The following is a 72,089-nucleotide window of genomic DNA, read 5'->3' as shown; positions in this document are numbered from 1 at the left end:
CGCTGTCACCGAAACTGAGCTCAGGCTCAAGATCTGCTGCCACAGAATGAAAAGAGTGGTAATATCTGTTTCTGAAGTTAGGAAGATTATTTAGGAGTGTATATGTTTCTGTTTGTGTGTTTTTGGACTATATATTATGACAGTTACTTATGTCATAGTGTGACAGAATGACTAGTTTTGTCACTGGCCAACAACAGAGTATTTGATTCTTCAAAATGTGCCCAAAAATGAAAACGTTTTCACTTTAAGGCAATTTAAGTTGTAGATCAGCTTGTTTCTACCCTCTGTAGGGCAATATACAGTATGTATATATATATATATATATGTATGTATGTGTGTGTGTGTGTGTGTGTGTGTGTGTGCGTGTGTGTGTGTGTGTGTGTGTGTGTGTGTGTGTGTGTGTGTGTGTGTGTGTGTGTGTGTGTTTAGTAGTAGCTTATAAGTGATGATCAGTTTATGAGCAAATGACAGGAATTTTCAGAAAAATGTATACAAGACGTAGTCAGCCAGACGATGGACACTATTAACAGCTATTTTAATGTGATTGCATAGAAAGTAGCAATATTTGTTAGTTCTCTATGTTGTTTCAGGGTTAGTATCATCTGAGGTCCTCTGAGGGGTTGGCATCATCTCCTCTCAGGTGTTCTGGATCCAGACTTGAGCTTGTGTAAATCTTACATCCCATGGCAAAACAGAAACAAATAGAGACATCATTAGCATAGCTGCTGTTCCAAAATAAAATTAATTAGTTTAACCCAATCAATAGAATAAGAATGTGCAGATACAACTGCAGTCACAAATTATGAGATGCATTATTCGAATGCTTGGCAAAAGAGATGTGTTTTTAATCTAGATTTAATTAGAGAGAGTGTGTCTGAACCCCCGAACATTATCAGGAAGGCTATTCCAGAGTTTGGGAGCCAAATGCATAAAAAGCTCTACCTCCTTTATTGGACTTTGCTATCCTAGGAACTACCAAAAGTCCAGTGTTTTATGACCTTAGGGAGTGTGATGGTTTGTAGCCTGGTATAAGGCTAGTTAGGTACGCAGGAGCTAAACCATTAATGGCCTTATAGATAAGTAAAAAAATAATTTGTAACTGATACAGAACTTATTAGGCAGCCAGTCCAGAGACTGTTAAATTGGGGTAATGTGATCATATTTTCTTGACCTGGTAAGGACTGCATTTTGGACTACCTGTAGCTTGTTTATTGAAGATGCAGGACAACCACCTAGAAGTGCATTACAATAATCCAGTCTAGAGGTCATGAACGCATGTCTCAAAATGATCTCATATGATTCAGTTGTTACACAATGTAAGAGTGTAAAAAAATAGTATATTAGTCACATTCAATTAGTGGGCGTAGGACAGGAAATTACATACAGTGATTAAATGTGGGCAAAAGCTTACAGTTATTCTGAGGGGAAAAAGTATGCTAAAAATGGTTGCATTTCTTTCTTTTCCTCTATGCTGAACAAAATATGCTTTATCAGTTGAATGGGCAGTAAGTATTGAACCAATCTAGATAAAATTACTTTCATGTGATGATACAATACATGGAAAAGCATAATAAAAATCAATTAAAGCAAGTTAAGAATTATGAGATATTAGTTTAAAATAAAGAAATAAACACATAAAATAAAAATGGACACCATATGCACCCACTGGAATGATGTGTATGCCTGTTAAATCCAGTAAATGCAGTTTAAATGTCATCCCCCTGCAGGTCATGGCAATCATAAAGAAGACAGTCCTTTCCTCAGCAGTTCAGACTCAGCAGCTAAGAGGAATGACTACTACGACAAAAACTTGGCCCTCTTTGAGGTTCATTTTACATCTTTATTTCCTTCTCTTTGTAATTCTCTTTGCTATTTTACTGGCTTTGGTTGCTTCTGTTGTCTCGATAACATTCTTAAATTCAACATAAAAAATAAGAATAGTTTTCATGTTATGTCATGTGTAGAATTATGTTTTAGTATGATTGGTGCTGAGGTGTCTCTTTCCATAGGAAGAGTTGGATATCCGACCGAAGGTCTCATCTCTTCTCAGTCGGCTGGTCAGTTACACAAATGTAACTCAGGGAGCCAAAGAACATGAAGAGGCAGAAAGTGCTGATGCATCCAGACAAATGCCCAAGGTTATAAAATGTTATTTCCATAACATGATATTTTCATTGTAACCAAAACATCTGCAACAATGTTGTTCTGAAAGACTTTTCTCTCTTCTACTGATATGTTCTCTGTAGTCTCCGAATATGGGCACACTGATGGGAGTGTATCTGCCATGTCTGCAGAACATCTTCGGTGTGATTCTCTTTCTGCGTCTCACCTGGATAGTAGGAACAGCAGGTGTCGTCCAATCCTTCCTGATCGTTCTCATGTGCTGCTCCTGTGTGAGTTACTGCAGACACACCCTCACAAACACAGACATGTTCACACACGTTTGTTTTTGTGAAAAGTGGGGACATCCCATAGGCATAATGGTTTTTATACTGCACAAACTGTATATTTTATGGCCCTACACCAACCCTATACCTAACCCTAACCCACACAGGAAACTGTGCATTTTTGCTTTCTCAAAAAAAACTCATTCTGTATGATTTATAAGCATTTTGAAAAATGGGGACATGGGTTACAGTATGTCCTCATAAGTCACCCTCTCCTTGTAATACCTGTATCATACCCATGTCTTTATACAGAGTTGTGTCCTGATATGCCACAAAAACATGCACACTCTTGCTTTTGCTTTTCGTCGTCTGTCCTGTAAACAAGCAGCCTAACATTTTTTTTTAAGCAGTTTGGCATGTCCAAAACAAGATACAGACAATATGTCAAATAATATGAAGCACTAGAAATAGTAAACCAGTAAATAAAAGTTAACACTGACAATTTAAACAGTAGCTGTGTGTGAACTCTGTAACTTTGCCATTAGTGCACAAAGTGAGTTTGATATGTGGAAAGCAGGATAATATGTAACATAAAATATAGTTAAAATGTTTAAATGTATGATTTTTTTTTTGTTTGTTGTTTTAACAGACAATGTTAACAGCAATCTCAATGAGTGCCATAGCCACTAATGGTGTAGTTCCAGGTAATTTTAAATGTTTATCCTTTGTATTATAACATTGTACAAGAAATATCAGTACTGAAGATTTTAGTTTAATTATTTTTCTCTCTCTTTTCTTTTTTTTTTCTTTCTTTTTTTTTTTTTAATTGGCAGCTGGTGGGGCGTATTTCATGATATCTCGGTCTCTGGGCCCTGAATTTGGTGGTGCAGTTGGGCTCTGTTTTTATTTGGGCACAACCTTCGCTGCTGCGATGTACATACTGGGAGCAATTGAAATATTTCTGGTCAGTCTCATTTTAATGTGACAACACACACAAACAATGATCCAAACCCCAAAATGATGCAGCAATGAAAATAATCATTGATCAACTCTTATTGTCCACAGAAATACCTGATTCCTCAGGCTGCCATATTCCATCCCGCAGATATTCATGCAGGGAGTGGTGCAATGCTGAATAATATGCGGGTCTATGGCACAATATGTTTGAGCCTTATGGCTGTTGTTGTTTTTGTGGGAGTCAAATATGTCAACAAACTCGCCTCCCTTTTCCTGGCCTGTGTGATAATCTCCATTGTTTCCATTTATGCCGGTGCTATTAAATCTGTCTTCCACCCTCCTGAGTTTCCGTAAGTCTTTATATATTTGATTTATATACGTATTTATGTATGTATTTGATATATATACTATTTATATATTTATATAATGATATTATATATTTTCCGTAGTTTACACAGTTTTCTTATGATGCAGAATTAAAATATCATTGAATACAAATAAGTGTAAAATTTTTCTTTTCTTTTTTTAATTGTGCAGGATCTGCATGTTAGGAAACCGCACACTAGTTCGTGATTTGTTTGATGTCTGTGGGAAGACAGTAGTTGTCGGTAATGACACGGTTCCCAGCCAGCTCTGGAAGAACTTCTGCAGCTCTGAGAATTCCAGCAGTGCTCACTGTGATGAGTACTTCCTCCAGAACAATGTCACAGAGATCCAGGGCATTCCTGGGCTGGCCAGTGGCATCATTAAAGGTAAGGACACATATTGTCTACAGCTTATTGTCTAGGTCCTAAAAGAAAGAAAAACATGCATTTAAAGATGGTGAAAAGGCCCTCCTTCTGTAGGCACTTACCATTTATCATGAATAATATGTAGCTTTGTGCATATGTATGTGTGTAGAAAACATGTGGGGGGATTACATGGAGAAAGGGCAGATTCTCGAAAAGGCAAGTCTGTCTTCTGTTGATGTCCATGGCTCAATGGAGACCTTTGGCTTCTATGTGTCTGCTGACATCGCCACGTCCTTCACCCTCTTAGTGGGAATCTTCTTTCCTTCTGCCACAGGTAAAACTCATCTGTCCTCTAAGAAATGTATTTATTTATAACACAGTGTTAAAGCGCAGCTCATATAGAACAGAGAATGAGTCTGTGATGGATAGAAGTGCAGTGCTTTTAATATATTGGACTGTTGCTTTAAAAAAATACTTTCAGTGGACAACCACTCCATAAAAAAAAATGAATTAAAAACTCTGAAAAGTTGTGAAAAAGTTAGTTATTACTGTGCATCTTTTACACATCTTCTAAAATGAAAATGTCTTTAAATTCTGTATTTTTGTCTTTCTGTGTCTCTGAGACAGGCATTATGGCAGGGTCAAACAGATCTGGTGATCTAAGAGATGCACAGAAGTCTATACCAATAGGGACAATCCTGGCTATTACAACGACTTCTCTCGTCTGTATCCTTTTTGCTGTTGGTTCTGATATTATGTTTAAAACAATAATTAATCTATTACTCTTATTGACAGAATGTTATTTTAGGACTACGTTTTGTTTTTGTGTTATAAATTATTTTTTTATGTTTTTTTTTTTAGAAGTTTTATTTAGCATTAAAAAAGTTCCATAACATTCCCTGACTCCTTTCACAGACTTCAGCTCTGTGGTTCTATTTGGGGCCTGTATTGAGGGTGTGGTGCTGAGAGATAAGTAAGTCATTTAGAGATTACAAATACAGAATTTTTAGATGGGAAAATGATCCTGTTGCTCAGTGGCCGAGCACTGCATTAGCAGCGCAAAAGGTTGTGGGTTCAGTTCCCAGGGATCACACATACTGGTTAAAAAAAAAAATAATTATAGCGTGAATGAACTATAAGTAGCTTTGGATAAAAGTGTTTGCTTAATGCATAAATGAAATTAAGCATGTTGTGTCTCATGTGTTGTTCCACATCCCTTTTAGATTTGGAGATGCTGTCAATAAAAACTTGGTGGTTGGCACACTGTCCTGGCCCTCTCCCTGGGTCATTGTGATTGGCTCCTTTTTCTCCACAGTGGGTGCAGGACTTCAGTCCCTCACAGGAGCTCCTCGCCTCCTCCAAGCCATTGCTAAAGATAACATCATTCCTTTCCTTAGAGTAAGAGAGCTCCAGATATATGCTTTCAAATATATATATATATATATATATATATATATATATATATATATATATATATATATAATAACTCCAAATCTTTTTTCACCATGATGATTTTCTTAATTGCTATCTCAGTTGGAGTACACAGTATATAATAGCAGCAAGTTTAACTTTTATCTGTGGTTCGTAATGTTTTGTAGAACTACTGTGTTTTGAAACTTAAAACGTGACAGATAAAGTTGGATTATTTACACCTGGATTATATTTACTTCCTTTTCTGGAATGCCAAACCACAAAAGCCAGAAAGAAAGCATTTGCATGTCATATGTAAAATGTTTTCCATAAAATGTAAATATGTTATGCTAACAGCTGACTGCTGCTTTCTGTGTGTGTGTTTCCATGTGTTTGCATACACCTAGGTTTTTGGACACAGTAAAGCTAATGGAGAGCCCACATGGGCCCTGCTGCTGACGGGACTCATAGCAGAGCTAGGCATCCTCATTGCATCACTGGATATGGTCGCTCCTATTCTCTCCATGTGAGGACAAATATACACACAGATACTGTATATCACTGTCACACAAAATAAATGATCAAAATTACATAAGATGACATTTTTATATTGAATGTTGCATGTTAATGCAATTATTTTCATTTAATCATTTTCTGATGCGTTTGAAGTAAACATATTATATTGCAAACAGATAAAATGTAGGATAAACAACAATTTACAGTAGCTTCTTATGAAACGACTCGGAACAAACAGCACACGTGTTTCCATGTTCTTGTCACTGCCAGCAGTCCTGATATTCAGCCAGAAATAAAGATGATGTTTATTCACGTTTTATTTTATGTCAAAATGTTTTTCACCTTAATTGTCATTGCATGTATTACATGACATTTATTCGGAAATGTATATATGTTTGTTCACTTTACAGGTTTTTCCTGATGTGTTATCTTTTTGTAAACTTGGCGTGTGCAGTACAAACACTTTTAAGAACGCCAAACTGGAGACCTCGGTTCAGATACTACCACTGGTAAGTGTGCGGTTAAATTGTTTGCATACATTCATATATATGTCTATACATTCATATATATATGTCTGTATTAAAAATGACCTCTAATTAAACAATTCCAGCTATTGTAACAATAATGTGTCTTTTTTCTGAAATGTTCTCTGTTCTCTCCATCTCAGGGCTCTGTCATTTCTGGGCATGAGTATGTGTGTAGCCCTTATGTTCATCTCCTCTTGGTACTATGCCATTGTAGCAATGGGCATTGCTGGTATGATCTACAAGTACATTGAGTATCAGGGGTAAGTGACTTCCAATTACATCCATTGAACTTACATACAGTATATTACTGGGAAGCACTTGAAGAGTCACTTGAATTCTCCATCTTTAGTTTACAAAGCTGTGACTTTTATTTGTTTGCTCTCTTGTAGAGCAGAGAAGGAATGGGGGGACGGGATCCGTGGGTTGTCCCTTAGTGCAGCCCGTTACGCTCTTCTCCGCCTGGAGGTTGGACCACCCCACACCAAAAACTGGAGGTTTGTTTGTCACAGACAATGTGTTTTCCACAATAATTGACTGCAGTATGTAGAAAACATTATATAACCAAAACTATTAAAGAAAATATATATAAAGACATTAGATAAAAAGTGTAAATAAATGTTAACTTAAAATATAATCAGCTGATGTTTTTCCAGAACACATATTTAGTAATGACTGGGAAATGCTTTCACTTAGCTTAGTTAAATAATGTTCATAAAAGCCAGAAGATATTGTTTGAATAATGCACTCCTGAAGGCATACTTCAAACAGTGTTTGTCCTTACAGTAGCATATTGGTAAAGCTGGCTTGGTACTCAAGAAGCATTTTTTTCTTTATTCATTTGAATGTTGAAAATATTTGTGCTTCTTAATATTTTAGTGAAAAACAATTAATATTTTCAGGCTTCTTTCAAAAGGTCAGCCTCTTTTGACCTTTAATCCATTTCTTTAAAAAAAAATCTTCCTGATCCCAAACTAGTGTATATAGGCATACAATTGTGAAACGCTATTACATTAGATACTATACACTCATAATTTATTTGTAATATTTTTTATATATATAATAAAATAAATAAAAATCAATTTGTTAATAGGCCACAGCTGCTGGTTCTGCTGAAGTTGGATGAAGACCTGCATGTGAAATATCCCAGAATGCTTACATTTGCCTCACAGCTAAAGGCAGGAAAAGGTCTAACCATTGTAGGATCAGTGATACAGGGCAACTTCCTGGAATGCTATGGGGAAACACAAGCGTCAGAACAGGTGAGGAAGTTTCCTGATTTACACGCACTTTTAGCATTACCATGAATGTAACTGTGATCCTAAATACAGATGCAAATACATTGTGTATGAAATTAGGTCACTGTTTTTGCAGCTCTATCAGCCTCTCTGGAGTGTGCAAGGGAGAGATAGCAAAAGGCAACATTTCATTAAATTAGGTTTCTATACCCTCCACCAGGCTATAAAGAACATGATGGAGATTGAGCGGGTGAAGGGCTTCTGTCAGGTGGTGGTCGCCTCCAAAGTGAGAGAGGGGGTCGCGCACCTCATCCAGTCCTGTGGTCTGGGAGGCATGAAACATAACACAGTTGTTATGGGTTGGCCGTATGGCTGGAGACAGAGTGAAGATCCAAGGGCTTGGAAAACCTTCATTAGTAAGAACAAGTGTTTGGGCAAGGTTTATTTGAGTTATGTGCATTGTTATTGTCTGCACTGAGACACAGTCCTAATAAAGGCTAATGTTAATTCACTCATTTTTCATATTCTCTCCCTTGTAGATACAGTCCGCTGTACTACAGCTGCCCACCTGGCTCTGATGGTTCCAAAAAATGTCTCATTCTATCCCAGCAATCATGAGCGCTTTTCTGATGGATATATTGATGTGTGGTGGATTGTCCATGATGGTGGAATGCTCATGCTCCTGCCTTTCCTTCTCAAACAACATAAGGTGAACGATTAATCACTGCTAATTATAAAATACAAATTTAAATGTTAGAAAAAGACTCAATGAGAATGAATTAGAATGATCTAAAATATAAATATATTGGCAATATTTGTTCTGACAATTAACAAATCAGCTCAATATGATTTGGATTCTTGTACTCCAGGTCTGGCGGAAATGCAAGATGCGAATCTTCACTGTGGCTCAAATGGACGATAACAGCATTCAGATGAAGAAAGACCTGGCAACCTTCCTGTACCAGCTCAGATTAGAAGCAGAGGTGGAAGTGGTTGAGATGGTATCTAGAACACTTTCACTCTACTATTAACACTTCACATCCCACCATATGAAATTAAGTTTGTATGCCATCATAATTTCATGATGTAAAATGGTGTTATTTGCAGCACGACAGTGATATCTCAGCATATACATATGAGCGGACACTGATGATGGAGCAGAGGTCACAGATGCTAAAACAAATGAGGCTCTCTAGTGCAGAGAGAGACAGAGAGGTACAGCAATATTCACTTGTGAAATGTCTCTTCTGTTCTTACACTGTAATATTAGCATCACATTTAATGTCTTGTTGACTATAAAAGTTATATCCTTGCATTAGCAGTTCTCTTAAGTGTGGTCTCATTACTCTTCACTGTAGGCCCAGCTAGTGAAGGACAGACACTCGCTGATAAGAATGGGCAGTCTATACTCGGATGAAGAAGAGGAAACCATTGAAGTATTACCAGAGAAAAACCAGATGACCTGGACTAATGAAAAAATAGAAGCGGAAAGACGAAACCGAAGCAATGCACCTGAAAATTTCAGAGAACTAATCAGCATTAAACCGTGAGTAGGCAAGCAGGAACAAGAACTGGAATGCCACCACTGCACACTATCAACACAGTATTTGGTATAAAGGTTTTCCTTTTTATCTTTGTATAATAGACCTATTAGTTTTTTATGTTTAGCATAAAGAGTAGAGGATCATTGACATCTGTTCCTTTTTGTATTTGTCTTTTTTACAGAAGTAAATACATTATGTGGGTGTGCATGTTTGTTTAATTTCAGTGTGGAATTACCTTTAGTCCTCAAAGTTCCTATAGTCTATTTTATTTGTTTATTTATTAAATTCCGCACATTTGCTAAATGTATTATTCCACCTTAGTTTAAATCAAAACTCTCTTTGTGTGTGTGTTAAAGTGACCAATCTAATGTTCGGCGGATGCACACAGCTGTAAAGCTGAATGAGGTTATTGTCAATAAATCCCATGATGCCAGACTCGTGCTGCTGAACATGCCAGGACCTCCACGCAACCCAGAGGGAGATGAAAACTGTATCCTTCCCAAAGAATGATATACTTTAAGTACTGTATTAAAGCATTCTTTTACTGGTGTGCTTAGTTTCGAGTGAGATACAGTATAGATAAATCCAACATGAAAAAAAATGCTCTGTTTGGTATGGAGCGTGTTTGCTATTGCTATTTCTCATGCTGTTTCTTTAACTCGGATTTCAGATATGGAGTTTCTTGAGGTGTTAACTGAAGGGCTAGAGAGAGTGCTGCTTGTGAGAGGTGGAGGTCGTGAGGTTATCACCATCTATTCCTGAATGGTCAAAGATCAATACATAAACCACTGTTACTGTTTGTTATTATAGCTAATGCAAGTCAAAAAAAAAAAAGTGGCATATAAAGAATATGCATTTTCAACATCATATACCAGCCTAAACATTTTACAGTTTATGAAAAAGAGTTTTACACTAAAGTGTAATTCATTCGTTTAACAATTCATTTCACTTTAAATATTTTAGAGGCATGTTTGTGCTAAGTTGTGCACCTTTTCAACTGAGCCCATTCCACATCCACACCATAACATTCAGATTCACTTTGGAATTTAGGGCATGCTAACAGTTGATTAGAAAATATAGTGGCTTGGGTCAGAACCAAGAAAATATTTCACAACAGTTAACAGTAGCTCATTTAGAAGATAAATATTACATTTCCTTTTAATATAAAAAATGACATGCAAAACATTGTGTACAGGAAGACTCTATAAAAAAACGAGCACATTTGATTATTATGACTTTCACTGCACAAGTAACAGATCTACTGCTTCCTGATACAAGACTGATCCATTCAAAATGCCAGTACTAAATTTAAATTGCCATTTGAGTGCTCATATTATTTTTATTTATTTTGTCTTCATTATTTATTTGTAAAACTCCCCACTGCATTATATGGGATGGGTAGATTTTGTAATTTATAACGGCATTGTAGAGCTTTTTTGAGACTGATTCTATATAAATTAACCATTCATTGTCAACATACTGCATTTTAGTACACAACTCACATTGAGAATGAGACATTTTGGATACCGATAGACTTTATTCTTTTTAGGACATGATTACTGTAAAGAAATGTGTTACATACATTTGTTATACAAATAGCAGAAAATATGGAAAACTCTATTGACTAACAACATTTATATCTGGTATATAAAGGTGATGATCTGTAACTGGTTGTATAGTGTTACGTCTGTTCAGTGTTTCATGTCAAAGAGAGAGAGATTTAACTAAAATGAAATATGCGATGTACTTTTATGTACAGTATTAATACAAAATTATTTTAAAACTAAGAATATGAAAAAAGTTACAATAAAGTGCACTATGAACTGCAGAACATGCTACATGTATTATATGATCTTAGTTTTGCCTCAGAGAAGACAGCCTCTTACTGCACACCTCGTTGATTGACAAAAAAGTAGACAGAAAAAACAGGTGGTATTGCATTAAGTTGATGAGTATTTTTTCCTTCTATAATAAATGAATACAATATTATCGAAAGACTGTGTCATCCGCAGATAAATCTAAGTATAAACTGTGACTCTCTGGTGCTTCCAAAATATTCATCTTTACATTTGAGCACTTTGAGGTATGATTACTTGTGTGTGTGTGTGTGTGTGTGTGTGTGTGTGTGTGTGTGTATATACTGTGTGTGTGTGTGTGTGTGTATATATACTCCTGGTCTTGTTGAGATTTAAAATCAAGTGTTGGCTAAGCAGTCTGTGGGAAATGTTTAATTTGTATACTGTCTCTGGATGATTCATTATTAGATTACTGTGAGTGCATCAGAAGTAATATGAAGCAGATTAATGCTTTCACAGGCATTAATGGAGCGTTTCCATTTCGATGGCTACTTTCAGGCCTGCCTGGATGGACCAGCTTCACACGACAGTTCTGGTTTACTTCTGAAAGTGAGATCTCAGCTTCACTGGGTAAAATGTGCAGCATATCATCACGTACCTTAACATATGGAGAGAGAGAAATATTTAACATATATCCAAATGTGCTCTGACCACACTGAGGGAAAGACTTCTAATATATACAAATTATAAGAATAAAACTTTTATTTTTTGTCAGTACTTAACATGTCCTTAAAGGGGGGGTGAAATGCTATTTCATGCATACTGAGTTTTTTACACTGTTAAAGAGTTGGATTCCCATGCTAAACATGTACAAAGTTAATGTGTACGTTGTCACAAGTTTCGGAAAGTTTTTTCCGAGTATGGCTCTGTGTGACGTTAGATGGAGCGGAATTTCCTTATATGGGTCCTGAGGGCACGTCTGCCAGAAGAGCGCGCGCTCCCGTATAGCAGAGCACTGAGAGAACAACAGACTTCACTGATCAGAGCGAGAGCGTCACGAAATGTAACAAAAGGAGTGTGTTTTTGTTTGCCAGGGCAAGACAACCCTGCACAGATTACCAAAGAATAAACAGCATTAAGGGACCAGTGGATGGAGTTTATTTTTACAGAGCATCAACGGAGTTGTGCAAGTGTTTTTGTTTGTTCCCTGCATTTCGAAGATGCTTGTTTTACAAACAATTGCCAAACAAGGCCCAGGTTTGCATATCGTTTATTTCTTAAGGATAATGCAGTCCCAACGAAAAAGGGTCACGATCGTGTGTTGGAACCGCAGGCGGTGAGTAAAACTGCTTAAAATGTCTCTGTGTTGTTAACTTACCTATCGGCGTGTAATAAGCACATCAAGTAAACAACATGCGATGTTGTCATCAAACTGCACTTTCCACATGTACAGCTTAAAAAAAAAACGATAAAAAGACGATATAAAGTGGAACTTAGTCATTTTCCAAAACCGCTAAGCAAATATATACAGTTTTAGTACATACCACATAGAGACGTCGTTTGCTGATGCTGCTGTTGTTAAATTTCAGCCTCTGGATCTGTGTCACAGCTTCCAGACGCTCTCAACGCAAAAGCTTACTGGCGCTCGTGATTCTTTAGCTCTGCCCACACGTCACGCCTCCAGCCTGTCGTGTTTTTCCGGGAAAAATCGGTACAGACTATCTTTCTCTTATAAATATAATAAAAATAAAGACTTTTTGGAGTTATGAAGGATGCAGTACTACTCTATAGGTACTCAAGATTAACAGGACATTGAGTGAAAACGTGCATTTCACCCCCCCTTTAAAGTGAATTAAATGAATGTTGATTTAAAAACATTGTTTTGAAATAACATATATAAATATATAAATTTAGACCTAAAAGCAAAATAGGCAACCAGAAGACAGGGTTTTCTGTAGTTTGTGGAAGTGATACATAAGGCTGAGAAAACAGCGTTTAAAAATATTTCTTGCATTGGTTGTGGTCCAAACTGAGCTCGGCTAAAGTTTGATAAAATCTCATCAGATTAAATGTGCTGAACCAGTGTGATGGCATTTAGAGGAGTAGAAAGCTTATCGTACATTGACATGAACATTATGGTTAGGTGTGAGATATTCTATATGTATATATGGGTCGCCAACTCATTTCAGGTTGGAGTAAGAAATCCTGTGGGGGGAAGGGGGGTTGGGTTCTTTAAAAAAAAACACAAAACCTGTCAGTTTTGTCTGACAGTGGTGCTAGTCTTTTTTTTATTTACTTTCCTAATGCTAACTTAATTCTATAAAGGATACACAATATATTAGTTACTAACCTAAACTCAGTTAAGACACAAGACGTTACCTGCCTGTGTTCACACGGTACAAGATGAGGGGGAGGCTCAGTATTTTTGCAAGTGGTAGATCTTTTGGACTTTGGATGTGATTTTAGGCTTAAAAAGGTTGGTGACCACTGGAGTACCATGGTGGTAAGCTAAGCCAATAATGTACTGTTTCACTTTCCCTTTTAAAACATATTTCAAACACTTCAAAATGCAAATACTCAGGTTAGTCCAACTAGCATATAAAATATTATGACAACAGTCATCCTTCAATTCTTCAAAAATATTTTCACACAAATTAAAGACAATAATCAATCAATCAAAGGCCTAAAACACTGATTCTCTTTTTCAACAACATAAAACACAAACACTTTTAACAATATATCCGAAGATGCACGACTTTAAGCCGAATCTGCCCGAGCAGATGGATATTAGTGCATCTCATCACACCGGCAGCCAGTATGCGCGTCTAAATCAGTTGCATGGTCTGGTTTTCAGTCTAAAACAGTTATGTGTCAAGTATAAATGCCTCGTCTGTTTTGGGAGGTGCGCGTCCACTCAGTGGAGGCTCACGCTGTGGTGCCAGGCAAAGTATAAAGAAAGCGGTTGTTTTACAGACATTATATGTAAACTATAGGCTACTTGACTGGACAGATATACCCTTCTCCTTCCCCTAGACGCCATTTACTACACACAATAAGCTCACACAGCTGCATTTTAAATTAATAAATAATAATTATTAGAAATATTGTTTTTTTTTTTATCTGATTTTGAAAACTCTTTGCGATTGACTTAAAATGCTTCCAAGATCGACTTGTCGACCGCGATCGACGGGTTGATGACTCCGGGCCTACTCTGTCTCGACAGTCAGCACACTGTCAGTGCTCTCTTTGCTCCCAGTGTTTTTTAATGAGTGGCGTGAGAACAGTGTCAAATGTGTAAGAGTTGGCAGCCCTGCTGTAACAGATACACTTTCTATAGTCTCTCTGGAGATTTGAGACATAAGGTAGAGGTGCTTTTTAAATTGGATGCTGCAATAAAAACTGTTATATAAAAGAAGAGGGTTAGCTGAGAGTGGAATAAAGTGGCTGTAATGTGATCAGATAAATTAATGGGGATCACTGAGAGCAAGGAGTAAAAGTCTTTTTCAAGGAAAATGAAAGGAACTGGAAGAAATTCTTCCAGGAATTCCATCTGGCTGTAAAGCTCACCACTGTAGTACAACAAAGAAAGTAGCTGAGGAACAAGATACTATAAGAATATGTGTGAGAAAGTTTAGACCATATTTCAGCTGGGATGTCTTATAGAATTAATGCCAAAAACAGAGAACAGTCAAAGAAATTACCTTTACAGAGTTAAATCTTTGGGATATTTACAGAAAACCAAAATTCAGTTAACAGGTTCTGATTGTGACCAAAGTGGCCAGTGGTCAGTGATTGAGAAAACATGTCCTATCACAAAAACGTATGTACGTTAAGTATATGTTTGCTATGTTATGTTTACTAATGTCTATTGCAAGTGTGAGTGAATATTTATACTGCCCCTAAAGGAAGTCGTGGCCTAATGGTTAGAGAGTCAGACTGACCTTCTCAACCTTTCGGAACACTCTGAGGAAGTTCAGTCTTAGCACTCCTGCCAGCTCTTCCTCAGTCCAGTTCCTTTTTATCAGCTCCTCAATTAATGCTGGATATTTGGAAACATCCTCCAGGCCTTTAGGGAATCTGTAATAATACAGGCACACATAAACACTTGCACACAGATAAGGGCACTGGCATAATCTGCATGCTTTTTTTTGTGGTTCTCAGGGTTATGACTTCTGGATGGATTTAAATATTGTAAAATGTGTTAAGAGGTGCTGAGAGCACTACAATGTTACTGCTACTAACAAATTGATATGTAAAATATAAATTCAGCAGAAATCTACAGTTTTCTGCAGAATTCTGCTAGCATGGATTCCGTGGAGGTATGTTAAAATAAACAGAGCCTAAAGTGTGTAAACAAAAATTGTGCAAAGTCAATACAGATGTTAACTTACCCTTGTGCCCCATCAAAGTCTGCTCCAATCCCGATGCTTTCAGCTCCAATCACCTGCTTTAGATGATCGAAATGATCTAAAAAACACACATTTCAAATTAAAACCAAAATAAATGAAAATAAATAAACAGAAATCTAACATCTTACCAGCCACAACAGACACGCTTGTGTTATTTGAACATGCTACAAATGTGCTGTAGAAGTTCACCATGATAAGCCCGCCGTTTTCTTTCTAGAAAGAAAGCAAAGTTTGTTCTTTCCTAAATATTTGCCATTTTTTATTGTAAAAAAAAAACAGGTGAAATGTGTCTTTCTTTTAGTAAAACATGGTCGGGGGGGGGGGGGGGTGCTCACCAGCAGCAGCAGCTGATCGTCCGGTACATTGCGAATATTGTTACAGATAGCATAGGCTGAAGAGTGGGTGAAAACAACCGGGGCAGTGGAATGTTTCAGCACAGCTCTGGCTGTCTCCCATGAGCTATGGGACAGATCAACCAGCATTCCCAACCTGTTCATCTCATTCACCACTGCCTGGGGAGAGACGATTTGAGAATGAATAAATTCATTAATTACCAGTATAAAGCATTTTTTTTCTGATCCACTTAGTGGGTACAAATTTACGGGTACAAATTTGTCAGCAATTCTGACACACATATGCTCCAGAATCTTTTTTAAGATGATCTACTGTGCAAACAGGATACACAAATCACCATTTTGAATATTTTAGTAAGTCTTTGAACTTTCAGTATTTTTTTGTCTCTAGACTTTGGGTTCAAAAAGGGGACACAAGACAGGGATTTCCAAATATAGAAGAGAACGAAAGAGGCCTTTAATAACGGGTCAAATCCCCCACTAAATACAAGTGTAACTTTGGTTCAACTTTCTTGAATTGAACTTTATCTTAATCCACATCTGTTTTACATTTTTTATTGACCACTGATTCATCAAGAAAAACTTACCTTGCCAAAATCTGTCAGCCTGTTATTATTCTGCTGGTAATATTTGTAATAACTAGATGAGCTCCCAGCCCTACACATGAAATTATTGGAAAAAGTTGAATAAATTAACTATATGAAATGGACCAATAAAAATTGAGGGACAGTACAGTATGTCTTGAAGTATGCAGTATACTTTGCATTTGTGCTCCTCTCTCAATTCAGTTTTAAAACTTGTTAGTTTAAATGCACAGATTATTAATATTAGCATATGCAGTACATGTATGATGAGTATTTACCATGGGGTGTTGCAGTTGTGTGTGAGGGCCATGGATCTTACTCCAAGCTGGTAGAACATGCGTAGTGCTGCTAAACTGCTGTCGATGGAGTGGCCTCCCTCTATACTGATTAGACATGCGATTTTTGTACTATTCCTCATTCCTTAAACACACACAATTTCTTTTATTAATAGTTTAAAGACACAAATATATAAAACAATGTGGAATCCCTTTTTCCTTCTTCTCCTCACAACAGTAGTAATCTGAGCGCAATGGACATTTAATTAGTGCTTTTGCATCTCCCTGTAAAATTATATGAGTACAACTGTAGCCGTTTCTAAGCCAGGCACTTGTCATTTGGCTGAAACTACATGACAGGTCAATCTAATAAATTTTTTTTTTAAATACCTTACATATCATGTTTTTAATAAACATCTATTAATTTAAAACAATTTCCAAAATACACTGTTCTTTTGAACTTTCTATACATCAAACAATCCTGAAAACAACCTATCATGGTTTTCACAAAAATATTAAGCAGCACAACTGTTCCTATTATGAGGAACGCGTCTAGCATGAGCGACTCTGAATATCGTGTGTAATCAGTCTAATGGAAGAGCGTGACGTCACGGGTGGGGTGACTAGGAAGCTATAAAAGCACATGCCGCACAGCTCGCGTCAGCTTTGCATCTTCAGCAAGCGCTCTGAGTGTGAATGTACACTGTTTGTCTTGTGAGTCTTATTTACTGTTGTCTGTCCAGTAGAGCTCCAAGTCATGTTTAAGTCGGGTCGCTCTGTGTGCATTCCCCGCGGTGCTGGCCCTGCTTCTGCTGAGGCAGCTGCACTCGTGGGGTTTCGCAAGTGGATTTGCCGGAGGGAATGGAGAAGGGCGAGTCCCTATCTACTTCCACTTCTGCCAGATCTGGCGCCCAATCTCTGGAGTCGAAAGCACGCTGTGCTGTTCCTTCCACCCAGGGAGAGGGATCGACACTCCGCCTCTCTTCCTCCGAGGAGGTTGATGTGGAATCTGTTGACACGGATTCACCACCCCATTCGCCACAAAACAAGGAGCTCTTAGAGGTGGTTACTCGCGCTGTGGCCAAACTAAGCATCGAATGGCCCGCCGAGAAAACAACTGAACTGCAGCGAAGCATGCTCAATGAACGCTGCCTACGGGCGAGTCAACCACCTCCAAGCCGAGGCCTTCCATTATTTCCTGATCTGCACTAAGAGATAGCCAGATCGTGGAAATACCCGTTTTCAGCCTGCCTCTACATCCCATCATCAGATTACTATGGCAATGTGGTGGGGATGGGCGAGCACGGCTACACAGTTATAATAATAATAATAATAATAATATTAATAATAATAATAATAATTCATTACATTTATACAGCGCTTTTCTAGGCACTCAAAGCGCTTACATAGTCAGGGGGTATCTCCTCATCCACCGACAGTGTGCAGCATCCACCTGGATGATGCTACGGCAGCCATAGTGTGCCAGAATGCTCACCACACACCAGCTTACTGGTGGAGAGGAGACAGAGTGTTGCAGCCAATCAGCAGATATGGGGATTGTTAGGAGGCCATGACGGTCGGAGGCCAATGGGCGAATTTAGCCAGGATGCCGAGATCACACCTCTACTCTTTTCGAGAGGGATTTTTAATGACCACAGAGAGTCAGGACCTCAGTTTATCGTCTCATCCGAAGGATGGTGCTTGTTGACAGTATAGTGTCCCCATCACTACACTGGGGCGCTAGGATCCACACAGACTACAGGGTGAGCACCCCCTGCTGGCCTCACTAGCACCTCTTCCAGCAGCAACCTAGTTTTCCCAGGGGGTCTCCCATCCAGGAACTGACCAGGCTCAGCCATACTTAGCTTCAGTGAGTAACCAGTCTTGGGCTCCAGGGTTATATGGTAATGCCTCGGGTGGAACAGACGCTTGGGAGCTATCTGTTCCCCGGAGCCGCATCGTCTCTGAAGGCCCCGGCATTGCCCTCCAAGCCGCTCGGAACAACCTCGGCTTTGTTGGGCAAATGGTATGCGGCAGCAGGGCAGGCTGGTGGAAATCTACTTCAAACTATCAAGGTCATGCGGCGCTGCCTCCGTGAATCAGGGCCCGGTGCTTGGAGCTCCTTGTCGCCGTGTAATACTAGCGAGGAATGCATCCCTCACTGGTTGGGGTGCGGTCATGATTGGCCACCCTGCCCATGGTCTGTGGAGTGGTCGCCATCTGACAAGGCATATCAATTGTCTAGAGATGCTAGCAGTTTATCATGCACTGAAGCACTTCCTCCCAGACCTAAGGGGTCACCATGTGTTGGTGCGCACCAACAACACATTGGTGGTCTCTTATATCAACCACCAGGGAGGTCTGCGTTCGCGCCCCTTGTACAAGCTGGCACACCAGATCCTTGTGTGGTCCCAGGACAAACTCCTCTCATTAAGAGAAGTATATATTCTTGGGAAACTAAATATGGGAGCAGACATACTGTCGAGGCAGGGGCCGAGGCCCGGCGAATGGAAACTTCACCCCGAGGTGGTGAAGCAGATATGGAGAAATTTTGGCAGAGCTCAAGTAGATTTCTTTGCGACTCAAAAGGCATCACAATGTCCTATTTGGTTCGCTCTGGTTCATCCAGCTCCTCTGGGACTGGACGCTATGGTACTATTGCTCTGCTCCCGGGAGTTCTGGTGAGAGTACACCAGGATGGGGTCCATCTGTTGTTAGTAGCCCCGTTCTGGCCGGGCTGAGTATGGTTCACAGATCTGGTCCCACTCCTCGACGGCTCTCCATGGGAGATACCGATCAGGACAGACCTACTCTCACAGGCGCTGGGCACCATAATTCACCCTCGCCCGGAGTTATGGAAACTGTGGGTGTGGCCCCTGAGGGGGCACAACTCATAGCATCCAATCTCTCAACCGAGGTTGTTGAGACCATCCTCCAAGCCAAAGCTCCCTCAACGCCCTGAGGTGGAAACTCTTCACCTCATGGTGCAAAGACCGCCAGCTTGACCCAGCAAACCGCCCAGTTGGTACAGTTCTAGAGTTTCTACAGGCCAGGCTCTCTGCAGGGTTGACCCACTTCACGCTGAAGGTTTACGTGGCGGCCATTGCGGCCTACCATGCCCTTCTCGATGGTCAGTCTTTGGGAAGACACCCCTTAGTTACACGTTCCCTCCAGTAAGGTTCCGTATTCCCCGTGGGACTTGGTTGTGGTGTTAGAGGCTCTTTGTAAATCTCTGTTTGAGCCTATTCAAGATATCTCAGACATACATCTGACTCTTAAAACCGGCTTTCTGTTGGCCATTACCTCTCTGAGGAGAGTAGGATATTACAGGCCCTCTCAGTGCCCACTCCCTCCCCCCCCCATCTTGATTTTGCACCTGGCATGACCAAAGTGTTCATATACCCTTGAGCGGGATATGTTCCTAAGGTTCCCTCTGTCACACCACAACCTGTAGTGCTGCAGGCCTTCTGTCCTCCTCCCTTTCGGGAGCCCGAACAAAAGAAACTTAATTGTACGTGTTCATTTCGAGCGTTGGACGCATACGTCCACACAGCTGCCCTGTGGAGAAAAACAGACCAATTGCTTGTATGCTACGGTCCCCCCAAGAGGAATTTTCCTGCTTCTAAGCAGACTATTAGTTGTTGTATAAACGAGACTATCAAGCCACCTATGAGTCCTCTGGTCGTCCCCTGGTGTAGTGAGCCCAGGCTCACTCCACACGGGGTAAAGCGGCCTCCAAGGCCTTCCTAGCAGGTGTGTCCATGCTGGACATCTGCAATGCTGCGGGGTGGTCCACGCCTTCTACTTTTGCAAGATTATATGGCTAAGACATGCCAGTCACTCCAGGCACTTCAGTCCTCTCTTCCTAAGCTGTGCTCTTCGGATAAACACTAGTCAGGGGTTTGGTAGTCTGGCAGCGTTGGTACTTGTTTCCCATAGCGCTTCGACACAGCTCGAGTTCCTAAAGAGAAACGTCTCTAGGTTAAGTATGTAACCCTAGTTCTTCGAGGGTGCAAGACGCTGAGTCTCAAGGCCATACCCCCGGCGCTTCCTGGTCCTCGAAGCTTACGCCATCTGCGCTGCACGTGCTTTTATAGCTTCCTGGTCGCTTACGTCACCCCGCCCGTGACGTCACTCTCTTCCATTGGACTGATTACACGCGTTATTCAGAGTCGCTCATGCTAGATGCATTCCCCATAGCGCTTCGACGCAGCGTCTTTTTCCCTCGAGGAACTAGGGTTACATACGTAACCTAGAGACGTTTTCAACATTGATAATAACAAGAAATGCTATATTTTGTTACATTTTATGCAACACAACACGTTCCATTTGAAAATGTATTAAAATAGTTGTTTAAATTACAATAATATTTAACAATAATCGAGCATCGCGTTAGTTCAGTCAGGTCATGTTAGTCATGCTTGCATCAGCTGAGAGTCAGCTATTCCTGACGTGTACCAATCCAGTCTTGAAACCTATCACCTGCGGTCTATTTAAATTCCCATTATTCAGTGTCTCTCCATCGCATTGCTGCTTGCAATTAACTCCCTCCCCCAACCCCAACTCCACCAACTGAACCTGTAATCTGATCTAACTTGTTCTTTCTTTACAGTGTCTTCATTGGAAGCAGTCTCCATGGCATTTTTACAACTCATGTAATTGAGAATTGTAATTATGTATGCTTATAATGGTTCTGTTCTATACCCCGGGGGGGTTTGTATTGCTGCTTTCCCCGATCTGTCCAAGCATGGCTGCATGGACAGGCGTGTGGAGTGTTGCCCAGAACATAACCATACCGCCAACACTAACTGTATGCAATTATAATTGTCATTAAATATACTTGACGGAAGTGGTCCTGATTGAACTACTTATTTTGATCAAATATATGCACCCTTGGTTAGCATAAAGAGACTTTCTTTCCAAAACATTAAAATATCCACCCCATCTTTTGGATGGTAGTGTATGTGATATGTGAAATGCAGTCTAGATGTTTGACAGTGTTATGTATGGAAAGCACTGGTCCAATCATGTTGTGTAGGGATATCCGCAGGCAAGTAATTGTGAGACTGCAAAATCTCTTCTACTTTTACTTACACAACAAGTGTAGGCAAGAATCTTGTTCATTTGGAATTTACTGGAGATTATTTACAACATCCTCTCCAGATATGGACTTCCGAGGGAACTTTCATGCCACTAAGATTTTTGTTTTCAAACTTTCCCTGAAGAGACTAAAAGTTTTATCATCAATTACTCACCCTCATGAGTTTCTAAACCTGTAGGACTCTCGGTGGAAGAATGTTGTTTGGTGACCATTGACTAGCAATGTTTAGTAATGTAGGATATGCTTGTTTTGAAAAATAATTTGAGATGACAAACCTATAAACATTAATTAAATTCCTAAAAAAAGAATGAAATTAAATTCCTTAAACTGTTCAGTATAAAGTTGAAAACTTTAAAACAGGCCCGGATCTAAAATCTAATTCCTGAGGGTGCTTCTTAAATTAGTGACGGAGCTTTAACATTAATTTATAGCCTAGGCTATGTAAAGGTTTTAGTGTCGTCCATTGATATTGCGCAAAGAACGTTCCGTCACTAAAAACCTGTCATGCAACTTAGTTGATCATGTTCTCACAAAGTTATGTTATAATTAATGAAGGTCTCTATGTTGCACAACGAATCTCTTAATTACACTTCGCCTACACTTTGTTATAATGAGAAGATTCATACTGAACACAACACCTGCAATAACTCTGGCGATTTATTGAGCAGTGAGTGGATTCTTAAATGCCTCTGATTGACAAAAAAATAAACAGATATGTCTGTGACATGCTATTACTCAACACTGCAAAACCGATCTCGCGCAAACCATAACACACTGGATAGTTTGCCAAATCTGCAATGAAATGCCATTATTACAGCTTTCACTGAGGGTGCTATTGTTTTTGTTTGAGGGTGCTTATTACCCTCTAGCACCCCCGTAGAACCAGGCTTGCTTCAAAAATGTTCAGTCACAGCAAAGTGAAATGACTTGGTCAATTGGAGGTTGGGGTGCAATAGTACCTTCTGCTGTGGTGACCAGTTCCATCTCTGGGTTTTCAGTACACATACGACGTATTACATCAATCTGTTCCAGGGTCAGTCTGACAGCGTCTTTATCCTGAGCCGTGCACATCACGTATGCCGCAAAAACCTAACAAATATCAAATAATTATTTATCTCTAATCATGCACAAAATAACCAAAACAGCAAACTGGCCACTCACTTATGGGTCCAAAATGTCTAAGATTTTTTTTTAATTTTGGAAAGAAACTAGCAGTTTCAGTGCAATTGAGTGACTTTACAAGAAGTCAGTTATAAGAAATAGGAAAGTGGACTTTAAGATAATTCAGTTCAATTCAAGTTTATCTGTATAGCGCTTTTTATGATAGAAATCACTGCAAAGTAACTTTATAGAAAATTACGTTTCTACAATATTTAGTTGAAGCTTATCAGTGGTGACTGTCAGTTTATGTGCATATGGCGATATTTTTGGAAAAATCAATTAAAGATGTAGTCAAACATGATGAACGCTATTAACAGCAATTATTATATGATGCAATCACAGTGCACTTATAACAAAATGTGGTAGTTCTGTATGTTGTTTCAGGGTAAGCATCATCTGAGGTCCTCTAAGGGGGTGACATCATCTTTTCTCAGGTATTCTAGATCCAGATAATGGTTAAAGATAATCATATATTGCTCATCGAATCACACAAAATCAACTGTATGTGAATTCTGGGTAGAACAAGCTTGTCAATCAGGCCCAGCACTTGATTTACACAATATACAATATACACAAATATAGATTTGTGAATTTATAAATGGTTAAAGATTCAGATTATACTCAAAAATCAGCCAAGATAAATTACCTGTCCTCCAACATGGCCAGCAGTGAGGCGATTAATATCTGTAGCCACCTTAGAATTGTTGTGCATATTGAAAGTGCTCAGTTTGTTATTATGGTACATTCTCAGACGTAATGCCAGGTCATTGTGTCTGAGTAAAGAGAAAGAAAAGCGGTGTGAAATCAAAAATCACAACACCATTTGTATCGCAGCAGCTGTTGCAATTACAACCTTTTCTGAAGACATATACTGTCAGTATCCTCAGCTATATAATATTATAAACCAGTTATGTTTAAAGCACAGATTAAAAGTAAAAATTAATAATGTGTAAGTGAAGGTAAGTGAAAAGTAAGACATACCCATCAATCAGTGGATATTTTTTCATTATATCCAGTGCTCTACCGGTTTCGGATATTACTCCATGAAGAAGTGAAAGAAGGGTGCATATGAACCACTGTATCCAGGCACCTCTGATGCCTGCTATTTTATATATTAACATCCTATGATGCTGATAAAAAAAAAAAGTCAAAGGATTTGCTGGCATGTACAGTAATGAGTAGCCAAACTGTACTATATATATATTAGTGCTGGGTAATGATTAATCTTGCTTAATCACATCCAAAATTAAAAGTTTTTGAGCACATAATATATGCATGTCTGTGTATATGTTACGTTCATGAACTTTCTGTTTCCTTATTTGGTCTTCTTCCTGTTCTTGTTTTGTTAATTGATTGATCCTCCTGTGTTCTCAAATACCCTGCCTGTTCAGTTCTTCCTCGTCCGTGATTGATGTTGGTTAAGTTGATGTTGTATCCTGATGGTAGTTAATGTGATAATATAGTAGTGTTGTATATTGTCTATGTTATCTCCATCGATGTTCAGTAAACTCCTCATTTGATTAAGACGCTACTCGAGCGCTTGATTTATACGTTAGCAAACACACACAACTATAACAGTATATAAATTATGTAAATATAAAGACACACACATACAGTATTTAGAAAATATTTACATGTAAATATATATAACATATTTGTCTTAAAAATATACAAGCATGTGTGTATTTATATATACATACTAAATATACACAGTACACACACATATATTGTACTCAAAAACTTTTAATTTTGATGTGATTATTTTTTGCTCAGCACTAATATATATATATATATATATATCAAGATATATTTCATAGAAATCTTTGTGGCAAGACTCGTTCTAACTTGTTTAATTACTAAGAAGCTGATTTTAAATTTAAGTAAGAAATGAAATGAAATGAAGGGGAGACCCAGGCTATTCGCCACATAGAGAGGTTGTCATGTTCCTGTGGCTCAGAGCATGCTAAAAAGAAATGTATTGCCCGAATTGAATGCAAGCTATAAGTCGCTTTGGATAAAAGCGTCTGCTAAATGCATAAATATATGGTCGTTTCAAAAGTACCCTTTATTTGTTTCCATTATTTTAAATACAGCTTATATCATCCTGGCAACAAGATATAATCAGCAAAACCCACAGGCCACGTTTTATTATTATTAATTTTATACACTTCACTGATGTAAGTGTATCTGTTTCCAAAAAATGTCGACCTGTGGTATCTTTTTAATGTTGTACTAAGATGAAAATGTTATTGAGCATTCAGCTTAAACACATTCTATTTTATCTGTCGAGCAAATGAAGTGTGAACACGCCTCGCTATGAGAGCATTCAATTAACTATATTTTATATTTTGGAGTAAAGATGTTCAGCATTTATGTAATATATAGCCTAAGTGTACGTATCCTTACAGTAAACCTAACTGTCTTACCTAACTGTCTATACACCGGGATAAAAAAAAGTATTGAATTACAAAAAGTGTTAGAAATCGGGATCTCCTCAACTCTGTCAAATAGTATCTGTCAAACAGTATCAAGCACGCCTGAAATGTCCGTCTGTAAAATACTCATAGCCTATTATAAATACAATTAGCCATTACTCACCGCTTCAGGAGGCTTGCTTTAAAGTTGGCTACTCGTGAACTTGAAGAGATGTTTATGCTATGTGGAGTAATCTGTTATTCTGTGCGGAATTTGTCCATGTGTTGTTCTACAGATTATGTCTCGGTTAAAAAAAAAATGCTCTGGTGCTGCTTTGCCCTTCGGATAACTGTCGCCCTCTGTAGCCCAATTGGAAGCACGTGAAAAACACAGGCCTTCGGAAAAACACATTTTTTGACTTTGTCACACGCTTTAAAATGTTAGATAAGTGAATTAGTGTCATATACATATACTGTACGAAAAATGACAAAGATTAAAAAGTTGCCATGTTCTCAGAAAACACAATGTATGATGAGTCAAAAAAATAAATTAAAAAATTAACTTAAAAATAAGTAAAAAAAAAAAAAAAAAAAACATTAAAACATAAAAATATATAACACATAATGTGTAACCACAAAGTAACATGCCAACTGTCTTTTTAAAAGGGGTCTACAACAGAACTTAAATTTGTGACAAATGTCAACTTACAAATCCATCACGCTAAAGCCATCCAGCTCAATATAGCCTACACACAAATTAGGCTATGTGAATTTTCCACAAAAAGAAATAAATAAAATAAATACATAACTAAATTACACTTTGGCTTGGCTGTAACAGGCAGATATTTTTATGAGGAAAATCATTTCTTCAGTTATTCTGCTATAGAGTTTAGTTATATAAATAAATATAAACATTGTATTTTTCTTTTAAGATCTTATTAGCACTTTAAGGCCTGGTTTCACAGACAGGGTTTAGGTTAAACCAGGATTAGGCCATTGTACAATTAGGACATTTAAGTATCTTTTATAAACATGCCTTAGAAAATAACATTACTTGTGTGCATCTCGGACAAGTCAAGTCACCTTTATTTATATAGCGCTTTAAACAAAATACATTGCGTCAAAGCAACTGAACAACGTTCATTAGGAAAACAGTGTGTCAATAATGCAAAATGACAGTTAAAGGCAGTTCATCATTGAATTCAGTGATGTCCTCTCTGTTCAGTTCATCTCTGCCCTGTACAAAACAAGGGCACCGACATAGTTTAAGATCAGTGCAAGTGTCTTTCAGTGAAAACAGCCCAGACATGCATTTTAGTCCGAGACTAGGCTTAAGTCTTGTCTGTGAAACCGTGGGTATAACTGCTAACCTTGCACTTGCACACTGCCATTAAGAATTTCAAAGGGAAAGGCAGACTAGAGTTAATAAACACTTTTCCCACAGTCTTCCTTCAAATTTTGATCAAATAACTGACATTTTCATTCAGTTTTTTTATTTATGAGCTGTCAGCAGAGGCACTAAGAAATGCAGTCAGTGGCACATTCTTCTTATTTTGTTTAGAAACCTTTACAATTGACTACTCTTGTAGGTCTACCTGACGAAACATATCTTCCTCCTGGTTTACCTGAAAACCAGTAAATTGATAATGGCAATCATATAAAAATGTGAATTTTAAGCTACCTATTTTTAACCATGGCGACTATTTTTATGGTTAATAAGTTATGACATAATATTGTAACTATTAACAAACTATTAACTAATCAATAGAAAACAATTTATATCGACAATGTAGATTCTCACTTTAGTACCTGTGAGTTGTCTGCCTGCAGTAGAATAATTATACTGGAAGAGTGCACAAACTCAACTAGTAGCCAGTTATAGCAATAAAATAAAAAGGTTTTACTCTATATGGTGAGGTGAATGCAAATAGACACCCAAAACAAAATAACTCTAAAGTATGAATAAAAACTAACCTCAGAGTTAATGTCTAACATTCACATTTAAAGCAGGAATCAAAATACAGATGTGCCCATTCTGATATTTCGAAGGATTTACGTTTGAGTCTTCAGATGTGACCACAGCGCCATTAGGGCAATATGAAGAATTACTATAAAAATTGGATAACATTCAGTGTACAATGAAAATGGAAGAGGTGACTGTAATAATTGACTGTTTTTTGGCACAGCAGCTGGGCCCGAACTGAGTGACGGTGATGCCCCCTCCTGCTCATTTTTGGTATGACTGCCACTTATATTTACAGACATCCAACATGTGAGACATGACATATCCTGCTCTAGCCAGGAATCCAAACATGATCTGAAAACAAACACAGGTACAGTACCAGCATCTTGGAGACCATTTAAAGAGATTTCCTAGAAAAATGTCTGATATATTTCCACAGCAAAGTATAATACTTTATTATAGTCACCCATTCAGCTCAGTGCTGCATGACAGAATATATTCACATATTGTAGAGAACTTAGCAATCATCTAGGGTGGATAAGTAATTTCTTGTAGCTAATAAATCCTTCTCTATCTGTAATGTGACCCTTTTCATATTTGTGGAAAATGTGCCCACAGGGCAGTTTGTATGCAGTGTACATCTTTTCCCAGCAGATAGCACATCTGTCATCATGAGACATCAGCTCTTCCATTGTAGCCATAGAAAACCTGCCAAGAGACATTATGATTTAGTAGGCCCATCTTTTTTCTCTTCATTAATGCAAATTGGCAAAACAGAGGGCACATATAACAGCTGTTACCTTATTCATGTACAAAAATAAACCAGCATGCAGAATAATAATACACTACGGGAGAAAACAGAGTTTGATAAACTTAAATGGATATTTCAGGAAATTAAACATCATAAATATGTAGGTAGTTTTTGTGTAGTCGTAATCTGCATTGCATTTCCTGAGAAAAGAAACCTAACTGTCTCAGTATAATCAAACCAGCCACAGAGAACCAGTTATTTCCATAGAGCTGAAAAGAGACATGGGCAAAAGACAAAAACATTTATAAGAAATGTAATTGATTTAAAAGGAATAAAACAGCTAAATGTTCTATGTGTGATTGATTGTAAATAGGAATGTGGTAGTTAAAAATTGCATTTGGAAGCAATGTGTGAGGTCACCATAACACCGGTATGACCGAGCATGAGCTCTTGAAGCTCCGCACTCTTCTGAGAAGGGAGTTCCCACGGACATGAAAAGCAAGCAACCCGTGAGACAAGATGTATGCAACAAATACACACAATATCATAGATTACACTGAATGCATAATTTAACACTAAAAAGGAAATTAACTTGTAGAATAGAAAGTTCCACATTTTGTCCTTAAGGTTCTTTTAGCAGGAATGTAAAGAAAATAAATGAACATATAGAAGGCTCCATTAGTCATACATTGCTACTGTATGTCTGGATATGGAGAAACACACTGAAACATAATTAATTCCTTATATTAAAGCTGACCTGTTTTTAATTTATTCTAAAATCACCAAACACAACAAGCTGGACAGATTTTGCCACCAGCAGGAGAAAACAGCACAGTGGGTTCACAATGACCGGAGGAGATGAACAATCTACAATGTATTTGTTTGAATTAGTGCTGTCAAATGATTAATCGCCATTAATCATATCCAAAATAAAAAATATATTTTTATTTGCATTACATATCTGTGAGTACTACTGTGCATATTTATTATGCATATATAAATACACACAAATGCAGCATATATTTAGAAAATATTTATTACATGTATTTATATATATATATTTATGTATTTATTATATATAAATATATTTAATATATAAAGGTAACGTATTTTTCTTAAATACATACATGCATGGGTGTGTGTTTATATATACATAATAAATATACACAGTACATACATATAATATGTAAACTAATATTTAATTTTGGATGCGATTAATCGTTTGACAGCACTAGTTTGAAAAAAAGTTTTCATACAATGACATGCATCAATGATGAATATGAAACAATTTAATAATTGAGTTTAATGTAAACGTGACAAATTCTTAGAAATAACTTCATATTCATGTTGGTTTCATACATTTAAAACAAATGTTAAAATTATCATGTTAAAATTCAGTGCAGTCAGAAGTTTTTGTATTTATTTATTTATTTTTTGTTACATCACATTTTTATTTTTTTATTAATAATAAATATTATGCCAGACGACTCCAAGAGTGTTACACTTTAACATTTTACTTTAAGCCTCAGGAGGAAAAAATTTCCCAGGAAGTAAAAATGTTTAAATGTTTATATACGTATCAGAAAAACTAACACTGACACTGACCCATATAATTCTGGGTTATGTAAGGATATCTGTATATACTTACCCATATACAGAAACTTTCCGTATCGTGATGCCACAAAACAGTTGCATATAATTCTTCATTGTATTGTCATCGCCTGTCCTGCAAGTGGGTGAGTCCTGAGAGAGTTAGTTCGTGAGAATGGTCTGTTTGAACGGATCTTTCGTCTCATACACAACACATTGTAGATGCATCCTGACAGTAAATATACACTGAATGCTGCATATTTGAACCCAGGACAGCACATCTACAACCCTCAGCACCATATAAGCACCAATACACAAAAATTACAACAGTTTCTCTCTGTCTTTAACTGACAATCGATAATTGGATACTTTAAGACATAAATATTCCATTTTGGCCGTCTAAAGCAGAGTAATGTTAAACCTGTCCTTAATGCGAGTCTTCAGCGTTATCTTTCACTTTACTTCAGGAGGCACAGGAGAGTGCACAAACAAGGGAACAAGAGCCAAAATAGAATCAGATTATCAAACTGCTCCTTTAAAATCAATTTCATCGTTTTTAAATTATTGTGAAATTAGATACCAATATGGAAGATTTATGCTTTATTATTTCTCAGGTTAAGTAATTTTTTTGTTTATTCTTAGCCTCATAACTTGCATGGATGCAAACATTTTGAATACATGTATATGAGACATTCAATGAAGGTTGTCACAATGGATGTAAATAAATAAATAAACAATAGACTAGACAGTTGAAAGGAAATAATTAACATAGGGCCAACTTATTTTCTTAAAGAATTAATTCACAAAATGTCTGTATATATTGTGTTTTTTTCTGCTCTTTATATGTTATTTCTCCTACCAATGTACTTTTTACCAGGGCCGTGCACAGACATTTTGAGGGGCAGTGGCCCAAACCAAAAATGGGGCACTGGGGGGTGGGTGCTTGTTAATACAGTTTTATAATGTTGTTACAAATATACAAATTAAAAGAGAAGACGGCACACACTGTAATAATTTCAGACTTTATTGTAGATGTTTAAATAGATTGTAATGAAGGCCACTATGGTGAAATTTTCCCAATTTATGTATTTATTAACAAACTGTTCATCTTTAAACACCATCTGACACCCTCTTCAGCAAACTGGAAGCAATCAGGTTAAGTGGGACACTTTTTTAGGCATCCAGGCCAGGTGTGGCAGATGGACCCAGGCTGATGGACAAATCTCTAGCAGGTGAAAATCTAACTGAAAATGGCCCGAGTGTACGGAGATGCTTTGTGTATGAGGCAGATGTAAATAGCAAACGTCAAATTTGTAAGTTTTAACTAGACTTTAATGGAGTCAGCAGTTTGCTTGACAGAAAATAAGTTTGTATTGTTTTTCGTTGTTGGTGGAGTGTTATTTTGGTTTTCAATCACTGAATAGAGGCTTCACAAGGTCCTAAAGATGGTGGCCGAAAAAAAGGCATGGGACTGAAACCCATGAATAGCAACAGTAGATCTCTTTTGTTAACGACTAGGTTGTATGACCTTTGACTAGGTTTGCAGGAGAGCATTTAGTCTGCTTGATCTGTGGAGTCCATGTAGGCTAACTGAATTGATGAGGACACATACTATAAACATGCTGATATGATGAGATCATGCTTTCACAGCAAATGCTAAAGAACTAACAGTTCATTGCAGAGCTCTCACCTCTCTTTTTTCTCTGGAGACCTGTTTCTACTCTTCTACTTCTTTCTTTCTTTCAGAACCAATTTTTATTTACTTATTTTGTGTTTCCTTCACATTTCAGATTTTTTTGTAGACACCACAACAACCCAATCACAGAGTGTGCAGCCTTCTGGAGGTATATTAACGTGTGTATTAAATACAGCAATAACAGCTTGTGGATTCTTCTTGGAGTATGCACTCGAGTCACAAATCACAACGTTAGTAACAGCACGGAGAACTCATTAAAGGTACAAACTACTGTATGACGCTTAATTGAATAGTCAGTTTAGAACATCTGCATAGATTATCAATAATATAATACTTTGTTGTCAGGTAAAATTGGTTGGTATTCATGTACACATATTACAGCCTTTTCTGCTTTTTTCATGCATATGCAGTGTCTGTGAATTATATATGCTACCATTCAAAGGTTTGTGTTCAGTAGAAGTTTTTTTGTGCGTGTAAGAATATTTTAGACATATATGCCCCCTAACTTTTGAACACCAGATAAATTGGTCTCTTCAGAAAAAAAATGGAGCCAACCATGTGGGGTTAACTGAATGAATGAATAAATAATTCAGAGAAACGTTCTACAAAGCGCCACAAGGTGGTACCAACGAGTCAACAATTAGTCTCATCAAGGGACTTCTCATGCATGAAGGATTCCTGTGGATTCATTGAAAGTTGTCTTATTAAATAACCTCTACTTGGATCCTGTATGTCTTTATTTTTCATTTTTGAGCATTTTTCTACAGTAGCAAGCCTAATGACATGTCCTAATCATTTCAACATATTGTTAGCCTACTTGCTAACTGTTATATAACCTCTAAATACAGTAATATGTGAAACGACACAAAAGCATCAGTAGGCTTTTAGATTATACGATTATCATTTCAGCAACTTGGTAATTACTAACTGTCGCATAGTCCTATTATTCAGAGCTCGTGTAACAAACGTGAGGTCAGACATGACGCTGACTCATATTTGCCTCCATGCGTTTACAAGAATTAGCACGTTAAATTAGAAGGGCTATTCGCATACATAAACAAATATAAATATATAGGCTAATCTGAAAAATATGGCATATATGAGCGTGCGAAATATTGAACTGATGGGTTGGTTCCAAAATTAAAGGGAAGTTAACTTAAAAAAATAGCCTAGCCTACTTCACACAGTGCACTCAGTAACGTTACGTCTTTCGTCGTTCCAATGGGTTACTTTGTTGACGTCCGGAGGAAATCTAATTAGTTCTCAAGCGTTTTAGAGGAAGAACCAAATCAGACATAGCAGACGAAATAACAAAGCTGTAACGTTATTTAAACTGCACACACACCTTACATTAGAAATAAAATATGTAAACCAGCCACAACAATGACTTCTTATATAGCCATGTGTATATATAGTCATTTACCATTACATAATCGTGTCTCGTACCTCCCTCAAGACAAGAGGCACTCGGCAATCAAGTCATCCGCCTGCATGTGCGGCACACTGCATCAACAGCGCTCATGTTAACAGCCAATTAATCAGCCGCTTGATTACAGCGCGCTGCGAGCTCTGAGCTCGGCTTTGAAGGCGATTGCGACGCTGCTGTGCGATGCCATTCATCAACATGTGACAGGAGCAACAAAGGCTCGAGCTGGAATGGAGCGAGATGTTTTTGATTAAACGCTTCCAAGGAGATGAACCAAACAAACGTTGCCATGAACGAGTGTGTTTGGTTACAAACAGTGAGAGGGCAGGGGGAGGCTGCCGGAGCCAGGTGCCGCTGTTGTGTTTGTGTCTGGCGCGGCTGCCATGGCAACAGAGGGACCGGCGTCTGTCCCTCAGGCTAGACTCCGGACGAATGGACCGGTGTGTAATGCTGGATATGCGTTTTGACTTTGTTATTAGGTCTGGTGTTATTTAACCACAGCTTTACTACTGTATTTTTGGTGGTTACTGTGGCTACAGTGGCACATTTTTGTTAGGTTTATGAGAGGAAGCACAGGCAGGTGTAAAGAACTTCATTTTATGCGTGCTGCATAAAGCAAAAAAAAAAAAAGGTTTCAACCTTTACAAAGCCAGAGATCTCAAGTATAATTTTTTTAACAATGTAAAATTATTTTGCTTGGCATATCATTTCAAAACAGCCTTCATGATTCCTCAATTCATGGACCCCTAGTTGAAAGACCCTAGTTTACAGAATATTAGCATGATGGATGTTTTTAATCACGCTGTAGAATGTGAAGCAATAATCTATTCCATCTTTATTTTGAAACTAGTAGTTATAGTAATGCATAGTAGCTAGTAATTACAGACACAATAAACCATAAAAAAAAACTTACACATCAAAAGTTATTTAGTAATAGTTTATACAAAGGCAGTTTCCAGTTTCAGTAACACAGTAAGCTAACTTAAAGATATAACAATGTATTTTTGGTAATAATAACAGAAGAGTATAGCTAACACACACATAAAGCTGGTTTAACATTATCCTTTGGAGAATGACATTTAAGTCTTAGTAATGAAAGTTGTTACATTTTATTGACAGCGAATCCATTAGTGAATCTATCTACACATGTTGGAGGAAATAATTCTCTTAAAGGGTTCCCTGTGTTCCACTTGTCCCTCTCTGAAGCACTGTGATGTTTAGATGCTCCTAGCTATTAAACAGCAACATAAAAACTGAAACAAATACACTACTTATCTGTTTTCCCAACCAAAGAGCTGTCTTTATGCGTCCTCTTTTGAGATTTTCACCTGAAATCCTACATATAGCAGGGACTGGTATCTGCATGAAAGGATTGAGACCAGTCTTCTCTTACCCTTCTGTCAACTTTCTCATGAAAACCGACTGTAGTACTGTTTTTTAATCCTTAAAGACAGACATTTACAACACATCCTGTGTTACACTGCATAGTGGCTGTGTGATTTTACAGGTTAAAGTTCAAGTTTGGCTTTGGTCCAGACCTAAGTGCTGATGAAGATGAAGCTCAGAGCTTGCTGACGTGGAGACAGTGGGGCCTTACTTCTCCTTTGTCTTCTCGTCATAAGTCCCAGCATTCTTGTAGGCACCTACATAACCTGTGTGCTCCACAATCTCCTCCCGCCCACCTTTTCCTTTGCCTTTCCCGCTGTCATCAAAGCGCTCCTTGTGGGAGCCTGTATATTTAGTTGTGTCAGTTAACCGATCCACAGCCCCAGTTTTTGCCACTTTCTAGAATGGTTAAACAAATATAACATACAAATGAGTGAAATATATAATATAATATTATATAACATATATGTTGATCTGCACAAGGCTGTTTCAGCCTGCCTAAGCAGAGCCTTTCTGGCATTGAATGAATTCCACATAGACATCACATATTCTTGCAACTCCTTTTGAGCTTAACTAGTTGCCAGGTTTGATTTATTGTTGTTTGATTTGTTACTGCCCTCTAGTGCTGAACCGACTGAGGAATGATGTAGTAGCTTGTTAGCGGTTCTCAATCTTTCTTCTGGAGGTCTACCAACACTATTCATTTTAGGTGCCGCTTTTATTTGACACATCCAAATGAGTTCATAAAAAAGTGCATGCATCTACAGATGAACTGAATTATGTGGTAGATACAGGAGACAGCCAAACTTTGCAGTGTTGAAGGAGCTTTATGAGCAACATTTTAAATATTCAAGCAATACCCTCCCATAATTCTGTCACATCTAAGATATTATTTGGCTAGATATTATATGCAAGAAGTTGATGCATGATGTCATTCAAATGTCAAACAAATAACCTTTCTGTCTTCTTGCTTTTTTTTTCTTTAGGATTATTCAAGTCCTAGTGCTCTTATTTGATTTAAAAATCACTATTATTGTAAAATAATTAAAACTGTTTATTTAAGCTGAATTTTATTTAAGCATCCAGTCATCAGTGTCACATGACCTCCAGAAATCATTCTAATATGCTGATTCGGTGCTCAAGAGAGATTAATTATTATTGTCAGTGCTGATTAGTATCTTTGTGAAACCACGGTACAGTGAAACCATGATTATTTTCAGGGATTCTCGGATGAATTGAAAGTTTGAAAGAACAGCATATATTATTTGAAATAGAAATGTGAAACATTGAAAATGTATTTACTGATCAATAATTTATATATATATATATATATATATATATATATATATATATATATATATATATATATATATATATATATATATATATATATATATATATATAAATTCCAATATTGATTTGCTATCTTGCACAGTATAGTCACATTTGTTTATATCAACATACATTCATGCAGAAATGCCTCAAATGATTGTTTTCAAATGGTTGACTTACCGTAACACCAACGTTGGTGGGTTCTTTTCCCTCGATTAGCTTATATATAGACTGCAGTGCCTCTTCTTTGCTTTGATTTTTGAATCTCTTTGGGGCCAGTTCTTCTAGAGCTTTCTGGAACTCCTCATATGTTATGACCCGAGATGTCTTCGCTCTAAATAATATGATAAACATATCCTTTTTAATATCATTGACATTGCCAGTACTGTACAGTTATGTTTTATACTTAATCTATGAAAATGTTGTTAATATTTTAATATTTACATGTTTTTATGTTTTATGTGGTTTATTTTGCATGCACAAAAAAGTAATATATATATAATAACTATATAACAACAACAACAACAACAACAAAAAATGCTGAAAAACTCACTTGACTTTTGTGAAGACAATATCTACATCAGTGCCGGTGACATTCTTGCTGTCAATAACTTTGCAATCTTTGCACAGTTTAGCCCAGTTTTTCCCATTCATCTCTTTTCCAGTGGCTTTGGTGTCACCATGAACAGCAAACTTCTTAAAGGCTCTCAGAAGCTCATCCATTTCTGTACTTTCTGCCATGTTGGTTATTCTGCCAAACAAATAGTAAAACGATGACCTAATGGAACTATTTCTCAAGAAAAAGAGGTGTATTAACTGACCAAATAAGACATCTGCAATAGTGGCATGATCTACTGGCATTACTGAAGCCTTAATGATGAAAGAGAAGACAGAATACTGTGTTTCACTCAGAAAAGAAAGATTACACTGCATTTTTATCTAAAAGGAATCTCAGATGTGTATTATACAGTATACACAAATAACGTCTACAGCCTCAGGCTGTACAGATAAAGTTGAGCCCAGACAACAAAGCACCTTACGCTCTGAATTAGCTGTTCTGACTGAACTGAATTATCCAAATTGTCCTGTGATTTTGACTTAGAAATATTTCACTAAATGGTCTTCTTATTGTAGCATTTTGAAAAACTTCTTCAGCAGGTCACCCTGTTTTCCATTACGTTTTGAATGGCCTGAATGAATAAAATACAAATTAAAGAACCAGCCAAAAGTAACACATTCAGTGTGTGTGGAACAGCAGAGCCTGGTTTAAAATTTAAGGGCTGTAAGGACTGAGCTAATGAGGTGATTATCAGCACTCAGCAGACTTCTAATTATTCACTTCAGAGCACTGCTCAACAGACAAAAACACATTTCCTAAACATTTTCAGAAGGCCTCTTTCCCTCCTCAGTAGTTCTACTGTCTTTTCAGCAAGCTTAGCTTCTAAGATATAACAAATCATACACACTGTTGCAGTGCTGTCGCTATGAAAATTTCTTATTAACTTTAAATATAAAGTTTAAAATAATAATAATTTGAGAATAGGGAAGTTCACACTACAACCATAACAATAAAGAAGGGGAAAAATTGGGGAAGTCGTGGCCTAATGGTTAGAGGGTTGGACTCCCAATCGAAGGGTTGTGGGTTCTAGTCTCGGGCCGGACGGAATTGTGGGTGGGGGGAGTGCATGTACAGTTCTCTCTCCACCTTCAATACCACGACTTAGGTGCCCTTGAGCAAGGCATCGAACCCCCAACTGCTCCCCGGGCGCCGCAGCATAAATGGCTGCCCACTGCTCCGGGTGTGTGCTCACAGTGTGTGTGTTTGTGTTCACTGCTCTGTGTGTGTGCATTTCGGATGGGTTAAATGCAGAGCACAAATTCTGAGTATGGGTCACCATACTTGGCTGAATGTCACTTCACTATAATGACAATACCATTTTCATAAAAACAGCCACTGCCACCAGAATCCATCAGACTTTAAAAAAACTAAAGCAACAGAGGACATAACTGACAAAACTTAGTTAGTATTATAGTTATCTATATATAGTGGACAGTGTTCTTGCTGTAAACAACAGTTGGACTTAATAGATTTCATTGAAAATCATTTACTGTTTGATGGCCACTATGTTTTTCAGCACTATGATTATGATTAGCATTATGATCCCATCCAGTTGGAAGATATAATACATATTTGATATTCTGAGCCAATTTTAGAACATTGTGTATGATGCCCAATTTTCCTCTGTAAACATTTACAAAACTGGCAAGTGTAGGGTGCCTAACATTTTAAATCTGTTCCAATTTCAAATGCTGAGAAGTGTATTCCAGCCTTTAACTGTCTTTATTATTCTTTCGTATCAATACTATAGTGAGAAAAGGGACAGTAGAGAGTATCAATTTGAATCAGAAATTTGCTAATACCCATTCCAGCCTCAATCACGCTAATATGATAGGTATAAAATAACAAGTATGAGATTGTTGATGGAAAATACAACAAAGCATTGTCTCTGTACTTGCAACTGCATTAATTCAAAGCTCATTGAATCTGTGGATGTATTTGGAGAACGTAGAATTTCAGAAGTGAGGCCGATTCTAGATTTCTTGGTGTGGCTGCACAGTCCAGTCATTGTTGATGGAGGCGAGAGTAGGTGTGTGTATGGTCTGATGTGTCTTGGAGTTATTGTGGAATGTTTCAGATGGATGTCAGAAGTTTGGCAGCCGATGGCTCATGGAGAGAGAGGTGATGAGTGTACAGCAGCAGTGGGTGGGCTTGCCCTGGCTTCAACTCCAGCTCCTTCAGCCATCTGTAGTCTCCTCTGAGCTCGAGTGTTGCATCAAACAGTCTCTTACACTCACCAAGGCTGCATTTATTTGATCACAAATACAGTAAAAAGAGTTATATTGTTTTAAATATTTTTAAAGTTTAAAATAACTATTTTCTATATTCAGATTTTTGAAAATGTAACTTATTCCTGTAATGGCAAAGCTCAATATTAAGCAACCATTACTCCAGACGTCAATGTCGGAAATCATTCTAATATGCTGATTTGCTGCTCAAGAAATGTTTCTTATTATAATCAAGGTTGAAAACAGTGCCGCTTGGTGTTTTTGTGCTGCTACATTTTTCATGATTCTTTGATGAATGTTAAGTTCAAATGAACAGCTTTTATTTGAAATAGAAATATTTAGCATTATTATAATAAATATTTTTTTTTCTGTCACATTTGATGAATTTAATGTGTTCTTGCTGAATGCAAAAAAAAGACAAGTTATTTTTTAAAGAGAATGAATCCAAACATTGATGCACCATGTTGTAATAATCACTGGTTTGTCAAACAGTTCCTCCGTCACTGAACCATTGAAATAATCTCATTTTATAAGTCGTCAGGCTTAACATGTTGCATGTGTGTGCTGTGTATTTCCCTAAAACAGTGTGTGAGGGATCATGTGCGAGCTGCTGCTGAGGTTATTCTCACACAGGCGGCCGAATAAAGACATCATTGTGAGCATGAGCCTCACCCTTCTAACACACATGCAAAGGCAGCCGTCCACATAAACACACACTGCCCACCTCCCAAGAGATCCCCTCGCTCAGGACAGGACTTTGTGGAGGTGTCCATGGAAACCATTGTATTAAAGACGGAAACAGAGACACAAGTACCCACCCATCCAGACAAAACACAAAAACAAACACTAGACACATCATGTCCTGAAGACTTTATGAGCAGATTATAATCATATGTTTCAGCCCCAGTGTTTTATAGCTAAACCTTATTTGTGGTCCTGCCCTCGGGATACCTGTAATCCCCACAAAAAATTTTTCTGTACCCTTACTCTGTATTTTATAATGAAGCATATACGATATATTTTAATATATGATAATCACAAAGCATAAAAAGTTATATATTTTATGGACAACCTAATGGGGTTTACTTTCTGATTAGACAGACAGCAGCTCTATAATTAATCTGGTGATGTCAGCAGTGTTTTGTTCAACATTCATAACAAGAATATAATGAATAGCATCCTTATGTGCCAATGTGCCGTTGGGAAAACATCATCCAGTATATTTAGCTTATGTATAATTGCAATCTAAATCATTTTAGTCAGTGGCAGTTGTATTTATCCAAAGTGAACATGATTTCATCTTTTGGCACTTGATGGCCCTTAGTCAGACGCAGTGCAGATGTTGCATTTAGAACATGTTACTACTGTCTGATTTAAAATTATTATTTATTATTATTTTGTATTTGTGCGTGTATATAAATATTTATATATATATATATATATATATATATATATATATATATATATATATATATATATATATATATATTTATTTATTTATTTTTTTTGCAATTAAAACTTTCTTTTCTACCCATTTTGACTTTTGTGTTTTATATTTATGACCAGAATGAGAGAAAAATACCAACAATAAAAAAGTAATAATGGATACTACATTCAACATTGGTGCAAAATCATGTAATTATGCCACTTTGTTGTGTCAATTTATGCACTGAATTCACACTTTACTGTGTAGTAATATTTATATATAGCATGTTTCAATATGCAAACCAGAGCTGCTGATGCATGGTGTATTATGGGTCTATGACGTTATGTGTGCATGCATATACAGTAGCTAATAAGATGAGTGCATGCGTGCATGCATGTGCATTTGTATATGAAGACATTATCTCACATTTGTGTCAGTGAAATCGCTCTTACCTTTGCTACTGACTTCCAGCTGGTGGCAATCCACACACGCACACACGCTCCTTGGTCTGCACAACTTCTGTCCCGTTCTCTCTCTCTCTCTCACTCTCTCTCTCTCTCGTTACTCCCTTCTGAAATGGGCTTTAAAGGCTGAGGGCTTGTTATCATCTGTTTATTCCTGTATCCATGGAGACGTCCTGTTTAACATCAAGGGATGGCAATAAAAGAGAGAGAGGGAGAGTGTGTGTGTGTGTGTGTGTGTGTGTGTGAAAGAGAGAGAGAAAGAAAAAGATCCTACTCAAGTTATAGTGACCGGGGTCATTTATCAGTTGGGCTGAACTAGAGGCTTGAGCATAGCAACATAAGCCAGAAAAAGACTTAAACTCTATCCTGGGTGGGGTATTTGTATTTTATTTGTGTTTATCTTCTGTTTTGGCATTCTGTTTTTGAATGTAAATACTTCTTATTCATTGATGTGAATGCGTTAGAAGAGAGCAATAATGCAATTCATCCAGCACTACATAAATGTTTTAGTGTGTGCTTGTGAAAATGCTCATCCAATACTGCCGATGTGTGTGTGTCTATACTTAGCTACACTTTGAAACCAGATTTGTCCTGAGAAGTTCTCAAGCCAAATATGAAAAACCTCCATTTTTAGGACATTGAGGAATACTGTAATTTATACTGCATATAAATAAAGGTGGAGGCTTGGTTCTATTCATTGATTGTTGCAAGCTTTTTGTCGATTGTAGAGGCTAGGTAAAAGCAAACTAAATGAATGGAGAAACCTGACATAAATCACCAGAGAATTGTTTCACAAAAAATGAAATGTATTCATGCAAAATATGCATAAGAATGCATTTTCATTTAGGCAATAGTTGAATTTTCATTGCATGCCACCTTTAACGCTCTGGTATGCTTGATTCTTACTGGTCAATAGAAGCATTATGCATTCATATATCTTTTAATGATTAGCAATGCTCATCTGGGAAACAGTCATGTTCAGTCTCCAATAAAGCTTCAATAATTTACAATAATTAACTCTTGATTACCCTTTCCATATATTTTCTCTTAGGCACAGATGAAAATCACAGAGGGCCATTTTGAAGATGGCCAGACAGATCTTTTTCGATCATTCTTTCTCTGCTCTTTCTGTCTTTTTCTCGTTTGGCACCACTCCTTCATCCACGGAGTTCATATTTTCCATGGTTGCCCTCACAGTCGGTCTCTTTCCTCTTGTTGTCCTAAAAACAGGACATATAAAACCAGAATTACAATTCAGCAACAGCCTGGAGCCAAATGTGATCTGATTTCACTAGGAGATGCTTTTTATTGTTATTTATGTTTCACACTTCTTTCTTTTTTTGTTATATGGGATTCGTTTTTTTTTTATGAGTGATACAACATGCAGGAACAAAATATACATATGAGCCTTTTAAACAGTTTGTACCAGTGCAATATGTTTGAACCATCAATCAACAAAAAAAATAAAAAAAAATAATGCATGACAAATGTGTGGAGCATGTTACATTTTATACCAATAGCATACACTCACCTAAAAGATTATTAGAAACACCATACTAATACTGTGTTAGACCCCCTTTTCGACCCCCCTTTGCTAACCCTAACTTACCCAGTAACTGAGCAGATTGTGAAATACTCAGACCAGCCCATCTGGCACCAACAACCATGCCATGCTCAAAATTGCTTAAATCACCTTTCTTTCCCATTCTGACATTCAGTTTAGAGTTCAGGAGATTGTCTTGACCAGGACCACACCCCTAAATGCATTGAAGCAACTGCCATGTGATTGGTTGATTAGAAAATTGCATTAATGAGAAATTGAACAGGTGTTCCTAATAATCCTTTAGGTGAGTGTATAACAACAGTTTAAAATAACTTAACAATTCAGGCTCATGTACACAGAATTGTGTTGGAGCATATGTCTTGTCATTTCTATTACGGTTCATCAGACTGATCAAATTGCCCTTCGAAAACTGTTTGCCAAATGCTGACATTAACTCATTACACATACAAAGAGCACTTTTGTTCATTTGCTAAATCATGGGGCTAAAAGATTTACTGTTTTGCTTTATGATTAGCTTTACATTCAGATTCTTAAGAGAAATTTTGTTTGAACAGCTCTACATTCATCTTCCACAGCACTGCCAATGTGTTTTTGAAGACCTGGCATCTCATTGCTGCACAAGGCTGTTATATTTTTATAATATAATACAGTAATCTCGATAAATATGCTAGATTTATTTATAAATAAAGGTGCCCATGGACATGGCACTACCATCAGAGTTCTCTGCTCCTATTCTCACCCCAGAATCTGCTCCAGAAAGCTCTCCCTCATCTCCTTCATCACCGCTGGTCCAGTCCAGCTCTCCGTCATCTCCGTCGTCCCCGCTGGTCCTGTCCAGCTCTGATTCATCTCCTGAGCCCCCAGTGCTTACCAGCACCGCTCCTCCAGAATGTCCACCAGAGCCCGCTATTCGAAAGTGCCCTCCAGAGCCCGCTCCCTGAAAGCATTCTCCAGAGCCTGTTCTTTGAAAGCACCCTCCGGTGCCCGTGACTACAGATCACCCTCTTGACCCTGTTTCAGCCAAGATGCCATAATTCTCTCCTACTTGTTAACTATTATTATTATGGGATTGGGGTAATAGGGCTCCAGTCGTAGAGGCTGGGGCGGGGGCTGCAGTATCGGAGGCTGCTCTGCCACAACCTCCACGAGTCTCCTGATCCACCAAAGCCTCCTGAACTTTCTGATCCGCCATGCCCCCTGAAATGCCTGCTTCACAATGGCGCCCAAAGTTCCCTGGTCCACCATGTCCTACTGAGTCCCCTGGTTCGCCATTGCCTCATTAATCCCAGGTGTGTCACTAAATTCCATGTGTATTTAATGGTGTGTTCAAGACATGTTGGATACATAACATTTACGAATTAAACGCACATGAATGCCACCAAAAAGTTGTAATTACGAGTGGGAAACTCCGAATTTTCTTTAAACTCAGAGTTTCCGAGTTGGGGGCATGTCCATAGTGCGAACTAGACGAGAAATGTGAAATTTTGGGGGGTCCCAAAAAATATGGACAAAATGAATATTTTGAAGTGCAATTTCAGTTGTGCAATGTGATCATGATGGATTATTAAGTGTAAAATAGCAAAATATTATTCAATCATGCATGACGGCGATTAAAACCTAATTTACTTCAATAAAGATTACTATACATGCTATTCTTGTAATGAGCATCAATGTGTGGGGGCGCTGCGCTGCAAATTCCCCGTTAGTACGTCATATATTCGTAGATAAAAAATAAACGTTGTAGGCCATTTATCACGCGCAAAGTCCTTAATTCATTCTGCAGTTATAGCATCATAGCAATGGTAAAAAGAAAACAAGGCAGTTTAATTAATTTTGGTTTTATTAAGAAATTGTGTAGTGATGACATTATAATAGCACGACTGATTCACTTGCTGCAAACACTTATTAGACCTCCGGCCGTGCGCCCACTGTGACAACCAAGAAGCTGAAGAAAAGTTATCTCTGGCTGTAGATGGTAATAGCTCGTCAGAGGCCGGTGTAGCAGTCGATTCTGTTCCCCTCGAAATGTCTGTTTCGTGTAATAAACCCAACCATATAGTTAATCAAACATTTTCCCAAAGTACTAGCCTAAATTCCGCGGATTTGGCAACACTCCCGCATTCAAACACACCGAACACACCTGGATGTAAGGAAAGCAAAAAGCGACACATTTCTTGCTACACTACAACATAGTAAAATGATTCTCACACTCTATTTTCTTATTCATCTTGCAGTTGTTCCGTTATTTTTGTCTTATGTTTTTACATTTCAAGTTGAAAAACCTCTCGCCTTAAATTTATTTTCAAGTTTAGGATTTAGGACGGTACTTTTAACTATTTGACTTGCCGTACATCCAGTCATGCTTCTTGCGCACGCTAGTTCTGATCGTACGTATAGTAACTCGGCAACTACGCAAGAATTGTAGTATGTTTGCGTAAAGGGAACAGAATCGACTGCTACACCGTTCACTATCCTAACCCCTCTTGCTCCGAGTCCTCATTCCCGGTAAACTGGAACAGCCAGCAGTGGAGAGACTGTAAGAACCGATATACATGGCTGTTTGTTAAAGATTGAAGCTTGAGGTGCATCTCTTGTAGGGATGCAAAAAACCTTCTTCTGTCTGAAAAGTTACCTGGCACCCCAGAGGACACGGTATAGCTCGAACACTGGGCGTGTCAATGAGAAACATGACAGAATCGATGGATGCAACGTCTGTTGTTGACAGTAATTGTTCAGTTGAAATAGATAGACAGGATTGCAATATAATAATTAATATGTTTTTATGCGATACAGATTGAAGGTGGCTTCATAAATTATTTAAAACAATTAAAAATGCAAAACACACCTGATGCAAATGCTTTGCTTTTTATTTTCTATACTAACCCTGTTGTATCTTTTTCTAATTTATTAAAAGAAGGTACACCGTGTGAGTTCCTGCCTGTATGTTTGATGTATGGATTGATAAATACATTAAATATGAATGCCCTTCGCCTTCACACTGCTTCGTTTCCTCTCCATCACAATGCGTATCGTGATAGATAGATAGATAGATAGATAGATAGATAGATAGATAGATAGATAGATAGATAGATAGCATTTATCCTCTTCTTGGTAGTCCAGTTAAGTCACATGCACTGTTTCCTAGGTTCAGCAAATACATTGTGGGTAAGCAAATATTTTGAGTGTTTATGTTAACGTGTACTTTAAAAAGCTCCCTAAAGAAACATCGGAGTGTTGCCATTCCAAACAGTGATCTAATTAAATGATCTTTCATCACTCACTTGACCAGATTACATTACAGATGTCAGCACTGAGACTTCCAATGAGAAAGTTAGACTACATACCACGGCAATCGTTGGGTGTGTGGTGTATGTTTAAGAGAAAAGGAACTAGACATTGTGTTCATATAACCTTTAATATATTGTTTTTGATATAAATTAATTTAGAATCCCTATCATTTAATATACATATAACCTTTATCAGCATTAAAATATTCAAATCAAGAGTCTCCATTTTATTTCTAAAAGCTCCTGTATGAAGGAAAGCAATCAGTCATTATTTTGAAACAAGTGTTAACATCTCCTTTAGGATATTCAGTACATATTTAGTTATTTAAAAACAGTTGTTCTCACTTGGCCCCTACAGTGGGCCCTTAGCAAACTTCCAAGGGGACTACAATAAATTAAAATGCAACAAAGCACAAATTTTCCCCTTATTACTGTTTTTACTGAAGCTGTTTGAAAGCCAGCAGCTTTATCATAATTACATCAGAAATACCAGAGTAAATATCTTTTCCAATATAAGTGGCCTGTGAATATTGTGATGGGAAATGAAGGGCCTTCATGTCAGCAAGGCTGAGAACCAATGATTCAAATGTTTTTTGTTTTTTTTAGCGGCGCTCCCCTTTGGAAGTGAAAAGACACTGCATTGATGTCACATTTATGACATTAAAAATGGCATACATTAATTTTGTATTTTAGCTTTGAGAACAAAAGTTCATGTACAACTAAAGGCTTTAAATGCCTAGCCAATAAACACCCATCCATCCTACGCTACCCTGAAAATCATTCACATCCTGAAATGCTCCTCAGGAGCACATTCTGTTATAGACATTATCATTTAATATGGAAACATACTGGATTGGATTATTTCTTTCTGTAAAAATGATGATTTCGAACCTACAGATGTGTTACATGCACTCATAGCCCTATTAAGTGAACTATTAAGTCAACTTTATTGTTTCAATGAAGTGTTGAGTGATGTCTGTTACACATTCAGCGGCTAAGACACACACTGCATATCTCTTTGACCTTCTGATGATTGACACATTTAGTGGGTGTATGCAGGTTGTCCTGGAAACACTTTGTTGTGATATCAAACTTCACACAGCAAAATGGCGTGCAGAAAGTGAACGGTCCAGTATCTGGCATAGTGTGACATTTACAGCGCACAACATGTCAAACAAACTGAACTCTTGCACTACAGCATTTCAACGCATCAGGCGGGACATGACATGTGTTTACCACAGAGTTTCAGCTAATATCCTGTTTAACTTCATTCTCAGCCCCTTTTTATCACCCTCGCTTAAACATGCAATATATCTGTTTTATACACATAAATTAAAAACATGAAATTTGAACAGTCAGAAATCATTTAATGCATTATGCATCATCAGTTTGGATTATTTGATCATCCTGACTCTTTCATTGCATGTTTTGGTGTGCATGTGAGGAAGTGGTTTGTTGTTGGGCTGCCGTAGTCCAAAAATATCATCTTGCATCTCTTCATTTTTTTTTTTGTTTGCTTCATTTAATTAGCTGCTTTTCTGTGTAAATGAATGTCTCTTCATTTTCAGCTCATTTAGCACTGTGAAAGCAGAGAAATCTATAACCAACAGGAAACAGATGTGCACCTCAGAACAAAAGGTCTAGGGCTGTTGGTTTCTGCATATGAGTCTTGTTGTTTATTCCACCAACCAGCGTTCATTAAGGGCTTGTTTCTGCGTGTGCCATAATATGAAGCGTGAAATGTGTTTTTGAAGCCTGTCTGTATGACCTTTGGAAAACAGAGTAGCGTACTGCGTCCATCTGTCCAGCCATGACCATTGGTGTCCATGACAATGCAGTGATTTAATGAACACAAGCGGTGGGAAAATCAGAGAGATGTGTGGGAGCCACTGGAGGGTCAAACTAAAGGCATCAAACACTCACTTCATATTTCAGCTTTTGTTTTAACTGTTGTCATAGAGACAATTGCTGCTTGCATAGCTTATTTTCTTTCCTTTATTTCAGGTCTATAGGGCTATGATGAGGTCACTGTTGGAAATGAATGAAACAGATTGAGAGACATTGATAAGTGAAATGACACACAGTTCTGTTTAACCAATCTTTCACCTGTCAAGCCTGCCTGAGCTGAATGAGGAGGCTACAGCTTATTTGTCTGGACTGAATTGAAGTAAACCTATTTAGAGCAAAGATACGGGATGAAGGTGATCTATGATTTTACTGCCCACTATACACAACTTTCAAGAGTTGTCACCTCAAGGCTTGGATTGCAGAGAGCTCTAGATATTGAGTCTGATAAATATTTGTCAGGCACCAGCATTGCAACAGCTCTTCTCTCAAATCATGTCTTTGATCATTCAAACAGAGAGATGAACACTGCTGATTTAAAGCTTTTGTTGTGCTAAAATCATGATTAAAGCAGGCTATCTTGTTTGTATAGCACTTTGCACAACACACATTGTTTCAAAGCAGCTTTATAGAGAATCATGTTAATGTTTATCATTTCTTATAGTCTTATAGTCACATCAAGCAAATTAGAGCGTAGCGATATTGTAATTTACATTCTGCAATGATGTAAACAATCAAGCAGTTGAGATTTGCTATGTAGTATTACTTTACAGGAATACTGTATGTATACTGTATGTTTGCTATGTATGAATATACTGTATGGCAATAAAATAGGATACGTTTAAATACCCAGCTCAATATAGAGAGTTGTACGATCATATAATTTACATTTTGCAATAATTTACGATCACACAGCCAAGATTTCGCTATATATCACTTTATGTGAGTAAACTAGAGTATGATCAATTTAAACATCCAACTTTATATGAAAAGTTGTATATTACATTTGACATTATATATGTATATGCAAATGCAAGAGCAAAGTTTGATAGACCTAGTAGAATCAAAGAACAGCTTTGGATATAAACTTTTGATCTCACTATTACATACTGACAATGCTAAATTCTCTTCGGTGAACACAGCGTAATTCATGAGAAGTCATAATAAGGCCTTTGTTTGACTGTGATGATCAGAGCAGTCTATAAATCTGTTCCACTGACAATAATTTGAACATATTATAAATCAGCCAAGGTGAATTCTGAAAACTGAGCTCCTCATCTCTGGTGAATAATTGCGTGCAGTGTGCCGCTGGCTCCAGCCAAAAGCTTTCTGTCACTAATGCTGCTGCTGTCACTGTGAGTCCTGTCACAAGTTCTGCTGCATGCCTCTCTTCAGCAGAGCAACTCTTGACTGTCAGTGTTACGCTGTTGTAGTATCCTGATGCCATGGTTACTCTGGGTACACAACACTGCAAAAACAACCACCGTGTCCGGAACACAAAACTTGCAACTGCTCTTTTTAGAAAGCCATTTGAAAACATTACATTTTAAAGGCTTATTAAAATATAATAAGCCTATGAAAAGATGTTAATATACCTATGAACGATTCTAAAAGCAGAATAGGCAGCACATTTTTATGCTAGTTTGACATTAAAAGGATGTAGGAGCAGAACATGATCTTGAGCTTTGAAAGCAGGAGAAGAAGGAGAGTCTGAATGATTTTATCCAGCTGGTCAGGGAACAGGATCCATCTTGTCGGTGCTATTTTCAAAACCAAAACAATAGCCCCATTCTCAAGGCAAGGAAATCACAAGCATGACTGCCAATGATATCATACTTCAGCTGTTGGTAAATAAACTTTAGTGGTTAACCACACTCTTATTTAGTGGATATCATGATTAAAAAAAACATCTGAGTTCACATTGAGCAAGTTTTCATCTCAATTTTTGCAGTCTAAAAAGATACTTTCCCCCAACTCCACGTGTGACCATTATATAATATTGTTTTTGCCTACGCTGTGGCCTTGACAACAGGCTTTCTGTCAACTTTCTGACCTATCAGTGTTCTCAGCTGATAAGCCCATGCCATGAATATGTAGTATTAAAATATACTATGATCTACAGGCAGGTGTTCGGGTGACATGATTGTGTGCAGGTCCTGTTAAGGTACTGAATGTTATTTGTCACTACAGCTGTGCTATTACATGGTTAACTAAATCTTACGTTCTTCTTAAAGCATGTGTAGTTTCTCACTTTCTCATCCAAGTCGTCATGTATTTGTGTTACCCAAATGTTGCTATAGACAACAATGACTATTTTGCTTTGGATTCTGAATGAATTGAATTGACGTGTGCACCAGTAAAGGTTGTATATCCTTAAAAGGAAATGTCCTTTACCAAAAAAAAAAAAAAACATTGATTCTGGACACATAAAACAGGGCAACAATTATGCAATGCTACACGTGCTGTTTTTAATGAGAAGTAGAAATTGAGATTAAAAAGATAAAAGGTACAGGAATGACAATGAAAATTGGCTTAGTTCAAAATGACACACTATTCATACAGACTTTGCAGTATATATACTGCGCATCATTTGCACATTTTCCACATGCTTGGAATTTCTAGGTGATCTAGTAAATGTGCAAAAGATGGAATGCATTACAGGATGCACACTTGCCTTTGTTCCATTTCCTTTTGAAGAAAGAAAACAGTATCAACTTTTATTTTTATATCTTGATCATACCTATAAATAAAGTATATTTTTACAAAATGCTAAAATGAATTAAAGTTCCCAATTGTATGCGGTAAACAAGTATTCCTCTCCAAACAAACATAGCCTGAGTCTGAGAGGCATTTTCTTTATTAAAGAATGAGTGACTTTTACTCACTACTAATATTGCAGGAGTCTTCTGCAGTGTAATATTTATTAAAGGATGGTTTTGAGAGAATTTCACAATATATAATAAATAAAACAAACAGAAAAGAGATGACAGATTTAAAAATAAAATCCACACACATTTTCATATTGCTTCCCCATCAGGCCATCATTAAGCCACTCCCTCTACACACAACATCATGTACTAAGAATGTTTCTGTTGATAGATAAACAACTGTGTAACTGGGTTGTCTGAGCAGCATTTGAGATGGAGGGAGTGGACTTCATTCATAAGGGCCGACATCATGTGGCACTGCTTAATATAAGATGTTTATTTTGAAAATGACTAAAGCACTTGAGTAGAATACCACCAGGAGTACACTCTTTAGTACATACTGTAACTCCAGTTCACCCAAACACAACCAGACATATAAAAGCTGATGAGAACAACAAAACAGGAAAAGCAACAATTAAAAAATAAGTTAATGTAAATTAATGTAAAAATATGAACTAAAAACCCTGAAAACTATATCAGTGGTCATGCATGGTTCATCATAGAAAACTAAACAAACTTTGGCATTTTATACACATATAGATTAAGAAGGGCAGAGCTGCATTAAGTGTTTAAAAGAAAAAAACATTTGTGCACTGCTACAGCAAAAGATGTAGTGAAATGTACTGAGTTAATGAAAGGCTAAATAAGTTAGTTTATAATTTACAGTGTCATGATTCCTCAAAAGATTCATAATAAGTTGAGGCTCAAGTCCAAGGCGTCTATCCACAACCAACAATTTCATGAATAAATATATATATAAGTGATTCTGATCTGAGGTCAGATCTCATAAGCCACTGTCAAACAAATCTATATGCAACTTGATGCAATATGAGGCCAACTGATACTGACCAATGACAACCAGCATTAGATGTTTTGTCCAGCAAAAGGTTCTTACTGCTGACATTCAATGGTGTTTGCATAGGTTGCATAAGGTTCTGAGTGCTACATCAGTTTTTATGTGATCCTTTTAAAGCAGCTCAAGTCTTTTTTTTTTTAAATGGAGAAACAAGGCCCACCAAGTGCCCAGTGAGTCCTGATTAGTAGTGATGTGTCTCTGTAGTAGTCACTACACCAGTGGGGTTCCTACACTCAAGCTGAGTTTAGGGTCCTCTATATTTCTCTTTTTACCTGTCTGTTTGCGTTTCGCCACACGGGGACTTTCTTCTGTGAAGATGCCCTCTTGAGGCTTGACAGGATCTCCGCTTTCTCGACTCACGAACATAGATGGATTATGGTACACCATCTCAAACCTCTGCTCTGCAGCTTTCCGAGCGGCTGCTTTCCTCTTGGTCCTGGGCTGGGGGGAGGGTAAAGATTGTCCAACTGCTGAGGACGGCAAAGCACACTGGAGAGAAGAGGAATAGCTGGTGGCAGACACAGCACCAGTAGTAGTAGCGCCGGCCAGGGCTGCGCTGCCAAGCCGTGCCAATGCTACAGGGATCTCCTCCAGAGATTCTGCAGAGTCAGAATGATACTCAGCAGGGGGACCAGCGGCTTGTACGGGTGCAAGAGGGGGGAGGGAGGCCCGCAGGGGGAATGCTGGGAAGGGTAGGCGCTGACCAAGAGAGGAGGACACAGTGGCGGCAGCTACAGAGGACTCTATTTGTGTAAAACACAAACACAAATCACAAAAGGTAACTACTCACACACTGATTCACCAATATCAAGACCACTGAAAAATGACATCATTATTTTTTTATTCAATATTTGCTACAATTATTTCAGAATCTATTCAATTTTACATTTGTACAAGATTATACTGGGGACACTACATTCTAAACTCAAACAGCTGAACTTGTATGAATAAAAAAAACAGCTTATTAATAGAATCGCATTTCTGCAACCTAAGAAAAAAAGGAAGCTTAATTATAAGCAAACTATAATTATGAGAGGAAAATGACAATTATTACATAAATCAATTATACAATTATAGATTATAAACAGTAAATATCAAATAAACTAATACAAACTATTAAATAAATGTCAGATTATGCCTTCTATGGCTTTCATATAGTTCCTAATGTCACTTATCTCGGAATTTCTACTTTCCATGAATAATTATAAAAAATATTTTAAAATTAAGATAAGCTGTCATAGAAAGTTGAACCTTCACATAATTGACTTTTGAAATTATTATATAAATGGTGATAATTGTTAATCATTTGAATTCACTTTTAATCTCGATAATTTTTAATCTTTTGAATGACTGTCAATTTCATTCAATTTTATCATTATTGTTTTTGTGTTATAATAATCAGACTTTTTCTCATAAATATGACTTTAATGTCATTTATTTACTTATTAACACCATTCCAGCATCTAGGACTATATTCATGTCGAGAACCAGTTTCAAATCATTCAGAAATTCATTCATACACAATACTTTATTTTTTTTTTATCCATACACAAGTCTTGTTTTACACACAAGTTGAGGGAGGGACTATTTAGAATCTTCCTGTTTTTTTTTTGTACCTTTTTTATATTTTAATTTACTAATGGTTTATTTGTTCTTATGTGGCAGAAATAGGCTTCAATAGTTACACACAGGCAGTTAAGGAGCACAGAACTATTCAAACACTGTAATTCCAACTGAACAATGCAACAGAGGCTAAAATAAAAGTTATAAATCAGGTGAAGACAACTACTCTATAAGCAGGTTTTAACAGTCATATTCTAGTCTTATTCTCTTTAGTGCTATACTTCTGTGTTTAATATTATAATATAGCAACGTCTTCCATAATTTACTAATCTCCTAAACTGGTGACACACTGTTAGAATTAACTCTACACTATTTTAGTTGTAATGTTCACTATGTGATATGCTGCCAATACTGTACAGTCATGGCCAAAAGTTTTGGCAGTGACATAAATTAACTGTGTTTTTTGATAAGTTTGCTGCTTCAGTATTTGTAGATTATTTTTCCACATGTATCTATGGTATACTGAAAAACAATTATAAGTATATAAGTTTTAAAGGCTTTTATTGGCAAAAAAATAAATCAGTCAATATTAACACCGTTGACACTTGTTCTTCATAAGCTCTGATATCGGCTCTGGCATGCTTGATATTAGCTTCTGGGCCAAGTCCTGACTGATGGCGATCCATTCTTGCCTTATTAGTTCTCAATTGAACACAATTTGTGGGCTTCTGCTGGTCCACTCGACAGACCACAGGTTCTCTATGGGACTGAGATCTGGGTTGTTGCCTGGCCATGATACATGATACATACAGTACAGACCAAAAGTTTGGACACACCTTCTCATTCAAATAGTTTTCATTATTTTCATGACTATGAAAATTGTAGAGTCACACTGAAGGCATCAAAACTATGAATTAACACATGTGGAATTATATATGGAATTATATACATAACAAAAAAAAAAAAGTGTAAAACTGTCATATTCTAGGTCCTTCTGCATTGTTTACTGCTTTGCACACTCTTGGCATTCTCTTGATGAGCTTCAAGAAGTAGTCACCTGAAATGGTCTTCCAACAGTCTTGAGGAGTTCCCCGAGAGATGCTTAGCACTTGTTGACCCTTTTGCCTTCTGTCTGCGGTCCAGCTCACCCCCAAACCATCTCGATTGGGTTCAGGTCCGGTGACTGTGGAGGCCAGGTCATCTGGCGCAGCACCCCATCACTCTCCTTCTTGGTCAAATAGCCCTTGATGCCTTCAGTGTGACTCTACAATTTTCATAGTCATGAAAATAAAGAAAACTCTTTGAATGAGAAGGTGTGTCCAAACTTTTGGTCTGTACTGTAAATGTAATGATCTTCCAGCCACTTCTTTATCACTCTTGCTTTGTGGCATGGTGCTCCATCACGCTGGAAAATGAATGGATCATCACCGCATTTCTCATTGATCGGTAGAAGTTGCTCTTGCAGGACGTTTTGATACCATTCTTTATACATGACATTTATTTGCTTTTTAAAGTTTTTGGCCAGAATTATGAGAGAGCCCACTCCCTTGGCTGAAAAGCAAACCCACACATGGATGGTCTCAGGATCCTTCACTGTTGGTATGCACAGGTCTCATCATCAAAAGTCTTGGCCTCACTGTGCGTGCAGATGCTCTCACACCAACCGGCTGCCATCCCTGAGCAAGATCTGCGCTCAGTTCACTGCTGGAGATGTGATTCCGTAGCTGACTCCTCAGGAGGAGACGTTCCTGGTGCTTGCTAGACACTCTGGGAGGTCCTGAAGACTTCTTCACTGAAGTCAAACCTCTCTCATTTTGATGCAAAGCGATGAAGGCTGCACTTGTTTCTTTGGAGGAAACCATTGCTAACAAGAACACAATAATTGGAAGTGCTTCTTCCCTTCTTTCATTCACATTTTCACATGTGCTGCTGCTATGATTAGTCAATTAATGTTAGCTGGTCATTTTGTGTTTTTTTTTCTGAAAAGTAATTTTGAAGGGTAGGCGAAGCTTTAGCAATTATTTAAAATGCATCTGATCACAATAATCTAGAAACAATGTGAATAAACACCACAACAGCTTAGGCAGCAAACTTTGCCATATATAAAATTTGTGTCACTGCCAAAACTTTTGGCCATGACTGTACTTCTGATGGGTTTCTAAATACAAAAATTATATTATTTAAATAAATATTTTTTAAAAAAAAAGTTAGGTACTTACTACTTGGCACTAATAAACAAATATAAAATACCAATGTTTTAGTTATACATGTCCAGGCACATCATACAACTATTTCTTATTCTCTTATTTCTTATGATGTCCAGGCACATCATACAACTATTTCTTATTCTCATAGCTATTCTGTCCTGTACTCCTCTGATTATCAGCCTCCTTGGATGAACCACTTTGTTGTATTTCTCATTTGAAATTACACTGAAGGAAACAGTCTCATAAATGAATAAATGTAGAGTATTGTTCAAAATTCTGGGGTCAGCAAGATTATTTTTTGAATGACATTAATACTTTTATTCGGCAAGAATTAATTAAATTGATTAAAAGTAACAAGAAAGACTTTCACACTAACAACATTTCAAACAAATGTTGTTCTTTGTACTTTTAGCCTTGGTGAGCCTAAGAGGCTTCTTTCAAAAACAAGAAAGAAATAAAAATCTGACCTCAGTCTTCTGAGCAGTAAGAGTAATACACAGATTGTGTACACTTGTCTTACCCTGCTCAGCAGAAGTCTTTGGCATGCCTTTGGTGGTGCTGGGGTCAACGGACCTGACACTGTTTACTTCAGCTGCAAGTTTGCGCAATTTCCTCTTTTTTTTCTATGGAAACAAAATTAAACATTTTTACCAGATATTGAGCCAGACAGACATTACAGCAGAGTGTACAGGCCACTGGTTGTATAATTAGACCCTGAATTTAAAATCTAATCTAAGTTTGTAGTGTGTGTGTGTGTGTGCGCACACCTGTGTGTGTTTGTGAGGGTGAGGAGATGTTTTGTTCTCTGTTATGACAGCAGGGAGGAGCTCTTCTTCACCCATGTGCTCACTGGAGCCTCTGACCCGGCCATTGCCATAACGCCTGTGGAGAGACGCCCATAACTCAAAGCATTTTTACATTCACTTATTCACTTACACAAAACACTAAAAATATCTTAAAAAGAAGACGCATTTACTGTCTTCCATGATCAGTTCTTATGACTGCTAAAAGTGCAGAGAACAAAGAGCCAAAACTTTCGAAATTCTATGGAATCACTGATCAGCCAGGACTGAAAGACACTCCAGCTACCAAGTAGAGAATAGAAATCAGAATAGAAATAGCAAGCTCTTAGTTTATATCTTAGCTTATTAGCAATATTTTTAATGAAAACAAATAACATCTGTTACTGAATAGACAATGAGGCCTTCAATGCAAAATAACCTGGAAAGTGAAATGCAATGTGAAACAATTCTGTCCCCATGACATATGAAATCATGTCAAGGCCTGTTTTGTAATCACTGTTATGAAATACTGTTAATGCTGACTGTTTCTTATTAAGCAATATGACACATAAGCAAAACAGGCCTCAGTAACGGATCCAGTTAGAAGAACTTAGAAGTTAAATATTAAACAAACATTTCCATGGCTTTCGCAATTAAACAGCAAGCGTAGAATTTTAAGGATTATGGTAAAATGCATACAGATATACAAGGAAGTAATGGATTAGTCCCTGCAGGAATAAAAATCTATTAAGAAAAGTTCTTTAATCTACAACTGATCCTCGAGCTCACATTAGACCTGCCCCACAAAAACTGTAATATCCCTCCTTCCCTTCCAGCTAAGATCTCAAACGGTTGACATGATACCATAATTGCCCAATAAAATAAATTAGATTATCTGTATGTTTTGAGTCACGGTTAAAAGGAATCAATCTTCCCCTTAAGCCACAATTGGAAGAAAATGTGCAGAGTAACATTGAATTGGCTGGACTGAAGACGTTAATGCAGGCAGACTTGCGGGAGAGAAAGCCAAGTCTTGGTCTTTTGTGAACGGAAGATTCTAATATTTCTTCATGATGTTAAGTCAGTGACATTTATTCGCCTCCTTGCTTTAACAATGAGCTTTTTGGACAAATTTTAAAGGGGTCATATGAAACAATTTCAAGTTTTCCTTTCTTTTTTGGGTGCTGCAAGCTGTTTGTGAATAGATAAGATCCCTAAAGTTGCAAAGACTAAAGTCTCAAACCCAAAGAGATATTCTTTATAAAAGTTAAGACACGTCCACGGGCTCCTAAAATGACTTGTTTAAACACGCCCCATGTCTATGTCACGATGTGGGAAGATTTGCATAATGCTGCCCAAATGTTCATGCAAAGAAAGAAGGTGTAACTTTGATTCTCGATGTAGTACTTTTGCTGCTGCCATGTTGTGGAGACAGACGTGATAGATGCGTTTCGTTATGAAAGCGAAACCTTGTTTGGCCTTTCAAAAGATGACACTAGAAATCAGTGGTTAAGTTGCATTTACAACAGCAAATTCAAACTAAATATTCAGATGTGTGCAACGCATTTTATGGGGGACTGTTTCCTGAACCTTTGAGAGTAAATTACAATTTCAGCTGTTCTGGCTCACAGTCCGTAAGCAGGTTTACATTTATAAAGGATTTGCCACTGATGAATTAAACATGAGTTTTGAGCAGTGTACAGTAGTGCTTGTTGTTTGTCATTTCTCCGTTCACAAATGCAGACATGGTTTTATGTTTACGTGGCACGATGCAACACAATGCAAAAAAGGACAACATAAATCATTATAATCCATAATCCTGTGGATGCAACAAATGCCTCGTTTGTAATGGGTTTTGTACAGTGATGTATAAAGTACCTGAAAGTCAAATGTTCATACACAGCTTGAGTAGCAAGATTGTGTTCAGTTAACTCTTTCTTCCATTTTGTATTTTTGGGTAAGAATAAGAAGCACTTCATCTGGTATTTAGTGTCTTTCATTCCAACATAGGAAAACATTTCTGCAATATGCATCTGAATTAACATTTAGCCTACAGTTTATTGTATTTCAGCAGGGACATGGATGCATTTAACCTGCAGTTACAGATGTATAAATGGGCTTAATGTTTTGTTTTTAACAAAACTTTGAATACTGATATTTGAAATAATTTAAAACATAAAAAAGAAAAAATTCAATGTGAAATTAAAACCACCAGTAAGTGACAGCCAGTGAACGTTAATGAGTGAGTCATTGAGATTCAACCGATTCATCCAAACGGCTGATTCATTCAGATACAAAGTATTTGACTGTGTTAATGAGTGAATCACTGAATCATTTATTCAACCGATTCGTTCAAAAAGGTGATTCATTCAATAACTAAACACAGTCCGAGACGCAAAACAGTGCTGTGATCTTTGTTTGGAACTTTTTTATTAGCAATATTATGTCTAAAATGCAAGTCACTTAATGCTTTACTGAACTTGTATAAAATGATTATTAAATGTATTCATGCATCTGCATTAAAAAAATGGTACTCTTTGTGTGATATAGATTAAGTTAACTAGACTTACATTAAATTATATAAATATAAAAAGTATACAGAATCATTTTTGCCATCTACAATTTAGAATGCCTGGAATTTTGAGTTTTTATGGACTAATAAATCACGTGCGTGCACTCATGTGATTTGGTGATATAACCTACTTGATAACAACACTTACCATATAAATCGCAGACAGTGCTGTATATTGCACACCCCTGACTCGACTTGAGTGGAAAATGAAATCATCCGTGGTTGTGCGTGGCGTGCACTCGTTGCACATGAGCAAAGGTGTTTTTTAGGAGTCTAACCTGCAAACGCCAGACCACTGATTCATCAAACCTGCTTTCCTGCAGTCTGTGTTCTTCTGACTATATTGTAGTAAGTATCGAATATACTTAGCGGAATGTTATTGGAGTAAAAGCATATATTTTAATTAGGAAATGTACTGGAGTAAAACTAAAAGTTGACTGAAATATAAAAATTCAAGTAAAGTACGGATACTCCCAAAAAATACTTAAGTACTGTAATTTTACTTTGCACAGTAAAAAAAGTATTTTTACTTTGTTATATTACACCACTGGTGTAATTTTTTTTTTGTTTTTGTCTTGTCATTACGGTGTTCTGACTAGGACATGCATGACAATATGGTGAGGGGTGTAACATTTCCATCACACGCTTGAGGCATTCGGCCAATCACAATGCACTAGACAGCTGGCCAATCAGAGCACACCTCGCTTTTCAGACAGAGGAGATTTGTAAAAAAAAAACGGTGTTTCAGAAAGGGGGGGCATAGAGGAGAAACAATAATGTACAGTATGTGGAAAATAATGTTTTTTAACTGCACAAACACATTTCATTACATTAGCAACATCATATGACCCCTTTAACACTAGTCTCACTTGTTTAAATGTTTAGGGGCGAACCAGTTTTTAAATGTTTAAGTCTACATTCAACTGATTCAAATATAGTTAAAACAGTAATACATTTTTTTTTTTTTTAAACAACGTAAAAGTTTTACTGACAATTTTGATAAATGTATCCTTGCTTTAAAAAAAAACACTACTTGCCCTAAATTTTGCACAGTAATGTACATAACAATAACTCAAGTCACTGGCCATGTAATTAACTAACGATGTAATCAAAAAGATAAAGAAAAACTTTTGGGTGATATTTTTTAAGTATGCTATCATGTTTTATTAATCTGGCTGGCAAAACTCACGCTGATCCATCTTGGGAGCTCATGGCGGTTGGATCCTCTACCTCCATCTCAGGATTGGTATAGCCAAATGTCCCGCTATAACTGACCTGCTGCTTCAGCAAAACAACGGTGTAAATAAAAATCATGGTGAGACAGAAAACAGGAATATCAGAGATACATAACAATTGCTCTGAAAAGGAGTAGTTGTCCCAAATTAAAAATACGTTGTTGCATTGTAAAGTATTTAAGATCCACATTAAATACCAAATGACTTTCAATGTAACACCATGATGTATAAACTGTAAAAAAGAAAAAAAAAAGAAAAAGGAGAAACATCACAAAATAATTCACCCATATTACATTTATTCAAACTAGCCGAATATAATGCCACCAGCAGTTTTATTCAATAAATAAACTGTGAACAGTCAGTTTGTTAGCTATGCTAGGACAAAATTATTTCTTATTTTTGCAACTCAACCATCATCCAATAATTCCACAGTAGGTATATTTGCACAAGTGTGTATATGGATGGGTGGATGCTTTTTCTCCATTTTGAGAACAGAAGTCTAGGAGCTAGGCTTGGATGATAAAATGGTATCGATATTTATCGACGGCACACCTTCGATAAAGATAGAAAAAAAATGATCATTATAGCACACAATATATCGATGACTGCTGCACTTGCGTCTCAAACAAGAGATGTAAAGAAAGCCATGCAAAGTTAAAACAGTTTAAACTTTTAGAAAACACGTCATGAATTTGTGAAGGTTTATTCCTTTTCAAAGAGTCTGTTTTTAAAGGCAATCTGTGTGAAGGGTGATTTGGCTCCTTGTATTAAACAATGCTTAAGTACATGATGCCTTTTTGTTCATAATTGTTTGTTTATGCAATTTACAAAATTATAATGGATTTATATGAGGTAATTTAGACAACACACATTTTTTATAGACAGTTATTTCCTTGCTTTGACAATTTAATGCGCTGCATTATTTTGCTCATTACGCCCTCCTGCAGCCTATTTAATATGCATATAAAACATTTAAAAAATGAGATATTTCATTTTTATCTTGTTTGACTTTTAAAAAAAAAAAAATTTTGTTTGTCTCAAGAAATTTAAATTAAAAAAGAAAGTGGTTAAATAAAAAAAACATTGTATTATTCTTTGTTTAAAAAAAAAAGGTAATAAAAAAGGCAATAATTATCAATACGAAACATTAAATTGTTAATACTATTTATCGTTAATAATATTACATTTTTTAGCTATATCACCCAGTAGTGGTCAAACAATATATCGCCAAGGCTGATATATCGGCCGATATTTGGCATTGTTTTTTATATCGCCATCAGCCGATAAGATTTTCTGCTTGGCCCGAAGGGGTCAATACTTTTATTGTAATGGCGCTGAGAATGGCAGCAGTGCCTGAGCACAGAGCTCACATTCTCCTTGCTTACGGTCTTTGTTAACAGTCCTGTCTAATATGGACAGAAGTCAGTCTAATAATCAGATAGTCAGAATGGTTAAACAAAGGAATTAATGTATAAAAAACGTATTATAACAATTGCTTTTATATTAGTAGTATTAGAAAGGCAAACATTATAATACTTTTTCATTTTCCATCACCATTAAGCAAATACGCATTTATATAATTTATACAAACCTTTTAATGACTAATTAATATTTATTTTCACAAACCTTGCAAACTTAGTCTAATCAAGTTGTGAGATCCTGTGAAGCGTGCATTTTTATCCAGCATGATCGTATGTTCTCCGTGTGACGGGCGGTCTGTGTGAACAATGCTTTAAACTTAATATTCTTGATTTCAAATTATGCACTTTAGAAGTTTGCGCACAGCCATATTCACATCATTTTTTCTGTGTGCTGGATGTAAAATAAGTGTTACCCTGGCTTGATTACAAATGCACACAAACTTCCCAGAATACGAAGTGCCCTGTTGGTTACAGTGTTTACTTCCTTTTTAATAATATTTTAATTAAATATTTATGCAAGAAAAAAATCTTCGTAATCTAAAATATAAGTATCTTTATTTAGAAAACAATTTTTATCCAGTGTCAAATGTTTTCACATTTCTTAAATATTAATTAAAATGTAAAAAAAAAAAATTCTATAGGCTTTATATCAGCTACCTGCTTTCCAAGATATCGGCCGACCACTATCACCCAGCCCTAGTAGAAGCTATGAATTTAATTTGTACGTCTTATGGGTGTGAAGTACTGATGGCACATGTGTGCATTTTTATGTGATGGCATGAAATTGGTGAAATGCCAGCCCTGCCCAACACAACAATGTACACAGTGAGCCAAAACAAACAGTTCTTAACGAACAGTGAAGTCACATGCACATCTCTCAAGTGCTCTCATGAGAAATACTACTGGGGTCAACTTACATAACCCTTCTGCAAAGCATTTACTAAATCCCAGCCTGCCTACTGTAGGTAAGAGATTCTTGCAAAAATGCCATGCATTTAGAATTGTAAAAGTATATTGTATGTTACATACTTCTTTGTAACATGTACACTAGCATTCAAAAAGTATGGGGTAGGTAAGCTTATTATGTTTTGTAAGAAGTCTCTTTTGTTCATCAAGACTGCATTTATTTATAAAATGAAATATTTTTACAATTTCAAATGTATTTCTGTGAAGCTAAATTTTTATCAGCAATAAATCTTTAGTGTCTCTTTCGTGTCACATGACACTTCAGAAATGACTCTAATTTGCAGATTTGGTATCCAAGTAGCTAAAAAACAGTTCTGTCAAAGAGCAGAATGTTACTGTCATGCCTGCTTACAGCCGTATATTTAAAGCACAGAGGTAAAGGTCCATCAAGGCAGATTCACACTGTCCTCAGAACACACACCATGTGCTCTGGGGCAGGAAGTGAACTCATGGTGTGAGCTCATTTCCTGTAGTTCAGTGGGAGCTCAATGTACTGCCCCTGGGAGTATTTGACAGTAGCCTGTTGAAGAGGTTTTCCTGGCAACGTGTTAATTGCTCTGAGAAGCAACTGCACAGATGATCTTGTCCCCACACTAGCTTGTTTTAACAATCTGGTTGTTACAACAACTGCGTTGCCATGAGCTAGCCGCCCTGATGATTACGTATGTGGGCAATACATGCTGTTTTCAGAACTGAATTTCAGTACATACAGTAAGCCTTCATGGGGAATCTGATTTGTGAACAGATAACTATTACTTTAAAGGCTCCAGAACCCAAACCTTATAAAATAGGAATTTGGAAGTTTGGCGTCATACCCATATCTATACACTACTGTTTAAAAATCCAAGATCTTTCAGAAATCATTCTAATCTGCTGATTTTGTGCTCAAGATACATGTCTTATTATCGATGTTGAAAACCGTTGTGCTGCTTATTTTTGTGAATGATATGATATTTTTCAGGATTCCTGATGAACAGAATTAGAACAAAAAATACATGTATATTTTTTGTAACAATGTAAATCTTTTACTTTCACTTCATAAATGTAATGCTGAATAATGATATTATTTTGTTAAAAAAACAGTATAGAGTATGCCTAAATAATTACATTAAATTTATATTCCCACAAATTTTTATATTATAAAATTGGTTTAAACATGTATGCATTTGATGTATGTTTCAAATATTAATATTTAACTACATAAAATAATAAGCGGAATTACAGATCTGTTGAGAACCTGCATTGATTCCTATCAACAATATGTTGACATTAATCGGCTAAACAGACTAGGAAACACTTTAAATATATATATATATATATATATATATATATATATATATATATATATATATATATATATATATATATATATATATATATATATATATATATACATACACACACAGTATAGATGTTGAAAATCAAAATGCAAATAACCACCTTTAGCTTTGCTAAAAAAATGTTTGTTTGTTTTTGTTTATGCTGTACCTTAAACAGATTAATCTTGGGAACCCCAGCGTCATTCTCTGGAGGGGGCTTTCTGGAATCTTTGGCCTCTTGCCGATGCCGCTGTCGCACAATATACTCATATGTGCTAAGCCTGTTCCACACTAAAAGAGAGAATGAGACAGAGAATCTGATACAAAATATCTTTTGCTTTATCACCCATTCACATCATACCATTTACAATGTCATTATGGACAGAAACTCAGAATATCTACAAATTATTTATTGTACATATTCATATCATCAGGCAAAAAAGTATGGATGTTGATGTTTATTTCTGGTTTCATATCAAAAATAGGTTGGAAAGTGAAACCAAGTTCTTTTGCCTCTGGATTTTCTAGGAATGCCCCCTTGTGGCATACAGTGAGATGTCACTCATGCAGGCTCCATGTAGTAACCATAATTTAAACATCTATCTTCTTTTATGCTTCGATTTCTTCCATTGTTTATTTGATTCAGTTTTAAGTCATAAGCTGTACTCCAACCTGACAAACCCACAGCGGAAAATGTTTAACTGATGTTTAATCAATAACAGCAACAAAACATCAAATAACCCTAGAACCAGAGGCTGATCACAGAATGACTGTCTTTGTCGTTTATGGCTTCAGAAAATGAACTGATCTTGCCTGTGGTGTTTTGCTGTCATGGTTACCGAGGCTAGCACTAAGCTACACAGATCTGTCTGAGCTGAAGGTGGACAGCATGTGGCGGTGAGTGACTGTTTCATGCTAATAAAGCTGCGGTCTCTCTCATGCAGAAGAATTAAGACTACACCAAAGCCTGAGCTCAAACCCAACTGTTGGCATTATGTAGATATCGACCTGATTCATCAGAGGAAAACACCTGCAGTTCAAAAGGCGCTGGCAGTAAATAGTTAGTTGCAGTAAAACCCTGCTTCAAAGATATATGTGAAATAGATATATGCAAATATATGCATGTTTTATTTCAAAGTGTGCTGCAATGACTTTTAATGCATTCAGCTCCTTATTGAATTCCTTTGAGTGCCTCATTAATCAGGCCAGGGGAGGCATTTGAGTTTAATCCCTGGTTAATATTGAAGGCAGAGGTGTGCATTGCTAGGAATCCTCTCTCAAACACTACTGTTCAAAAGTAGGATTCAGTAAGGTTTGTTTTTAAAGAACTTAATTCTTTTATTCAGCAATGTAACTGATCAAAAGTGACAGGAAAGTACTTTTACTTTGGTACTATTTCAAATTAATGTTTCTAATCCATCAGTCCTGAATAAACTAATTTATCAGTTTAAACAAAATAATTAAGCAGCACAGATGTTTTCAACATTGTAATTTTCAGTAAATGTTTCTTGTCGGCATATTAGAATGAATGATTTCTGAATTAAAATGTGACAATAAAGAGTGGAGTTACTTCGGTTTAAAACTATTCGCCATCACAGGAATTAATTACATTCTAAAATGTATTAGAATAGAAAAGGCATTTTAAATTGTAATAATGTTTCACAAAAGTGTTGTTTTTACTGCACAGATAAATATAGCTCTTCAGGCAAAACATTTTTTTAAATCTTGTAGGTAGAAGAGTGTACTCACTGAGGTATATGTGGAAGCAGAGCAAGTGTCCCAGCAAGAGTGCAGACAGCAGGCCCAGAGCAATGGAGACTCCTGCTAGAGCGGGAATGGCTGGACCAGCTGTGGTGACTGGAGCCACCGGCAGAAACACAAACCACACCACAGATTCATTCCTTACTGCAGACACACAAAAAGAACATTTGAGTTTCGACATGTGGACGGAAATCTGTGAAAATGTGTAGTTTGTTGTGTGTAGTGTGACCAGCTTTCAGTGCATTCAAACATGCCCACAAAACACCTCTTACCCTGTTGAAAGTGCTTGTCAGATCGAAGTTTTGATGGGTCCAAAAAGAACTCTATAAAAATATAACTAGCAATAACTACTACTAAAACAATCCCCAGGAGAGCAGAAATCACACTATTGAGAAACAGCCTGTGACAAATAGAAAGAGAGGGAAAGAGAAATTAACAAATACACTGTGTTTGGCCTTCAGATTTATTTATTTTTTTCCTAAATGTTTTTCGTATACACTATTGTTTGAAGTCAGAAATAGCATACATTTAAAAAAAAAAAAAAAAACTTGAAATTAAGTCCAAGAGCTTTCTGTCCCTCCATTGAAACTGTGTGTATGGTAAACTGTCCATGTCCAGAAAGGTAAGACAAACATCATCAAAGTAGTCCATGTGACATCAAAGGGTCAGTTAGAATCTTTTGAAGCATCAAAAATACATTTTGGTCCAAAAATAACAAAATATTACAACTTTATTCAACATTGTCTTCTCTTCCGGATCTGTTGTGAGTGCGACTGCTTTGACTGTTGACGTACGACACTGTTTTATTACCTTTCTGGCCATGGACAGTATATAGTAAATAGATTTTCAATGGAGGGACCGAAAGCTCTCGGACTAAATCTAAAATATTTTAAACTGGTCTCACTGGTTTGGAACAACATGAGGGTGAGTCATTAATGACATCATTTTAATATTTGGCTGAACGAACCCTTTAAGATTGTTTTCTTTTTTAATACATTCCTGTGATGGGAAAACTTAATTTTCAACAACCATATCACATTACATGATAATTTCGAAATAATTGGAATATGCTGATTTGGTGCTCAAGTAACATTTATTACTATCACCATTATTATTATTATTGTTACTGGATTCTGTGATGAAGAGAAATGTTTTGTAACAATGTAAATGTTTTTACTGTAACTTTTATATCCTATTAATACATCCCTGCTGAACAAAAAAAAAAAAAACCCATCAGACCCCAAAACACATTATGCCACTTGTATTTGAAAAAAATAAATAGATAATATAAAAAAATGTATAAACAAGGTAAAGTCATGGGGACTTTAGGCACACTGCCGGTTCGATTTCATTCATGTTCATTTAATGAAAAGACATTAAGGTGAAAACACACGTGACTGATTCATTGGTCAGCATCCCAAAGGTCTGCCAGTGAAAATAAAACTAACAAATGAAATGAGTGTTTGCATGTGATGCTAAGCAACAGCACTTGATCTCAAGATTGCTTTATGACTTCCATTTGAGAAAACATTACATATGTCATAAAATCATGAAATTTTTTACATCACCATACTGGATATGGTGACAGAATATACAATAAAATGCTATATCTGAATATTACATCTCTCTCTCTCTCTGAATAGTTGGACACAGGATCCGGCTGTCAAAAAGACTCACAGTTAATATATCTATCTACCAGCTGCTGTCCATGGAAACGACATGATGTGAACAACAGACCTACAGTATTTAACGACAGACAGAGAAGAGAAAGTGAAAACAACTCACCAGTAGTTTCTGCTGCCCACACAATTGTTCAGCCATCGACAGTGGTGGTCAAAGCTTGCCACACACTTATTACACGCACTACAGTGTTTTGATTTAGGCCCCCTGGAAAGAACAGATTTACAGGTAATTGGTTATGTCCATGTTGCAGGGTACAAGACCTGTTTGATAAAGTTGCATGCTTGGACACAATGCATTATTAAGTACAGCGATAGGCTGAAAGGCTAGCATATCCTGTGAATGTGCCCAGCGTAAGTGATCCTCGCCCAGCTCAAGATCAACAAAAGAACATTAAATCAACTGTGCAAACCGTAATCTGTCAGTTATTGTCAATTTGTGCCTTAAACTTTAAGAAAGTTATCAAATTAACCATATATGACAGTCAGTCAGCATTAAAAAGTGCTGTGATTGTTTAGAATTTCCAATTCAGGACTTCGATGACAATGATTGTAATTTAGTTTCAGCCACTTGTTCTTATCATACGGTTATTGTAGTCATATTAATAAAAACAATAAGTTTGGATAAAATTGAATCTGTCTACAGTTACAGCAATCTGAATAAAGCATCTGTACACAATGCATACCCACAAAACAATAGAGAAACAGACAGCAGCACGTCTGTACTTACACATCTACTTCACAGAGGTAGCAGTGACAGTTCTCGATGACGTGCGCATGTTTGGTGCGGTCAAACACCGGCATGGGTCCCTTATAACTCTTAGCTCTGACATTATAATCTGCAGGGTCGATGGAGACGGCCATCAGGTGCATGAAGAGGTGAGAGATAAATGTAATGCCTGTACACTGAGCTCTGAGTTAAAGACCGAGGTTTAATCAAAAAGTGAGCACAAAGATCCAACTTTGAATGGCTGCTACAGGGTAAAATATGTATATTAATATGATGCAACTGTGAGCAGGAATAGCGTCTGTGTAGGCCATGTGACAAAGTGTAAAACAAGGATACAATATATCCGGCTGGGATCCAGTGTGTGGGGAGCAGAGGCACAAATACACCAAAGCCAGTGACAGCAAAGTAGAGATAAAGCAGCCAGGCCAGGAGCTGGAAAGGGTGGGGGGGCCAGCTCCAACCATTGGTGCGAGAGCACAGGGGTACATCGGCTCTCCTGGATACCCCCTCACTCACCGGGGCTGTGCGATTGGAGTTCTTACTGCAGACATCCATGAGAGAGGAGCCTCCTTTTGTCACTCCTGCCATTAAAACGGTGCAGTGTTTACTTTGAACCAATCACACCTTTGATTTGAGACTCTGCAGACTGCAGATTGGGCTGATAATACACAGAGCAACTTTGGCCAATATTGCCATAAATGGGTAACCAGGTGAGACAAAGGGCCCACGACCAATCAGATAGAAATTTGTTACCCATTCTCAATGGGAAAGTGCCCATGCAACAAAAAAAAGATGCATAGCAAAATTGCTCAAAAAGTTTCCCAGAGTGTCATCAACCTTACAGCTTTAATTAGGAATATTTAACCCAAAATTATAATTCTGTCATCGTTAAATCACCCCTGAGTTGTCCAAACCTCTACGACTGTTTTTTATCTGTCATACATAAAAAGATATTTTGAGAAAATATATTTATTTTTTTTTGGTTTGATTACAAAATCATCCTTCAAAATAAAGAAGAAGGAAAGAAGAAAGAAAGCCATACAACTTTGTAATGTCTATTTATATGTCTAACCTACTTACCATTTTTAGAGACATAAAAAAAAAACACAATTAAATTATTATTCATATGATTAATTATTATTCAACCACAAATACCTTTATTAATATCTAGATATCTTTATTGGTCACTGATCCACTATAACCAGTAAATTATGGTAAGCCATAAACTCACCAGCTCAGTTACTGATGTCAGGACTCTGGCCTGCTCCTCCACATCTCATCTGAATCAGCCAACATTACCTGCTCGAAACACGGAAACTCCCGCAAACCTCACACATCTCGAGCCTCATCCACAGCAACAACACAACAGCTCTACGTGACGGCTTGTTCTGTCTTTACTCATTCACTGTAGCGAAGAAGGCGTCTCAGTAACCTAAATCTCTCATCCCGTATCCCGTGGGTAAACCAATCTCCTCTAGATGTAGTAACTTAATTAACTTGCAATAGAGCACCAAAGAAATACGAGGCTTGAAACGGACCAAATGTTAAGTGCTTGTTGTGTTCGTAGAGCACGACCGACTGTACCGTTAACTAATTATTCTGCAAACAAATCACATCTTACAGCAACCGCGCGCATCTCGATCAATATTCAAATCGTTTCATACATCTAATCAATCTAAGCTGCTTAAACGACATCACAAATATCAACAAATGAGGATTTTATAATACAGCAGCGGCACTCAATCCAATATTTGCGGCATGTAACGTAGTTACAATTTGTGTATTAAATAGCTGAACCACGAACCCACATCCGGGAAAACCGTTACACGACACGTTTTGTTTCAAATTAAAAGTCCTCAGTGCAACTAAAATATATATATATATATATATATATATATATATATGTGTGTGTGTGTGTGTGTGTGTGTGTGTGTGTGTATGTATGTAAATGTATGTATGTATACATGTAAAGTACTTTTTTTAATTCATAATATTAAATTTGATATAATCACATTCTTATTTAATTCTTATTATTATTAGTAGTAGTAGTAGTAGTAGTAGTAGTAATAGTTATTCCGTCAAATACAGTTTATTTGTGCTGTTGCAGTGTTTCTGTTTTACACCACAAGCTATTCGGTGTTGCAGTTTTTTTCCAGGAGATGGCAGCAATAGCATGACAAATGATAAAACAAAATACATCCGTTCACTTAGTTTCCTCAAAAGAACAGTTTTGAAACAATTTATGTATGTATTTTTTTTTTTTTTTTTTTTTTTTTTTTTTTGTCAATAAGAATATTATTACTATTTTCTGGAGAAGCTTACCCAATATAATTATTATTTCTGTTAATTCTGTAATTATGTCAATGCAATGTGTGTGCTATGGTCATTGTAGTTTTAAGTGGTACTCACATGGTCCAAACATCCATATCAAACTTTTCATTCAAGTTTGCTTTGAGAAAATGAAGAAGAAGCAAAAAATACATTAAATAGGCAATTTCACAACAGTTGTGTTCTACAATGCCAAATGCTAAACATAAAATGGCTATTGAATGAGGAGGATGAGGTCTAGTTCAAAGAACATGAGTTTGTTTTTAAAGAGTCGCGTATTTAAAATGCATTTTTAAGGTTTAATTGCATTTATCTGTTATGTGAACAACTTACTCTAATCATTTGACTTGGGCCTGAACTCATTTCTTTTGGTTGTTATATAATCATTATTAAAAAAACACATTCCTATGAGGCATAAAGCAACTCCTTCCACAGGAGGGGGCAGTCTTTTGTCCTAAACGAGACCCTAACTGAAATCACTATGGATATGATTCTTGTGTTAGATTCTCTATAATATGGCCCCATATCAGATCGAGACCACATGATCATTTGTATGCAAAGTTTGTGCTGATAATTTGTTGTTCATATGTGTGAACTCAAGCAAAGCTGTGGTTTTGTGCCATAGCCACTAAAAAGCATAGCATGTATGCTGACTGGCTTTACAGTATAAAACTTGACTATTTTAATTACTAGACGGCTTGATTTATTTACATTTTTTTGATAGTTGATTTACAGTACATAGACAGACACATGTTTAGAATGGCATTTTCAAGTAAACTCTGGTTGATGGCATGTGTTTTCATTCAGCATTATTTGTCTGCACTCCAGAGTGTGCTTGAAGTGACAAGGCCTGATGAAGAGTGCTCATAATCTCATGTTGCACAAAATGCTTATTCAGTGGGCAAGTGGAAACAATCCATTACAAACTCGTAATTCTTAACTGGTTCGCTGGAGACCCACACAGCCTTCAAAAGCGTTACTTCTCATTTGAGTGAAACACCATATGGTGTGCAAAGACTGACCAATAAACCCCCCAGTTAACAGCATCTAAGCGGGCCCCTTAATTCAGGAAAACACTCAAGTGCTGTCTGTTCTCTGCTTTCGGTGGAAGGGTGTGAGGAATGTGACACCAAACTGGTTATGCCAGTGATGTCCAGCTTGTCCTGCGGTGGGATGGCTCCCGTCAGGGAATGAGCACATCTGGAGTTCTGGAAAATTTGGGCAGAGAAATTCAGTACATCAAAGAAATTTTTTTTTTGGGATGAGTTAGTATCCAATGCAAACATGGGTTTTCTGCATTATTTAGTGATGCACCTGTTCCAACCCCCGTAGTCCCCCAGAGGGAGTCAAATGAGGTGAGACTGAAGGGGTGAGACGCTGTTTTGAGCACGTCTACAGAACAGGCATGATATTCTATGAATGTGTTAAGTAAGATTTGAATGCTGCAAGAAGCACGCTCCATGATAATTTGGACTTCCCCAGCAGGATCTGCTGAACAATGAGTTATTTCTATCCCAGTTCGTGGTTCTAGCAGACATGCACGTCACAAGGTTTAGCAAACAGTTTTTGGCTGAGTGTGGTGCTCATGTGGCTCAAGCAGTAAAAGCTAAACTGCTCTCTTGTCAGTGGTGTGAATAGTAACACAGAATGAGGCAGGGGCCAATGAGTTTATATGGGTTGGAAATAAACCTCTCACACACTTTCCAGCATATAAAACATAAAAAAAATCAGAGTCAGCTTTGACTAATGTCAGAAGTTCTTCAGCAAAGGTATCCTCAAACTCCTTTAGTAAAATAACAAACCTTAAGTCCAAATTCACAATAAGAATGATAACTATAAAGTTTACAATTTGAAAGCCTTTTGTCACTGACTTTCTATATTCAATCAAGTTAACGCATGTGTTCATTATACCCTGGCACATACATTTCTTGGCTTAGGCTAAGATTTGACCTGACAAGAACTGTACGACCGAAGAAAGCACTGCTGTCTTTGAGAGGCCCAGGCCAGGGATGAGCGAAGACTGGAGGGATAATCTGGCAGTAACATACAGTAACACTCTCTCTCTCTTAAACACACACACACACATATGAAGGCACACTGAGGCCCATGCCTGACAAAATTAGAATTAGGAAGCAGGACAAAACGTGAAGTGCTCTGCATGAGAACATATGAAGTTTCTCAGAAACTGAATGTGAGACACGTTTATGGTCTTGTTAATCAAAAGAAAAGGGGACCCTAAACTTTGACTGACTGAATTTGGCCTGTAACTGTACACCATGTGAATTTACTGAGCTCATTGTCAGAGTGGCTTGAGGAACGTCTTTTAAAACATTTAGTCTGCCTCACTGCTCAAGACACATGGTCCTTTTCAGTTTGCAGGATCCTTTATGTAATTGCATTTCTTTCCCTTTGCAGGTTTTTTTTTTTTAATCCCTCCATAATTTATAATTAAAATAATTTGGCCAAATATCAAAATATAATTTGGAATTTAAACTATCCTTTACGGACAGCACCACATTTTTGTTGTATTTTGTGTTGTATATTATTTTTAAAAGATTAAGCAGTAGCCTTGTATTGCTATTGTAAAAGCCTTCCTTACAAGTCTTATCTCAAAGTTGTATCTAGTGTTGATGTTATGTCTATATAAACACAGTGTCATAAGATGGAATGTTTGAAACGTGAATTTGAAAACAGACTTTTTGGTTTCTTCGTCTAACTTAGTATTGAAGCACCCAATATTATTATTTGTTCGTTTGTTTTAAATAT

The 72,089-nt window shown here is 37.1% G+C and overlaps 4 protein-coding genes across 5 annotated transcripts in view; 1 reads left to right on the top strand and 3 right to left on the bottom strand.

Moving 5' to 3' along the window:
* slc12a4 (solute carrier family 12 member 4) overlaps window positions 1-11,302 on the top strand; it is a 17,580-nt gene extending 6,278 nt beyond the window's left edge. Inside the window, exons 2-24 of the mRNA XM_052561466.1 lie at window positions 1,728-1,825; window positions 2,010-2,138; window positions 2,247-2,393; window positions 3,037-3,091; window positions 3,221-3,351; window positions 3,453-3,694; window positions 3,882-4,096; window positions 4,245-4,409; window positions 4,703-4,801; window positions 4,991-5,048; window positions 5,299-5,473; window positions 5,893-6,011; window positions 6,412-6,510; window positions 6,669-6,788; window positions 6,918-7,022; window positions 7,619-7,787; window positions 7,984-8,179; window positions 8,303-8,472; window positions 8,633-8,764; window positions 8,871-8,978; window positions 9,122-9,309; window positions 9,664-9,797; window positions 9,978-11,302. Of these exons, the coding sequence (XP_052417426.1) occupies window positions 1,728-1,825; window positions 2,010-2,138; window positions 2,247-2,393; window positions 3,037-3,091; window positions 3,221-3,351; window positions 3,453-3,694; window positions 3,882-4,096; window positions 4,245-4,409; window positions 4,703-4,801; window positions 4,991-5,048; window positions 5,299-5,473; window positions 5,893-6,011; window positions 6,412-6,510; window positions 6,669-6,788; window positions 6,918-7,022; window positions 7,619-7,787; window positions 7,984-8,179; window positions 8,303-8,472; window positions 8,633-8,764; window positions 8,871-8,978; window positions 9,122-9,309; window positions 9,664-9,797; window positions 9,978-10,069 (3,146 nt within the window). The 3' untranslated portion in view covers window positions 10,070-11,302. The remainder of the gene's footprint in view (window positions 1-1,727; window positions 1,826-2,009; window positions 2,139-2,246; window positions 2,394-3,036; window positions 3,092-3,220; window positions 3,352-3,452; window positions 3,695-3,881; window positions 4,097-4,244; window positions 4,410-4,702; window positions 4,802-4,990; window positions 5,049-5,298; window positions 5,474-5,892; window positions 6,012-6,411; window positions 6,511-6,668; window positions 6,789-6,917; window positions 7,023-7,618; window positions 7,788-7,983; window positions 8,180-8,302; window positions 8,473-8,632; window positions 8,765-8,870; window positions 8,979-9,121; window positions 9,310-9,663; window positions 9,798-9,977) is intronic.
* A 98-nt stretch (window positions 11,303-11,400) lies between these two features.
* LOC127962047 (dipeptidase 2) lies at window positions 11,401-25,733 on the bottom strand. Its single transcript, XM_052561467.1, has 11 exons — window positions 25,585-25,733; window positions 23,968-24,116; window positions 23,633-23,759; window positions 22,785-22,914; window positions 16,728-16,869; window positions 16,453-16,522; window positions 15,848-16,024; window positions 15,641-15,725; window positions 15,495-15,570; window positions 15,045-15,180; window positions 11,401-11,761 (listed from the first exon to the last, which is right to left on the bottom strand). The coding sequence occupies exons 2-11, from the start codon at window positions 24,105-24,107 to the stop codon at window positions 11,573-11,575; spliced, it is 1,272 nt and encodes a 423-aa protein (XP_052417427.1). The 5' UTR covers window positions 24,108-24,116; window positions 25,585-25,733; the 3' UTR covers window positions 11,401-11,572.
* An 8,016-nt stretch (window positions 25,734-33,749) lies between these two features.
* Window positions 33,750-40,451, bottom strand: LOC127961103 (tubulin polymerization-promoting protein family member 3-like). Its single transcript, XM_052560045.1, has 4 exons — window positions 40,270-40,451; window positions 36,098-36,295; window positions 35,725-35,878; window positions 33,750-34,611 (listed from the first exon to the last, which is right to left on the bottom strand). Exons 2-4 carry the CDS (start codon window positions 36,283-36,285, stop codon window positions 34,420-34,422), a joined length of 534 nt encoding a protein of 177 aa, XP_052416005.1. The 5' UTR covers window positions 36,286-36,295; window positions 40,270-40,451; the 3' UTR covers window positions 33,750-34,419.
* A 9,428-nt stretch (window positions 40,452-49,879) lies between these two features.
* On the bottom strand, window positions 49,880-68,826 carry zdhhc1 (zinc finger DHHC-type containing 1). 2 transcript variants are annotated; one of them, XM_052561547.1, is made up of 11 exons: window positions 68,227-68,826; window positions 67,332-67,576; window positions 66,996-67,171; window positions 66,372-66,473; window positions 64,859-64,986; window positions 64,575-64,730; window positions 62,995-63,116; window positions 59,074-59,165; window positions 55,298-55,412; window positions 55,051-55,153; window positions 49,880-51,503 (listed from the first exon to the last, which is right to left on the bottom strand). In XM_052561547.1, the coding sequence occupies exons 2-11, from the start codon at window positions 67,548-67,550 to the stop codon at window positions 50,971-50,973; spliced, it is 1,746 nt and encodes a 581-aa protein (XP_052417507.1). In that variant the 5' UTR covers window positions 67,551-67,576; window positions 68,227-68,826; the 3' UTR covers window positions 49,880-50,970. The 2 variants fall into 2 exon arrangements, with proteins under 2 accessions (XP_052417507.1, XP_052417508.1); XM_052561548.1 differs by having other exon boundaries at window positions 59,074-59,162.
* Between the last annotated feature and the right edge of the window lie 3,263 nt (window positions 68,827-72,089).

This window comes from Carassius gibelio, chromosome B7 (genome assembly GCF_023724105.1).
Source record: "Carassius gibelio isolate Cgi1373 ecotype wild population from Czech Republic chromosome B7, carGib1.2-hapl.c, whole genome shotgun sequence".
Classification (NCBI taxonomy): domain Eukaryota; kingdom Metazoa; phylum Chordata; class Actinopteri; order Cypriniformes; family Cyprinidae; genus Carassius; species Carassius gibelio.
The sequence above is the reverse complement of the archived record's forward strand: the minus strand, read 5'-3'. Positions and strand labels throughout refer to the sequence as shown.

Coding starts and splice junctions, on each gene's coding strand:
- LOC127962047 (XM_052561467.1), bottom strand. CDS start 24,107: ATGTTAATATATAAAATAGCAGGCATCAGAGGTGCCTGGATACAGTGG. Junction 16,870..22,784: donor ACTGGTCACCACAGCAGAAG/GTACTATTGCAC, acceptor TGTGTGTTTAAG/GAATGAGGAATAGTACAAAA. Junction 15,181..15,494: donor GACTTTGATGGGGCACAAGG/GTAAGTTAACAT, acceptor GTATTATTACAG/ATTCCCTAAAGGCCTGGAGG.
- LOC127961103 (XM_052560045.1), bottom strand. CDS start 36,285: ATGGCAGAAAGTACAGAAATGGATGAGCTTCTGAGAGCCTTTAAGAAG. Junction 35,879..36,097: donor ATTGTCTTCACAAAAGTCAA/GTGAGTTTTTCA, acceptor CATATTATTTAG/AGCGAAGACATCTCGGGTCA. Junction 34,612..35,724: donor CCACCAACGTTGGTGTTACG/GTAAGTCAACCA, acceptor TAACCATTCTAG/AAAGTGGCAAAAACTGGGGC.
- zdhhc1 (XM_052561547.1), bottom strand. CDS start 67,550: ATGGATGTCTGCAGTAAGAACTCCAATCGCACAGCCCCGGTGAGTGAG. Junction 66,474..66,995: donor TACCTCTGTGAAGTAGATGT/GTAAGTACAGAC, acceptor TGTTCTTTCCAG/GGGGCCTAAATCAAAACACT. Junction 55,413..59,073: donor AGCTCCCAAGATGGATCAGC/GTGAGTTTTGCC, acceptor GTCTCTCCACAG/GCGTTATGGCAATGGCCGGG.